The following is a 72,089-nucleotide window of genomic DNA, read 5'->3' on the forward strand; positions in this document are numbered from 1 at the left end:
TGACCTGGCCATGAGCTCGTTTCTCACCAACCTTGAGCACAAAATCAAACGGCAAGTTGATCCTGTTGTCAATCAGAACGCACTGGCCGTGTCAAACCAAAAACAGCAAGCACAAAAAGCCAGCCAAGGACAATCCTCACGCGTAGGACAGACCAGGAGGCCGCGTCAGACTTGCGAGAACGGCGTACACAACCCGGACACCAATCACTCTGCGGAAAATTGCTATCAGCTCAACCCTGGTCAAGGTGTTGCGTACCACCAAGCAGCCATTGATCGACTCAATGCTTCTGCTGGAGTCAATCCTAACTTGGGCTTAAGTGTTGGGCAGGGATTCACTGACGCCATAGTTCTTGACAGTGGCGCCTCTGGGCATTACCTCAAAAATTGAGACTACTTCTGTAGCCTGAAGGAGGTCAAATCGGCGGTCTATGCGGCCAATGGCACCTCAATTCCAATCATCGGTCACGGCCCAGCTGTCATCCACACAGCAGCGGGCCCGCTCAACATCAAGATGGCTTTTTATGCCCCAGACCTATCAAACTCGCTGATCCCACTCACCTACTACCTACAGCGTGGCTTCTCCCTCAATCCAACTCATGGAGGTACTAGGTTCAAATGCCGCTCCGCTCAGGGCACTCTTTTTACCGGATCGACCTCATCAAATGTCCTTCTCATTGATCTCAACCCCTTGAAGGCTCTCTCGGCTAGCGCCCCGAATGCACTTGATCTCCATTGTGCGCTAGGGCATCCTAGTATCAATTACTTGAAGAAGGCCTACCCTGATATCTCGATTGAATCGGTGGACTGCTCAGTGTGTGACGTGTCCAAAATGCATCGAATGCCTTTCTCCAAAACCTTCCCCAAGCCCTTGAGACCACTGGAATGTATCCACATGGATCTGTGCGGACAATCACACCTACATTGCAAGGGGGGAACCGTTACTTCCTCAAAATCATTGATGGATACAGCAAGTATAGGTTCATCTTCCCCTTGCGGTGTAAGTCTGACACTTTTCATACTTTCGTAACTTTCCTGAACCAGTCTGAAACCTTTACCAATCAACGCCTTCAATCTGTAGTGTCAGATAACGGTGGAGAATTCGTCAACCAGTCTTTCAAGGAGTTGTACGAAAGGAAGGGAATCATTCACCATACCACCGCCCCGTACACGCCGCAACAGAACCCTTTTGCTGAGAGAGGGAACCGGACAACCGTCGAGAAAGCTTGGGCCCTGCTGATGACCAGTGGCCTGTTGCTGGCCTGGTGGGGAGATGTGTTTACCACTGCTGTTTTCCTTGAGAACCAGACCCCCAAGAGCTCCATCAAGTGGGCTTCTCCGTACGAGCTTTGGCATGGGGCCGCGCCGGACCTCTCCCGTCTCATTCCGTTTGGCTGCCAAATGGTCGTCTATGAGGAACGGAAATGGCAAGACTCCAAATTCTCGCCATTGGGGGTTGAAGCAATATTTCTTGGCTATCATGAGGGCCATCACACCTACAAAGTGTGGGTCCCCTCCAGAGACATCATCAGGCACTCTCACCATGTCCGACCATTCCCTCATGAATTTCCTTCTCTTGCCGACCACAGGGATCCTGTTGGATCATCCTCGCTCTTTGATTTTGAGCCTGGCATGCCAGAGGTCTTTGTCTCAGCAGCACCAACAACTGAGAAGGATCCTCCCCCGGTCCCAGCCGAACCAGCAGATCCCACTCTCAATCCACTCGCCCAACCACCAGCCGAGCCCGCCCTACCCGTTCCCAAGCCGCCAGTCCCGGGGGGTGATGTGATCCCTCCGGTGAATGGGGAGTCCGATCCTCCCCAGGAGGACACCTCTGCTCCTCAAGGCGGGTCAGGGTTGGGGGAAGCGATTTTGCAGAGCTCCAGTAAGGGATACGTTTATGTCCCCTTCTACGACACCGCGCCAAAAAACATCTCCAGCAATATCAATCCAGCAAATATTGTAGCTGGAGGCAGGCAACACATGGCAATGTTGCTGGTGGGTGAACCGGCGTCTCTGAAAGATCCAATTACCTACGTGGAGGCTATTGGCCGGCTGGATGGGGAAGAATGGCTAGTGGCAATCAAGGTTGAGATCGCCAACATCAAGTGGCACGAGGTCTGGGTGGTTGCTCCTCTCATTCCGGGCACCAAGGAACTCAACACGGTTTGGGTCTTACAGCGGAAGTTCAACGCCGATGGGGAACTGCTCAATTACAAAGCTCGCCTGTGTGTACGGGGATTCCGTCAGATTGAAGGATTAAACTACAATCACACCTTCGCCCCAACCGGCAGAGTTTGCACACTCAGGATGCTCTTTGGTCTCGCAGCCGCCTGTGGCTGGGACATCCAACAGATGGATGTGAAATGCGCCTTCTTGAACGGCATTCCGGACAAGTAATCTTCATCAAAGTCCCTGACGGAGTCAACATCAACCTACATCCTGGCTACGGTTTGAAACTTCAGAAATCCCTCTACGGGCTCAAGCAGAGTCCCCGTTGCTGGTACAAGGCCCTTTGGGGCTTGTTTAAGTCGGTCAACTTCAAGCCCGCCGGGGCGGATCCATGCCTCTTTGTCCATCAAGACAAAAGCAAACCTTGTTTTGTCTTTGTGCACGTTGTGGAACCTCTCAACTGGGTGAGATGAGCTTGGAGGGGAAAAGTATGTTGGGATACTTGGGTTTTGGTAAGACTGCCCTCCTGGAATAACTCTGGGAGAAGGGTTCACTAAGAATAAAAAATAATTTTGTGGCTGACTTCTATTCTAGTGAGAACTATTACTGGAGTCTTACCAGGACAACCTGCAAGGAGGGAAGAATGAGGATTGGAGAAGGGAGAATGGTTGAGGATTCAAGGATGTATCTGGTACTCTGTCAATTATTCACTAAGGTAATCTGCTCTGTTTTAATGATGGTTATCTGTCTCTGATGATATTTCTCAAGGATAAAGGTGATGAATGCTAGTATGTATCATTTACTATTCTAATGCAAGCATGAGAGGAAAAGAAACAAAAACTGATGAATGTCATCTTTATAAAGGATCTAGTACATTGGGGTAAATAATAATCAAGGGGCCCAATCAACGGGTCCTCAGTCTCTCCTGGATTCAACTACCGGAGGGCAGTAGGCTTGCTAAATTACCTGGTTCAGTGCACCCGGCCCAATCTAGCCTTTGCGTGCAGTTTTCTCTCCCAATTCCTCAACTTGCCCACAAAGACTCGCAAGAACTTCTTTCTACATGTTCTCCGTTACCTCAAGTATTCTGCTCATCTCTCACTCAATCTTGGCAATGTGCCAGGCAAACAGCGTCTGGCAGGATACTCGGACTCCAGCTATGCCAACGCGGACAACGCTTCTTCTTTCTCAGGAAGCCTTGTACTATTTCATGGGCCAGTGGGATGGCGCTGTGCCAAGCAGGACGACGATGGTCCAGCTTTGTTGACCACCAAGGCTGAATATCAAGCCTGCTCTGAGACTGGTCAAGATCTTTGTTGGGCTGAGCAACTGTTGGAAGACATTTGACCCTATGCCGACATCAATTTTTCAACAGTGCATCTTTACTGTGACAATCAAGGCGCTCTGGCTCTGCTCAAGAACCCAATCTACCAGCATCGCTCTCGCCACATTCTTGTCCAGCACCATTGGTTAAGACACCACATTGAAAAAGGAAAGAACTTCACCATCTCCTATGTCTCAACCAATGACAACGTTGCCAACATTCTCACCAAACCATTATCTCCCATCAAGACCAGACGGATCTGGAAACTTTTGCATCTCTCTCTCACCATGGTCTAGGCACTGCCTGTCAAGCACGGGGGGCTGTTGAGTTACAGCGACATTTCACAGGAGCAATGGATGACAGGGCGGAGTGATGAGGAAATGGCTGCGGAGTAACATAGCTGTATCATCTACTTAGGGTCCACATAGCTTGTACATAGATGATAGTTATGCTTCCTTTCCTGTTTCTTTTTCCTCACTCACATTTCTTGTCACTCATTGCTTGCACCATCAACAGGTGCTCATCTCTTTTTGTTTGCTCATCTCATTGTCCCATTATTCGGTCCGCTGCTCACTGCCGCTTTCTTGGCATTTCACAGGTATCACCATCTCCCCTTTTTCCTTTTTTTTCTGGTCGCTTTCACTTTTTCTTTCCTTGTCATGCGATGCACTCACATTTCTTGTCACTCATTGCTCGCACCATCAACAGGTGCTCATCTCTTTTTGTTCGCTCATCTCATCGTCCCATTATTCGGTCCGCTGCTCACTGCCGCTTTCTTGTCATTTCACAGTACCTGGTAGTGCCATGTGTATCTACAAATCTTGTGAAGTCTGCCAATCCAATGAGAGAAATGAGAAACACCACCAACAAAAAGGAAAATAAATCTCACCAGGTAATTCAGCCATTTGAGAAAAACAGAAAAAGAGGAATGAAAGAAATTTTCTTGATTGGATATCTTATTTTTAATTGGATTTAATGTGGCATAAAGTCATCAACACATGTAGATTTCACTCTGATTCTCAATTTAGGATTGGATAACAATTGGAATGATTTGTGATTTTGAGTTTTGTTTAATTATTTGGGTTTTATTCTGTTTATTCTGTGTTTTATAATGGGGTTTTATTACTTTTATTACTCAAATTAGTGACTCCAAGCAGTGGAGACTTAAATATTTGGGTGAAGCAGTGACCATTAACCAGAGTCTTGGTTCAATGAGGTGGGTGTCAGGCTGATGGAATGGAGATGTGGATCCGATGGGATCAGAAGAGCGGTTGATTCCACGGGGCTGCATGAACCATGATGTGTCAAGTGTGAGACACCATCAGAGATTTTCGCTTGGCCGCTCCTCCTCCCAAGCTTCATCCCCGGCTCCGCCTGCTCCGATCAAACAAGGATGACCTCTCCATGCCCTCTCCAACCTGACATGCACAGTGGTATAAGACAACAATTCTGGTGGACTCTGGCCTGGTAGGTCAATCCTCCCCCTCACACATCTCAATCTCCATCCTGCATTTGAGACAACTTATCCAAGTTTATTAAATCCACACAAACGTGGAAACATAGATCTAAGTTTTGGCGTGTTTCATTGTGAAACACCACAAAAATATCACACACACAATAGACAAGTTGTAAGAATCCCCAAACACCTGAAATAGGCACCTTGAATTGACCCTCCAGCCGTGCCAAAGCAACAAGCAAAAAAGGGCCGGTTGTGAAGGACTCTGTGAGGAGCCATCAAGGAGGGGCCTAATCAAGAAATTAGGGCGCCTTCAGGGAGGGGGTGGAACAAAACCAGAACCCCTGGAGGACAGCGGACACAAACCTCACCCCCTTTAAATATCTGAACATCTCACATCACGTGCACCAGCCTTGCCTCGGTCCAGCGCCACGCCAACCGCATCCTTGCCAGTGCCATGCCCACTGAATCCGTGCCAACGCCCACCGTAGCCTCCCCAATCCATTCGTCTAACTCATTCAAATCGCTGGGATTACTCCTCCCAATACTATGTATGCCATCAATGTTCCTCTAACTCATGAAGCCAATGACAATGTAGCTGATTGGTTTGGCTCATACCTTGTTTTTTGCTTGGGTTTGGGTTTCTTCGGAAAGACAGCTCGCTGGTTTGATGATCTTGACTGCCGCATCCATGATCCTGAAATCAACTCAAAAACCTATCAACAAGGCTTAGACCAAGACGAAGCCAAGGCGCTGGCCGTGATGCAACAAAAGTGGCCAAAGCTTCGAAAGCAAGAGACAAATGTTGACCTCTGTCAGATTATTGAACAAGTAGGGGTCTTGCTCTGCATAGACCGTTTTGAAGATTTTGCACTGAGGTTGGATTTTCTGGCTGAATTCTATCAGCATCCGGTTCATATGCCTATCGTCGGTCTGTATGACCTGCCCACTCGGCCGTCCTCAATTCCCTTGAGCGCGTTCTCTTGGGCCTATCCCGCCGACTCGCACTTCCTGGTCTCAAGCTGACTACGCTGCAAGAACGTGACCTCATGGTACTTGTTGTTTGGCCCAATCTTTGGCTTCTCCTCCAGCAGCCCTCTTTGCCCTTCACTTGCAGACCGGACCCGAGACATAATCCTTGGGATTAAAGATCTGGATCTTTTGCGGAACTCACTGACAGGTATTAATTACACACGACTACTGGGCTCAGGTTGGCTTGTTGACTGACGTATGCCCCCCCCCCCCCTCTTAGAAATTCCCCGGAGTCTGCTGCTGGTCTTTCCTGGCCTGTGCAAGCTGAATCTCTCTGGCAACCCGCTCGGTTGTCTGCCTGCGAGCCTCTGCCAATGGAAGCTGGTGAAACTGAGCGTGGACCCGCCCACGCGTCAGCCCTCAGGCCGGCAACGGCTTGCTTGCATCCTGGGCTGCGCAAGCGACCCCCCAACGCTAGCAGAAAGCTGCTTGAGCCGTCTGATCAAGTCTGCGGCCCGGCCGGGCTTACCAGTTGTTCCCGCCCCTCAGCACCCGCTCCCAGCCCATCTATCCCGCGCACTTGCAAAGGGACGCCTCTGCGACGACTGCCACCGCTTCCGGTGGTCAGCCCAGAAGGCCATATATCTCCGTGCCCCTCCCAACTACATGATCCGCGGATTCAACGGGAACCGCTTGAAACCTCACTCCCTCATCCTAGGCCCTTCGTTCCTATGCCCCGCTTGTCTCAGCCTTCATTGCATCCGCACCCACCCTTTGTAACAATGGCGCCAACAACTCTATGCTTGATTTGTATTCTTTCTGCTACCCTCTCCACTACACAATGGATTGGTGAACTCCCAAGAGGAACTATTCAGGGATGTAACTGGAAATCAATAGCAAAAGTGTGGCAACCTTGATCCCTGTGCCAAATGTGTCCTCAAATATGTGTTTGTCCCCCGTCTCGCCAACTCTTCACAAACACCAACTCACTAACCCGTTGTGTATAGAATTTTTTTTTGGCAATCAGTCTTCCCTCTGGGCGTTGGGCAAGGATATCGGTCTTTTGCCGACCCAGAAGCCAGTTCACCGCGCCGCGGAACCCAATGGATCACGCCTAAGCAGATGCCAAAAGTGAGCTTGGATTGCCGGGCATGACCAGGATATTGCGGATCCCCTGCTGCTAGACTACTGGTGGAACTTTTGGCTGCCCAGGAAGTATATGCTGATGATGGACCGGCTAGCGTGGTCATCCTCGCAGGGAGCCTCTTAGGCGCGGCTGAAAAGCTTTTGGCCACAGGTATATTCATCTCTAGACTCTCCTTTCCTAACATCACCACTCTAGAATGTGTTCACTTACCTCTTTGGTTTTTCTTCTAAGATTCCATCCAACCATCATTGCTGAGAGCTTTTTGCGTGCAGCAATCAAAAGCGTGGGACTTTGCACTGTAAGCACTTCCTTGAACTCCAAGATCGTCTTGCATAATTATTTTAACCTGGCCCCAATGGCAGCAATTAGCTCCGGCCACAGAAAGTTGACTAACTTTGCCCTTGCCGCTGGCCGCAGAGACAATCAGCTGGGACGCTTGCCAGATTGACTGGGTCATTGCGGGATCCATGGCCATCATGGCCATCCTTGTAAGCTTGCCCTCTCTTTCTCCGTGTGCTCAAAACACTTGCTTACACAGACTATCGTTGTCTCTGCCTAATCCGTCCTCAACACGCCCGGCACTACCTTTGCCTCGCCAAAGAGCACCAGATCATTGTGTGCACATTTCCAACATGTCCTGCAATCAATTTTCCTGTTGTTCCGTGTGCCCATCTGTTGTCAAATGCTTACAGAATCAAATCATTCCTGGACGCACAAAGCTCATCTGAATCAAGACCCTAGCTAATCCACCCTTGCAGCTGATCAAAATGGCTCGCGTCTAGGTCTCCAGCGGGTGAAAAGTGTAAACAATATATGTAACAACTGGATTTCTTGTAAGCTATTACATCTTTGATAGATTTTCTTATAGCAAAATAAGGTAAGAACAAATAATTTTTGTATCTAAAGGCACATGTGTCCTGTTAAAGAAGTTCAATAGTAATGAGGCAATAAAGATCATACAGATATTAATCTTTTGAGCTGTCAAAGCAAATAGAAAATGTGATCAATGAGCATCAGTTGCACTCTAACTTGAGAAAATAGTTATTATGATCAGTCTAATCATCCCTCTTCTTAATCTTTCCATTCTCAGGCCTAATCAAGCAAAGAGAGACTTGACTGTAATTAAATATGCTATGAAATTTTTTCTTTAACTAAAATAATTCTTCTTCCTGATCAATAGAATGATCTAAAGTAACAATAAAAACTCTCTTCCATAGAGAATTCAAGGAACTGAAAGCCAACTTGCATAATAGTGGAGATGGGATTGAATCAAGCAGACTTGATGAACTGGACTTTGTTGTTGTTCATGAGCTCACAACCTGTTGAATGAAAGAGCAAAACTGTAGCCAATATGATCCAAGGTATTTATTGGGTGGTGCTGCATATCAAATTGTTCTTGCAATACCCAACAAAAGCAGTATCACAGATTGTATTGGAAAGCCAATAAAATACAGTGGTATTTTATTGGTAATAAATATGGCTTTTCTGGGTGATGTGGAGAAAATCCAATCACTCATCCCAGCAATACATCTGGTATTGGACTGTATTGGTGCTCTGATACAAGCTATTCTGATATGATACCATCACCTTATATTGTGCTAAAAAACAATCCAATGCCAAAACATATATTGGACTGTTACAATTTTGCACTAAAAAATAATGCAGAAGTTTTTTTCTGCTACAAAATAGACCATAGTGGTAATGTATCCAGGGTTGTTGCACAGCATGATAGCACATTTAGTGCAGTGTTAGCAAAAATCTGCTTCAAACTTTGGCTTGCCAGAAACAGCAGGGGTTTGGGTCTTTTAGTTCTATGTCAATTCCTGACAACTAGACTTTTTGATAACTGATGTGGTGTTTTATCAGACAAGCACTGTACTGGTCCAAATTGAGCTTTTTTGGTTCAAACACAGGAATTCAACCTTGCAGCGGCGAAGCCGCCTTGGCCTCTAGTCTTCCCTAATATTCCGATCAATATTGGAAAAGCCTTGAAACACCTTATCTTCCTATATCTTCCAATTGATATACAAAAATCATGTCTGCCAGTCCCGTGAGACAATTTGCGCCCAGGTTTGCCGCACGCCAGCCAGCCACAGGTAAGCGCTAGCTTTCTGTTTGCTCTTGAAATCCAGTATACTCTAATGATTTAATTGAACTCAAACCATTACAGGGCCCGTTTGCCGTTCCCAAAGATCCAAAACCACCGCTTGAGAGTCAGCAGCCCCCTACCCAGCCAACAGCCCCAATCAAGCACCAGCCGTGACCAAAGGACCCAATCAAGTTGCAGACAATGGTAGTATTCATCCCGACTTGGCTTCAGCGGTTGCTCAAGTCGCAGGTGCAAGTTCAGGCTTGAATTCAGATATTGATCCTCTATTCTCTGCAGAAGAGCAAGACAATCATGACACCCCACTCACTGAATTGGGCCCGGGTCCAACGTCCGCCCCTGAGGACGAGGATATCCAAATCATTCAACAGCTTGGGGAATTCCTCCGACTCCCGGATATTCAGATTGAGAATATCCAACAAACGGCAACAGTAAGTCAAATTCCTTGAACCTCAACTCATTGATTCTGCTAATGAGATTAATCTGTTATTTATTTAGCTTGTGGGGAAAAATCATTGGCTTACCACCCTCATGTATCTGGAATGGATACGCTACCAACTTGAGCAAACTGGCTCAATTCAACCCACGGAAGTTGGACCAGATCCACAAGTAACCAGGCGCTTTGTTTTCCACCCCAATGTCCGGGTAAGTTTCTTATTTGGCATTCCTTGCGTGCCTGACCTGAAGTGAAACTTCCAAATCACAGGATTTCATTTGCCTGAAGATTCGAGAACACCTCCTCTTGTCTGATCTCCAGGCCTACTGTCACACCCAAACCGTGGCAAATCGCTTGCTCATAGCTAGGACACCTCTGGTGTTAGTAAAGGTAAGTACCGAGTAGAACTTTGATGGTCTAGCAAGGTAAATTTGGCTGAATTTGGCCGGTACTGCAGGCCAGCATTGATATGATGCAAAATGAGTGGAAGGAGACGTTCATGCCACCAGGTTATTTCACCCCAGAAAACAAGGCAGTTACACGAGTTAGGGACCTCATCCAAGAGTTGCTCATATACAAAAAGAGCACCCTTGCCAAATTGGTGAGTCATTTCTCTATTATTTTCCCTTTATTCCCATGTACCTCTGACATGTTTGTGTTTAGATTACGACCGGAGCAAGGCCGGGTTGCAGTAGTAATCCCCAGCCAATCCACAAGCTGAATGACCTCATAGTCAAGGTGAGTGCTAACCTTGTCCGATCAATCTAACACTTGTTTATGTAGCTGATCCCTTGGTGATCAAATCTTACGGGCAATGTCACCACGTCATGAACTGGAGGACTGGGCCAGCATAATCCAGTCCCTCACCTTGACCATGAGGGTACGGATGGCGTACATTTTCCTACACTTATTCATTCAGCAACAGGTTGACAGAACCACCGCCCCACCTCACTCACCTTGGGAGGTAATAGATTTACATTTGGAACTAATGCGGACAAAGCCGAACAATTTCAAGATTGCATAAGTGATTTTTGCTTGAGCAAAAATCTTAATGGTTAACTGACTGTGGGCCATTTTCAGCTTTGCCCGTATGGTCATTGCCTACGATGCCAAATTATTTGATGGTAAAAACACTGCGATCAACATTCAGGGTGTTGCAGTTGCTCTCCCTTGTGATGAGGAGATGCAAGAGCAGATCACTAGCCAAAGCCTCGCCCTGCTGACCGCCAATGAGGAAGCTCACGTTCCGGCGGAGATTTTCTGATTTCGTAATTGTTTTCCCTCCACATAGTTTTATCTCTCTCTCTCTCCCACCTCATAGATGTTTTTTTTTTTTTTTTTTTTTCCCTTTTACCTCTACCCTTCCCCTTTTTTCCTCTCATGATGGCCACTGATATGCAATGTAGTACGGATACCCCGGTGGTACCCTTATGATATCTGACGGATTGTGTCAGCCTTAGAGATACATCAAGTATCCAAAAGACTGCAATAACTTAGTAAGTAATAATAATTATTAAATTATTATTGCAGAATCAGATTCCTCATCATAAATTAAGGGGGGTCACCCACTCAAAGTAACCCCTTATTCCTATTCCTTCATGTACTAATTGTATAAATAAGAATTGGCCCCAGAAAGCGCCCAAAAATAGTATTACATACAAAAATTTAGTAAAACAAACAAAGTACATAAAAATAAACTGTTGTACATTAATGAGTAATATTACTTGTGTAAAAATACCCTGTGAAAGTATTATGTAGACTTCTACTAAAGCTCTTTCACATGACAATTGGTTATAAACATGTCATGTGACAGAGTCAGGGAAATTAGTCTATTACAATACAAATAATTTGCCCACAGCCAAGCCCTGTTCACCATAGGGAGAAAAGGACTTAGTGTTTACGCCCACTAAAGTCCCCTCTATAAATAGAGGCCTATTTGGCCCTCAGGAAAAGATCCCCCAGACCATTCACCGCCCATAAACTGTAAGTTTGCCATGAATATTCTCCTCTGCTACTATTGTAGCCACTTTTCCTTATAAACCATCCCCAGCATGTAAAATCCACTGGATTAAACTCTTTAAATCATCAAAAATCCCTTATTAGCATATTTAAAGATCTATCCTTATAAGTAGTTGCCGTAAGACCTCTGCCTCTGTTAAGAAGCTAATCATTTTAAGCGCTTACCACCTACTTTTACGCCAAATTAATTCCCTGTAATTAATAATTACATAATTACTCCTTCCTCTGTTACAGAGTGTTGAAACCCTTGTAGTGGCCATATTTGGCACGTAACAAGCTTGATAATTTAAATTACCAGTGTTTATATCAGCACAGTTATAGTGCTAGGCCCCAAAAACCTTAATTTTGACGGGTTTTTTGCCCTAAGCTTTATAAACAGAGCTGTCATTTGGGGGCCTCATTGTGTTTTTTTACCCAGAGTACCTGTCAAGGATAAAACTGACTTTTTGCTGAGTTTTTTTTCCTTATTTTTAGCAATTATCCCCATCTTTTTGCCGCCAGAACTCCAGTTTTTTACATAAAAAACCAATTAAATCCACTAAACAAGTACAACTTTTTTCCTTGTTTCTGACTTATTGCGCAATAGAGATAAAACATATAAAAAGTACATAAAACTAAAGGATACAAAACATATATTTTACATTCTATCCCTATATCACGACTTTAGTGTCTGTGCCAGCTGCTAAACCAGTCAACAACCACCTGGATACGACAAAATCCGCCAATCCGAAGACCGCAACTGCAGACAAACCAGAGAAGAACGCCGAACGCACCGCCTTGCTCCCGCCAGGTTTTTTTCTCAGCCCGTACCAGGAGAGACGACGAACCCACCCGGCAACGTTACCGGCTAGGATCATTGAGAAACAGTTTGACCCAAAAGCCGCGGCGCTTAAGTTACTCAAAGGTTAGCCTCCTTTGAATCAACCAACGTAAAACATAAGAAAAAACAAATAGAACTAACCGATACTCCTCGAACATGGTTGATACCAGATTGGGAAAGGACCACTCAGCAAACCCTCCCCCCACCAAAAGAGGTCAAGGAAGGGGAGGCCGAGGAGGATGAGCTCGAGGTAGTCACCAAGGAACCCCCTTGAGGTGAGTTTATACACCCCCTGAAGATATAAACAGAGACATAGAAGATTCAATACTAATGTCGCTCGGTCCTAGTCCTAAACAAAGCTCAGGAGGACGCAATAGCTATATTCAAAGCGACAAAAGCCGCCTATCTGAACCCAAAGAATTACAACAAGATGGATCTTCTCAAATCGTACCTGGAACAGGTGATCTCGTTGTTTCGGGTAGTCCAAAAGTTCCTCCCCTGGAAGGAAATTCTGACGAGACACTTGGACAGATGGAACCCATACACGGAGCGCAAACACATCAGAGTCCTCGAGAACAACAAGAAAGAAATAAAGGCAAACAACAAGAATGAGAAGAAGAAACCCTACAAAATTCCAAAGCTTGACCGTTCCAAACCGAAAGCATTGGGATCAAAGCCATACGAGCAAAAACCAAAGAGCGGCAAGAACAAATGGAAAGAAACATTCCGCATGGCTTGCGTGTTGATGGAAGTGAAGAAAGCAATTGAGGAGTAGATCAGATGGCTAACCAGTCCGAGCAGGAGATAATAGCCTCATCCAAACCCAAAGTTACAAGTGATTATTTTTTTCCTATTACTAATATAAATCCTGTTGCATTGTCTTCTGTCCACACATCTACCTTGACCAATAAACCCAGTTTTGTGCAAGAGAAACCTTTTCCTAGTGATCATCCAGAGCCTGTCATAGCAAATATTGAACCTAATTCAGAGAATCCTAACATAGTGCACAATAAGAGTAGCTCCAAGAATAAGCAAATTGTAGAGAACTCAAACATTAAGATAAGAAATGATATTGCTAAACCAAACAATAAGAGCGTGCGCCAAGAAGTCCACCGCTTGAATAAGCAAGGACAACCTAGTAAACTGCCAAAAGAGGTTAAAGAGATCAACAAAAAAGATAAGACAGAAAACCTAGAAGAGCTTATTGACCCAAATGAGCCTCTAGCTGGAGTAGAAGATTTTTTTAATCAAATTGTGATTAAAAAATTGAGCACATTGATAGTAAAATCAATGCCATCCACCAAAATGTACATGATATTGCTTTTAAAATGAAAAACTTAGCAGAAAATGTGGTGGATAGCGCTAAAGATATTAAAAATCTTGTACTAGAGGTTAAGAAAACTACAGGAATAATACAACAAATAAACAACATAAAATTAGGACTTGTAGATTATAATAATAAATTACAAAAAATCACAACAGAAATTCAGACAAATGCTAAAGAAACTACAGTAATTGCCAAATTAAATGCAATCCAAGTATATTAAAGCCTGAGAATCATAGAAAAAAAATTCAAGGGTTCTCCCTACATATTACCAAAAATACAAAAAAAAAATTCAGGGATTCCCCTCTGCAAAAAAAATGAGCAAAAGATTGCAGGTTTCCCCCTAAAATAAATTACAACACAAATCACATATAAAATATCACAACAAAAATCACATAGTAAAATAACTGCAACCTGCCACCCAACCAAGCTAGCCCTGGTATCGTGGCCCACTGTCCATCCCTGTCTAGCAGGGTTAAAAAACAAGTGGGAGAATGATCCCCAGCGGTTAAGCAAAGGGGGGCCACCAAAAGATCCCCGCCAAACTGCGCAATTGCAACAGCAGACGGGGTGAGGCAAATCCCCCGCTGAAAACACAGCTGGGGGATTTGCCTGGCGTTCAATCGTCCACAAGCTACCTCTTTTTATACCTCATCCTTCTCCAAAGCAAGCCAACTCAACCACCAGCCACCATAAGCACCAGTCCCTACGCCACGTTGCCACGCCGAGTCCCAACGCCACATTGCCACGCCGCCAACCGCCATGACCCTACAATCCAGCTTGGCCCAACCACCTGCCCTGCTTGCCATGGTTCCCCGACTAATCCTATCCAACCCTTCATTGTTTCCAGCGGGACTGCCACCCACCCAAGCTCCTCAAGCCCGCGGCATCCTTCCTTCTGGACATCGTGGTTTTTGGGCGGGCATGTGCCACACACATCTCAGCAAACATGGAGCCAGGCAAGCTGCACAAGAAAATGCCGGAGGATACAGGAATGAAGTTGATCAAGGACCTCAACAAGCTCAGGAACGCTAGCGGCTCTAACCCCACCGCGCAGATCTGTCGCAAGATGCAGAGAGTCATGCAGAACAACGCCGCCGTCTTCCATACCCAATCGAGCTTTGAAGAGGGTGTCAAGAATATCCACAAGGATGTCGCAGTGACTGATCAAACCATGATCTTGAGCACGTATGTTTCAAGACTTCTCACTCCTTCTGATGCTCCAAGGTTTTCTGACACAATTGGTCCTTTTTTATCAAGTGATTTGGTCCAGAATTTGGAGTCCAAAACCTGTTGACATTTGCAGCCCAGAAATAGTCCTCTGCCAAAGCACAAAAGGAATCAAGAGGCGCTTGTGCGCGCCGGGATTTCTCGGAACAAGAGGACAACAGCTGGATCAAACACACTGTTCAGTCTCTCCTTACCCTTCCATCTCACCTCTGATGTTTCAGTTGCTCATGCTTGCTTTCTTGTTCTCTTTTTTTGGCTAGTTGTTGTGGCACAACCCTGAGTTTGGCAAGACTGTCAAATTGAACTATTGTGACATCATCAGCACCACCTTGTATGAAAACAAGGGCAAGAGGTTGGTCTCTCTCTCTTGCCCTTCCCGCTGATTTTCTTTGTTTTGGTTGACCTGATTTTCTATTCTTCTCGTCCTTGATTGCAGTTTTCCTCCTTTTGAACTAGCTTTCTGAAACCTCATTATCTAAGTATTGAATAACTGCCTCAATCATCACTACTCTACTATCTTCTTTCAAATGAAAATTTTTCTTTTTTGATTCTTCTTTTTGTTAAAATTATCACAAACTTGTCTCAACACATGATAGCCATGGCTTTTTTTGTGGCTATTTCATTGAAAAAGCAGGTCCAACTTCACTTTGAACTTGCCAACCCATACACTCAGTTTCTTTGGATCAGAAAAAAAAAAACACCAACAACTTCAGTCCACAACATATATACTTACAGATACTAGAAATTTAGAGAACATACATATGCTAACAACACCATGTGATGGCTGATTTACGCCTTGACAGAAGAACAGGGCTACACAAATTCCACACATGTCCTGAGTGTTTATGGGGGCGCGGGAGGCAAGCTTGCATGTGCACTTGCCCAGACTATGGCAATACCCCGTATTGTTGCCAATACATGCCTTCATCCTCAGCACCCATGAAATGACCCTTGCTGTGGTGAAGGCCCAGACATCTACCATGACCATCTATGTTTTTTCTCCATTAATTTTGGAGATGTTTTGTTCTCAGTAGTAATTGAAGTGTCTTCTTTTTCATCAGTAATTCAATAAACTATACATCCAAGTTGGTTATATCTTTGTGGTTCTTCAGAGATTTGATTAAATGTTGTAAATACCAGAGAGAGTATGATCCCAACTGCTCTTAAGATTTATATCTATTTAAAATTCAAAATCTAACTTGGTTAGCAAAATGAAGTGAACATAGCTGTGGATCAATTCTGTGCTGGTTAATTTCCTCCTGATTCAGAGTTTCTTCACAAGAATCCCTTGCACTCTGCAGGCAGGGTTAATTTGCTAATTTTGGAGAACCTAAACTTTAAGTATATTTGTGGCACTGTAAGCTAAGATGGGCTGTCAGACATTACCTTAAGAGTGCAGCGGCGAAGCCGCCTTGGCCTCTAGTACATACTGATATTAACAGATTGGATATTACCAGTAAACTGGACCAACTTAAAATAGACAGTGAACATGAGTCAGAAAACCGTGAAACTCAAGATGAAAACATACTTGAAATAATGGACAAAGTTGATAAACTAGAACAACTCATCATACACAATAGTGACAGCATGGCAGATGAAATCATAAAAATCAACAATAAGTTTGATGAAATGCAGAACAAGCTCATGGCTAGCATGGATAATATAGCACAAAAAATTGGCAACAATATACAAGTGCAACCCCAAATTCAGAAGCCATACAGACAAGGGATGAAAGATGTACCACCACATCAATCCAGCAATCCCTTCAGAAGAATGGCAGAAGAAGAGACACCCTTGAGAAAGGAGTACACAGTCCCACAAACACCATTCTTCAAAGAACAATCATATAACCCAAGTATCCAAACTGTGAGAGATAACTCTAAAGATGTACCCAGAATTAAAGATTGGCCATCATTTAGAGGTGAAGGAGAATATGATCACTTGGACTTTATCAAAACAATTGATTTGTACCAAGAAGAATTTGAACTGAGTGATTCCTCAATTACTGGAAGACTTAACAGTCTCTTCAAAGGTTGTGCCAAGCGCTGGTTCACAGACCTACGCTCAACTAATGGCAAACAATCTTGGGAATGGTGGAAAGAACAAATTAACAGCAAATGGGGAAGTCCAGCATGGAGCTTCAAAATTGAAAATAAATTTGATGAGAGCACCTTTGATATTGAAAAAGACAAATCCACTTAAATGGGTAATATCTCAGAAAGATAGATTGAAAGCCATTTGGCCCAATTTAACAGACAATGAAGTCCACCTGAGAATCCTCAAAAAATGTGGAGGAGATCTAGAGCATGCCATTAAAAGTAGACTACCCTACAATGCAAGTACTGAAGATATAGTTAACACTTTAGAAGATATAACTACACGTACACGCATTGGCAGAAGATATAAGCCTAGGTATCAAGGAGATAAAAATGAGAAAACAGAAGAGAAAAAACCATCTACTTCAAAAGACCAGACTTATCAGAAGGATAAGAAGTGCTACAACTGTAGTAAGATGGGACACACTTCACCAAACTGCCCTCACCCAAAGAAAAACATTAACAATGTTGAAATAGAGGCAGAAGACACAGCTGAAGAAAAGACTCAATCAGACACAGAAGAAACACATGATGATGGGTCATCAGTTTCAGCAGGGTCTTGTAATATGATCAATATAGACATAGAAGTGACAGACACAGAAACAGAGCACAATTTACCACAAGCATGGCTTCCTGGACAACCTATAGGAAATATCCAGGAAGCCAGACTGAGGAAAACCAAACCTACAAGAGGGAAAGGCTACACAGCTGGTAAAATCAACATTACACATATACTGTTTAATGGGAGAGAAGCAGAAATGTTACTTGACAGTTGTGCATATTGCTCAGTAGTACCTGAGACATACTTGAGAAAATTATGCCCAGACTACAGAGATGTCCTTTTACCACTAGGAAAAGAAAGAATAAATAGTGCCAGCAGTACCATGAAGCCAATAGGAGTATTTGAATGCCCAATAATAATCCTTCACCCAACAGGATCAGTCAGAATGACAGTTGAATTCATTGTGATAGAGGATGCAGTAAGTAAACACTTCATATTAGGAAATGACTACTTAAATATCTATGGCTTTGACATAACCAATAGCAGAGAAAGATACTTTACTATTGGGAATGACAATAAAAAGAAAAAATTCCTATTCAAATCCAAAGAACCTTTACCTGTAGAGCAAGTAGAAATACAGGATGAAGAAAAAGAGACATTTGGAAGAGAACAACTATCAGAAGCTAATTTTAATGATAAAGTGAGTGTAGATCAACTATTACAGTTACACAACATGCTGTATAAGAACAAAAATGCATTTGCATCAGATAAAGAACCATTAGGGGCAGTCATAGGCCACGAAGTGGACATTACATTAAATATTGAGCGCCCCTACCCACCTTTGCTAAGGAGACCAGCTTACCCAGCAAGCCCTAGAGAAAGAGAAGAGCTTGCAAAACACCTGGATGAGTTAGTAAGGCTTAATGTCCTTAGAAAAGTGGGGCACAATGAAGAAGTGGAAATAACCACACCAGTAATCATAACCTACCATAAGGGCAAATCACGCATGGTAGGAGATTTCCGTGCACTGAACACCTACACAGTCCCAGCTAGATATCCTATACCAAGGATACAGGAGACACTGACAAATCTAGCCAAAGCAAAGTACATTACAAGTATTAATGCTTTAAAAGGATTTTATCAGAATGTAGTAACAGAATGTGCAAGAAAATACCTGAGAATTATAACACATAAAGGTGTTTAAGAATACCTCAGAATGCCTTTTGGAATTAAAAATGCCCCATCACATTTCCAAAGAATGATGAATACCATCTTCTGTGAAGAACTTGGACTGAGATGGCTAATTATATACATAGATGACATAATTATATGCTCTGAAACATGGGAAGACCATATGAGTAGAATAGAACTAGTTCTAACAAAAATAATTAATGTTAACATGAAAATTTCACTAAAGATATGTGCATTTGGATTTGCAGAAATTAAAGCACTTGGACATGTAGTTTCAGGACTAGCATTATGCATAGACCAGAATAAAGTAGCAGCATTACTACAGAAGCCAGCACCAACAAACAAAAAAGAAATGCAGAGCTTTCTTGGGTTTGCAAGCTACTACAGACAACACCTAGAAGGCTATGCAGCTATGGCCAAAAGCTTGTATGAAATAGCTTCCAATGATACTGCCTTTGAAATGACCACAGAAAGACACATGGCATTTACTAAAATAAGAGAACATCTGACTAGAGCACCTCTATTATTAATGCCAGATTTCAAGAAACCTTTTGTGTTATATGTTGATGCCTCAATGGAAGGACTAGGAGCAGCCCTCCATCAATTACAAATCATCAATGATAAACCAGTAGAAGGTCCCATTTGTTTCATATCCAGACAACTCAAGAAAACTGAAGCACGCTATGGAGCAAGTCAACTAGAATGCCTATGTTTAGTCTGGGCCCTAGAGAAACTCCACTATTATCTAGATGGAAGTGTGTTTGATGTCATCACAGACTGTATTGCACTAAAATCACTCATTAACATGAAAACCTCTAACAGACACATGCTTAGATGGCAGATATCCATTCAAGTATATAGAGGTAACATCCCAAAAAGAGATTTCCCAGTTCCTCAAAAAAAAAAATGCAGAGTTTCCCCATACTGAAGGCTTCCATAGCGAGTCTGAAACTCCGGAGCCTTGATCCGTTTATCCACATCAAGGCCCTCTATTTATACCCTTCAAAACCATTCGCTCAGAACATCATTGCACGTAACTGCATTAACTACTGTGCTCCATTTCTATTGTACGCCTCAGCTCATTGCTCCCTCCATTGTTCTTTAACGGATGCTTCATCCGATTCCAACCAAATATACCATAATCTATGAGGAATACTACCTGATTCAAATTCCTCACGACCTCTTCATTAAATATATTCCCAGATGCAACAAACCTCAACTTATTCCGGAGATTCGAAGTCGTGCCATCCACCATTCTCAACTTTTAGACCTCTTCATCTCTTATTATTTCCTTATCCAACAAACCTCAACTTATTCTGGAGATTCGAAGTCGTGCCATCCATTATTTTCAACATTGTCAGATAAAACCAACAGGTTCCACGTCCCTTATCCGGATATTTGATCTTATCACGCATCCAATTCCAATTAGCTACTGTAAATATTTCTCTTTGCTCGGAATCCTCCTCCTTTTCAAGACTGGGACCGGAAATTATTCATTCACCACACCACCAAAACAATGAAACCTAAATTTACTGTACCGGCCGTAAATCTCACATTCCTGACCTCTACGGCTCCGTTTCTTACCCCGACTCTCCTCCAGCCAAACCCCTCAACACTCAATTCTGCTGCCATTCATCCTCCTCTAACTCAAAAAGTCGGAATATTTATTCTTTTCTCACCTTATAAATATGAAAGCTCTAAGCTTGATCGCAACCTCCACGGACAACCATTGTCTTCCAGCCCAAAATTTTACACAGCTATGCTGACTCCTCCACAGATCCCTCCACCTACTGTTAGGGCTATTATTCCTTTGTTGTCCCTCCGCCATGTCCCTTCTCGGAACCAATTCCTTTTATTTCTATATGCCAAAAATGCAGTCGATACCCATCACTCCACAACACCAATCTTACATCCTCTGTATAAGATCAAGCTCTGCCAGACTGCCGAAATATCCGCAATCCCTGGCTCCTATCTATTGTTCATTGGGATCCTTGATCTATCATCCATAAAGCACTCACGTCTCACTCTTGACATAATTGTCCCAACCAATAAATGGGTCTCAGCCACAGCTATTGCTGATCCATTGAACACCGACATGGCAATCCAAGGCTGCTTATATATCTTGACCATATCGCAACAGATCTACGCGTATTCACCAGATACTGGCGTTGTAAGAATTGTCAATCCTCCACATATCATCTCTTTACACTCTAAAGTTACATTCCGCATTTCAGAAAGGTCCCCGATTTGTCCTCCACCTCTGTCCCAAAGTTAATCAAGACACCAGGAATCAACTCAAGCCCTCCAACCTCATCAATTTCTCTGGTATCATCGCCGGTCTCAAAGTACAAAGCCTCCATATAATAGTAAGTATTTACACATCTACATATGACCTACTCATGTGTTCTTAGAACCAGTCACCAGACTCATCTACCCATTACCTCCCTTACATGGGTACATTCTATACACCTCTGTTCTACATGGCAGGCTCCTCATTCTTACAATCTTTGGTCCCGTTCTTTGTAAAAACACAATACCCCATTCTCCTCATCAAACATAGTTATCCAATTCATAGTACAAGAACCTTATACCATCAATCAGTCCTAGACTTATTGTTTCCATCATTCTCAGTCGATTTTTTACCTTCCTGTTGCTTCCAAAAGCGTAGAATTTTCTCAGTTGTACTATCCACTTACCAATGCAAAAATTTAAAAATCTACTCCTTTCTGAAAGCAAGGGTGATGGACCAATTTTCCTCTACCAAGATCATCCCCTTGCCACATGAGCCCAGGATAGTTTCCTGTTTGGTTCACACATTCCGAATCACACCTGGCTCATTACCCCTCCTCCTATACAATCTACTGTCATGCCACATCTCATCCATAAATGGCCCGCGTCTATTTCAACTTGCTCAGCGTTAGCGCTCCCTTGCCGCTACCAACTCCGGCCTCCTCTTAACCATCTTCTTCCTTTTAAACCGGTTTGTCTCAAACCGTACCTCCCTTTACAATCAACCTCACACTCTCCAATTGAAGCCAGAGAGAAAACCACCCCTTATGTCTGAAAAACAAATTAAACCTCTCAGCCCTTTGTTTAATTCCGCAACAAACCCCGACGTGGAGCCAAAAACCTTTGTACCTCTTCCACAACAACCAATTCCCCCATGTCTAAGATCCATGGCCTATCCCAAGATTAGCGCATGGATTAAAATCCTATCAATTTCCCCCCGTCTCATGGGTACCTTATCCGGTGAAATAAACGTAAAGCAACACTTTATCCCAAAACCTGTACATCTATTCCTAAACTTATTTCTTTTCTAGCAACCGGATCTTATCCTGTTGCCAAATCCCAATATCTTTGACATCACGAAAATCAACCCTCAACTGGTCATTACCAGCCGCGTACTATTAACAGGCCGAATCCCACGCATTGAGCCGCAATACGTATATGTTGAGGTTTGTTTCATCCCGGCGCCTACGCTCATATGCGAACTCCGTGATTAAAGTTTTTTTATTCCTTAGCCGGACCGGATCAGTTATACTGGTCGTTGCACCAAAGTCTACAACATTCTCAACACGTCGACTATTGGGTTGTGTTGAGCATTGCAATGTCTCATTTCATCTCCATGGGCAGTACTCCTCATCTATCCAAACTATTTCCGTCCATTGCCTCAATGGTACTCTTCCCGACCGCAGAGATGCCGCTCCCCATTTCCAATTCCGGCTAGACCTTATTGTCCCCAATGTCATTACTCTGCTCACGTTATAAATAAAACACCTGAGCAATCTCTTTAGCCAATCCTCATCCCGGTTCCTCATTGATCATCCTTTGTTATGGTTGTCATCCGCAGTTTCACATTTGTGCCAGATTCCCCGCAACTCAGCAGTAACAAAATATTTAAAATCATAGATGCCACACCCTGGAGCTCCACGTCTAAAAGCATTTTTCCTCTCTCCAATCTTCATTTCAACATCTTTACCTCAGCTCCTCGTGGTACTGCTCCCGATTCTGCATCATGGCTGGTATTTGAAGGCAAAGCTACAGCTGTTCATAACACTACCAAGATCAGAATTCACTGTTATGCTTCGTCGTACCATTTTGATATACCGCAGCAATTCAGAAACTTACCTTTTCCACAGCTCATCGGTGATTTGAAAGTTATTCAACAGTACCCACAAATCTTAGCACTCGACCCTGAAGCTGAAAATGTTAGTTATTTCTCAACATCAATGGTACGCAACTAAGCTGACATGTTTTCAAAGTCCTCCGTCTTTGTCTGTGAATTTCAACCTGTTCAAAGCCATCCCCTTGCCCTGGACCTCAACAACGTTTACCATGTCCACGCTTACATCACCAAAACAAGTAACGGAATAATCCAGCTCAAAGTCAGTCCCCACCATTGTCATCAATGATTACTCATACAGACAAATCTCATCATAACCTCTTCCTGACCAGGTCACACATATGTTTGATTACAAGCTCTCTCTTCACATCAGTGCCAAAGGTCTCGAAACTCGTCCTTAAAGTAGAATAATACAACCATAAACCTGCCTATGATTCTATACCTCCACAAGCTACAAACGCAACCTGTATTTCATTATTCAGAAACACAAATTAAACCTTCCTGTTCAATATTATCCTTCATCTCTTCTACGCTTTTCAAAACATGTGTGTACATATTTTCTAGATAGTAATCCGATTCATGATCTCCTTCTGCACATAATTCATGGGGACACGGTTTCAAGTTGCAATATACTTTTCCCGTTCCCCAGGGCCAGTCCACAATAAGTAATGAGTTATGTTCCTCTGTATGCCCAGAGTCATTGCCCGCAAACATTTCAGTCCCCTTCGTTTCAAACCATGCATCAATAAATCAGCACAAGAGCCATGTCAACCAATGACCCACTGTCATTGTTATTGCTCAGACATAACTACTCGGAATTGCTAAGCATCGCCATGAAGACATAATCTAAGCAGTGTGTACATATTTGCTAGACAGTAATCCAATTCTTGGGCTCGTCCTGCACATGATTCATAGCGGGACACGGTTCCAAGTTGAAATTTACTTATCTCGTCCCCAGAGCTAATGCACAATAAATATTGAGTTATGTACCTCTGTACCCCCAGAGTCATTGCTCCGCAAAGAATTCAATCTCTTTTGTCTCAAACCATGCATGACTAAATCAGCACATGAGCCCTGTCAATCAAAGACCCACTGTCATTGTTATTCTCTCAAGCATAACTCCCCAGTCGCAATTCTCTTGGCAAGAAATTCTACGTTTCTTACGCTGCGAATCCCTAATCAGACAAACATCCTTCACTCACAACTACACACCTAATCGAGTTCATTGCATACACAGAAACCAGAATAGTAACTGCACAACATGTCAGATTGCATTGACTTACAAAATTGCTAAGCATCGCCATGAAGAGCTAATCTAAGCAGATTCTGGATCCTCCGCCGGATACAGGACCAGTGCATTACTTACTCCGGGCCCCCACTGTTCAAGTCTTCTCTTATTAGCCAAAATTCCATATACCCAAAACCAGCATAGCCAATTGTCAAACGCTTAGAAAGCATCGACATATAATGTTCCTAAACATGGGATTAAAACGTTATCATGTACATCGCCAAGTTCCTTAATCCAGTCATGGATGCACGACCGGAGTGGTACTTAAACCGCGCTTTCGGATTGCTAGAAAATCAAACAATGACTCCGCCATGATATGATTTCTTGTTCCAGGATCAAACCTGCTCAATCCACTCAAATACAAATATAACAACATTCTATTTGCAGAACTCGGTAACACATCACCACAACAATTCCGTTCCCATCCTCCCGCTAAGTTACCTGCCCTTACAGAAGATTATTCGGCGTCTGCCGCCTTAAACCTTATCCGTATACCCTAGCAACCATTACCACTCAACTGATTCCTTAGCTTGTAACCCGTAATATTACTTTAATCGGCCTTTTATGTCAACTTGCTTCACTCTACCTCACACTCAGCCTCAGTTTGACCGACCAGCAACGCCAACCTTTGTTCCGGAAACATACACCTTTCATACTCAATCTAATTTCCTGTCCCGGAACGGAACCCTCTCCATCACCATCCATACAGAATGCATCGGCACTATCTATTATAAATAGTCGATGACTCTTCACCTGAATGTCTCCTCACCTCAGTCGCTGCCATCAACCAACACGCTATATATACTTCTACTCACCCAGAAACAGCTTACTCTGCTTCATTTAGCCATCTCTTTCATTCTTCCATCACACCACATAAAAAAAACCCCGCGTGTTTCAATTATGGCTGCTCAAAAGCGGCTCAGTCACCCTATGCAAACCCAAACTCCTGTCAATATATTCGAGATGGTGTGCCTCCATTGATTCCTCTTCCTCGTTTTGATACCAATTCATCATTTATAATCATTGTTTCACTTCCCTGTAGCTTGATCAAAAAATCGCTCCTGGATTGAGCTATGGCCAACTGTTCTACTCCACTTCCATCGCTTACACCGATCCCAAATCTTGAGAAGAAAAAAATCTTTTAGTTAAGTTATGCGGCTACGGCTCCGCTATCTCAGCATTAATCAAAAACGGAGTTTACATAGTATCTGGAAAAATGATTGCGCCAAACTCGAACGTTACGCCCGTATTCCATTTCCATGCTGACCTGACCTTAGATGTTGGTGAATCCAAAACCTGTTCTATTAAATTCGCCAAAAAATGCTCCGTTGTTGGATTTGGAATCGTCATTGGCAAACGCGAAGTTTCAGAAGACCTTGCAAACGGCACCATTAAAAATCTAATTGTGACCCTCCAACATTTGGACTATGACCCTTTGGTGAGTCGGATGTATACGATTCTCATACATTAACCCTCTTGGTGGCTGACTCTGTATCTTTTCAGAGTAAGCAACAAACACAGTTCAAGGCGCAATACAAAGTCAGTGGGCGCAAAAACTTGGCCAATACCTTTGGCCTGTTCCAACTTGGACGCGAAGTGCTCCTCTCTGGAAACATCTGCGGCTATGACAAAGATAAATTTATGTGGACTATCAATGTAAGTATTTCATAACCTAAGGTTGTCCCGCAATTACCGACCTGATATGACCCACCCCCAGACCATAGCTGTCTCGATTGCTTCCGGTCATCAAACCAGCGGATCACTTCAGAATCTGGCCCCTGGCAAAACTCTCCCGGTCCGCCAGCGTCCTGGATTGTACGTCAACACGTCTCTCATTTTTTTCTGATGATCTAATTGAAATATTTCACCACAACAGGATCTCATTAGAAGACCGGGGCAGTACCAGTTCGAAACCGATTCAGATCAACGACAAAGCCGAGGCGGTCAGTCACAACTTGCCCACTTCTGAATCAGCTCCTGTCACTGGCAAAGGTAATTCCCAGAATTATTACAAGACCGTCCTCAGCACAGCCTCCAAAAAGAGGACTAGGAAAGATATCCTGGCTGACGCTAAGCGTGCCAAAAAGGACCTGTGCTCGCCGGCAGACACAATGCCCGTAGTTCCGGAAGTCTCAAAGAGCTAACTCCCTGAATAATGCCATGGATCCGTAACTTGCTTATCGCATTTACTTTTCTCTCATCCAATAGTCCTTTTCTATACCTGTAACTTAGCTTGAATCCTGTTATCCTCTCTCTTCCTAATTTCCACTTTAGTCTGAACGACCACTGCTTACAAAACCCCTTGCGTTTACCTTCATTAACCCCTGTAATATGTCCATCCTGCAATGATACTTGTCAGATGCAGGGTTGAGCAACTGTGCAGGTCATTTAGTACAGAACCTGAAACAATTCAATGTCGATTCCTGCCTAAAAATCATTACCTGTGTTTTTTCAAGTCCCCTGAGCCTGCTCCCTTAAGCTGTACTGTCCGCCCATATTTTTTGACTCCAGCTCTGTTATTCCTTTCTGCTGCAATCAGCGAGTGCCATGCCTCCTCCCAGAGGACTTGCCGTACCCTCACCGGACTTGAACAACGAAGAATATTTATTGAAACACTCCAAAGACGAAATGCCTAACTACTTAGGATCATACACTGACATTTGTATTAAATGTTTGGCGCTTCATTGGAAATGTGAAAGAACTGGCCCAGGAAAAGACGTGGAGCGTGCAGCGTATTCCATGTGTTGTCAGAAAGGCCAGGTTGAGGTTCCGGTCACCTACAGTGGAGCCGATTACCCCTTGTTCTTGAAGGAACTGCTACAGGGCCAAGACAAATGTTCATCTCCGAAAACGTTCTATATCTTATTCAAGCCTGATGCGTTTTCTGTTCTTAGGCTTGAAATGTTTTCAACACCAGATCCGGAATTACAATAATGGTCTGGCCTTTGCATCGCTCGGAGCTGAAGTTGATCACTCTGTTCAGGGACAGCGCGGTGTTTACACCTTCAAAGTCAAAGGTGCTTTATTCCATAATTTACCGGAGGATCACCCTGGCACCAAAGCAAATGCTCAGTACTCTCAAATATACGTGGTTGGCGGAGACAACGACAAGGAAACTGGGATGCGTCGACACAAATGCGGGGCTGAAGTCAATTTCAAGATCTTAAATCAAATACAAAACTTCATTTCCACCAATAACTCCTACGCAAAATTCTACCGAACTATTTCGCAACAATTAGATCAAAATCCGGCAGCAACTTTTGTTCTGAGGGCTTTGGATCATCCAGCCCTGAATCCTAACACATACAACCGGCCCAAAGTAAATGAAATAGCTTACATCTTGGACTGTTACGATGAAGAAAAGATTGGCAAACGCGACGTAGCATTGCACACCCATGGCGGAGGCGTGCGGTACGTCACAGACTTGTTTCCAGGATATTTGGCGCTTCGCTATCCTATCTTTTTCCCTTTTGGGGAACGGGGTTGGCTGAAGGATTATGTGATTCCCGACACCTGTCAGTAAATCTAACTTCATCTCGATATTGTTCAGACTTATTTACATTTCTTGTAACAGTTCGAGAAATAACTCAGTGCGAATGGTACGCAACTATGTGTTTTGAGAAAGACGGTCAATTTTCCGTCATTCTTCACAGGAAGGCACTGTTCCAAGAAATCATCGTTGACATGTACATATGCGTCGAACGTTCTCGACTCAATTGGGTGTTTCATCATCAAGGCAATTTGAAAGCAGCAATGTATCGAGAAGCGGCCAAATCCTTGATGAATGAACAGGACATAGATGGATGCCGGGTTGTTCTGCCATCTACATTTGCAGGTTCCCCACAAAATATGATACAGCTTTACCAAGACGCTATGGCAATCGTCCGCAAATTCGGGCCCCCTTCTCTGTTTATCACCATGACTGCCAATCCGAGATGGAAGGAAATTCAAGAAGCCTTGAAACCGGGTCAAGACGCGAGTGATAGGCCTGATTTAGTCACTAGGGTTTTCTTTAGCAAGTTTGTATTGCTACTCAAAGACCTGCTCAAGTAAGATTGTCTAGGCCGAGTGAAAGCGAACGTTTTTACTATTGAATTTCAGAAACGCGGCCTCCCACATGCCCACATTATGGCAATGATGCGGACCCCAGACATCCCTAAGACGCCTGAACAGATAGACTCGCTGATCTCAGCTGAGATTCAGGATCCTGTCAAGGAACCTCGATTGTACAAAATCGTTACACAGAATATGTTACACGGGCCCTGCACGGACAGTTCCAATTGTTGGAAAAATGACATGTGAAAATATGGGTTCCCAAAACCTTTCCGCCCCTCCACAGAATTGACGGACGACGCATATCCCGATTATTGCAGACGGGACAACGGGCAAAATGTCAGAAAGGGTGGCACTGAGTTCCATAACGGCCACGTCGTCCCTTATACTAAATTCCTTCTCCTCAAATATGACTGCCATATTAATGTCAAAATCCCATTTTCGATACGTGCTATGAAGTACCTCTTCAAATATATATGCAAGGGCGTCAACAGGGCCTTGATGAAGCTTATGGATGGCGATGAAATTCAAAAGTTTATTAATGGGCGGTACATCGGCCCATGCAAAGGTGCGTGAATTCGTTTTTCTTGCCTGATTCATCAGCCAGCCGCCACTGACCTCGCTTTGTTCCTTAGCCACCTATTGTCTATTCCAGTTCCCGATGAATGGCAGGTCACCCATGGTTCAACAATTAGCGGTCCACCTTGATAATCAACAGACGATTTATTATATATCCAAGAAGAAAGCCAGAGAATCAATTCAGAGCGGAAAAGCCGAGCGTACCACCTTGACTGAGTTTTACGCCATTTGTAATACAGATGTTCAAGGCCTCGGTGTATTTGCTAGGGACTGTCTCTACCAAGACATGCCAAAGTACTTTGTCTGGACTAAGGATAAGCAATGGAAACCACGAGCTTACACGTCAGACGCTGTCGGACGAATTTATTTTGCGAACGTTTCAGAGGGAGAGCGGTACTACTTGAGACTTCTTCTTCTAAATGTGCCAGGCCCTAAGAGTTCTCAACACCTTCAAACCGTTGGGGGTGTACAGCATTTGACATTCCGAGCTGCCGCAGAAGGTCTAGGTCTACTCGCGTCCGACGAACACTACGCTACCTGTATCCAAGAAGCTTCTCTATGGATGTTGGGTGCAGGTTTAAGGGCTCTGTTCTGCATCATGTTGGTTCACAGTCCTCCGGCCAACCCTCAACGGCCCAGTTCATCGATGTATTAGGCGACGATTCAAAGTACTGCTTGAGACTTAGCCCTGGAGGCATTGTTCCCAGTAGCAAGAACTGCGTCGCTTTAACAAAATTCAATATAGAAACACAGTTGAAAAAAAATTCAAAGCTGCTTGACGACGTTGGAATTGTGGGAACCGACCGTACTCTATGGCCTGAATTCGCTCGGGTCTTTGCGCCGGAGCAATTGTCGATTTATACCCATGCCGAAATTTACAAAAACAACTACACAAAGCTTACCGCTGACCAACGATTTATTGTGGATGACATAATCAAACAAGCAAACAGAAAAGAGTCTTGGATGGTTTACATTGACGGACCTGGCGGAACCGGCAAGACGTTTGTCCTCAACACCCTGATTAACTATTTCAACTGCAGAGGAATCACCATTGCAGCTGTCGCCTCCTCTGGAATTGCTTCCTTAGCTCTCCACAAAGCGACCACTGCCCACGCCCGGTTTAAAATTCCCCTGAAAATCAATTCCACATTGCTCTGCGTTTGGGAGCCGCGTTCGGCTCTTCGACAAGAATTATCCCAAGTTGATATCATTATTTGGGATGAGATATCCATGCAAAATCGTCTGTCTGTTGAAGCTGTTGATAGAAGCTTTCGAGAGCTGAAGAAACAGGACATTCCTTTTGGAGGAGTTAGTGTCATCTTTGGTGGTGATTTTTGTCAAACACTGCCAGTCGTCAAAATGGGTGATATCCTGTCCCAGAGCAAATTGTGCATGTTAAAATCCCCGCTATGGAAGAATGTCAAAAAATTCCACTTGAGACGCAACATTCGCTTATTGGGCCCAGGGGACCAGCCACTTGAACAAGGTTCCATTCAGTTTAATAAATGGCAACTGAACATAGGAGAAGGTACTATACAGAAGGACTTGGTCGATCAAATCCCTTTGCGCTTTGGTACTCTTTTCAGGAATTATTCTATTCCGGCCTTATCATCAGATATCATCCAATTCATTTATGGGCAGTTGACCGTGCAGGAACAGCCATTCTCTGACCAGTTCCTCACTGGTTACTACAAGAACCAAGCCATAATTACTCCTCTGAATAAGTACGTCAAGACAATCAATAAGCAATGTCTTAAACTACTCCCTGGGGAACTCTTCATATCCACATTGATAGATCAAATGACGGACTCAACTGAGAAGGCGGTCCCGGAAGAATACCTGAACAAGGTAGACATCCCAAACTTTCCAGAACATAAATTAGAGTTAAAGGTTGGACAGCCGTTAGTTCTGCTCCGGAACCTGAATGGTTTGGCAAATGGAACAAAAATGTTACTTCTCAATATTGAACGGACGGTGCTCCGAGTCAAGATCCTTACTGGTACTGCGACCGGAAAGATTCAAGCTTTACCTTGAATCAACCTGAAATACGAGCCTGATATGGAATTCGGGTGTTCTTTTTTGAGGTATCAATTTCCTGTGGTTTGTGCATTCGCCATGACAATCAACAAGTGCCAAGGGCAGTCCCTCAACCATGTTGGGGTCTTTTTGCCTCGCCCTGTATTCGCGCACGGTCAATTGTATGTAGCGTTGTCAAGAGCCACCTCTGTCTCTGGATTGGCCATGGCTTATGTCCCAGAAGAAGATAGTCAAGTCACTACGAATGTTGTAAACATCGGCCTGCTCTCCTCCCACCTGCATTCTTAATCAAAATGAATAGTTGTATGGAATCCAATACACCTGTTGTATGCAGTTCATGCCTCTCTACATGTTGCGTCTGGCTCCCAGGGAATGTGCCACATTTTGCCCTGAAAATTTCCTGTGTAACAAAGGGCTCAGTATGCATACTCTTGCTCCCTGGGATTGCCTATGAATTGCAATTGATTCAGGGGCAAGGCCAAGAGCTTTGCTAAATGTTCCTTCATTGAAGGTCATGATCATGAGGCCAAGTTATGTACTTAAGGCATGACCAGTTCCACTTCAGTGCGTGAATTCACCTCATAAATCGGATTATTTTTTGTTCTGGTAAATCCTGTGCTAGAGCCACCTATACCGGTGTTTTACCTATCTCTACAATTAATTACAAGCATAAAATGGAGAGTTTGGCTTTTCTGATAACAGGCTGATTCAGGACAAAGGATACCTGTGTTTTTGGATTTCAATTCATAAATATGTATGTGAACATTGAAGGGTTTAAATTATAGTTTTGTTTTGCCGTAGGGACATTAATCTGTCCTATGAAAAACCCCCAGGCGGTGAAACAATACTTGCCTATACTCTTAATTACGATTTGAAGGTTCATTAGGTAGGTGCGCCATCATTGCGAATTAACCATATCCGATGCATAACAATTATTGATAGGATCCTAACTGAGTGCCTGACACATGTGGTTGACTCAATCTATATACAGGAGTCGGAGACCAGTAAAATTATTGATGAAAAAGGTCGTACTGAAGCGGAGTCAAAAAAAGGGTGACAGCTTTAGTCCTGAAATGATGGTTTTGCCAATATCAGGGTGGAGCAATGGTTCTAACTTGAGTCTCAAGTGTTTGTGGGCAACATCAAGTCGCACTGAGACAACCTAGGGTCAAGGTCGTAATGAAGCGGAGTCAAAAAAAGGGTGAAAGCTTTAGTCCTGAAATGATGGTTTTGCCAATATCAGGGTGGAGCTGTCAGCCTTAGAGTCAACACAGTTGACCTAAAACTGCCTTTTATCTCCATTTTATACCTAAATGTGCTCATATCTTTTTGACCTTAAGACATAAGGTTGTTTTGACTTCAGATTCTGATTTCTCATGCAATTTTGACCCTAGTGTTCACTGATCACTTTACAATATCTCTACTCCTTCATAGAGTTTGTGGTTTGTGACACACATGCGCAGCAGCCCCGTGTAGTTGTGCCTGAGCGCTCCCAACCACATGTACATGTGTGATTATGTCATCCAACTTTGAAAATTTTCGAATTCAGGATCCCCCATGCAGCTGGAGGATCCACAGACTTCAGCACACCAGAACCACACCCCAGATAACCCAGGATCACCACCAAAGAGACTACCACGCTCCCAGTATACCTACCGTCACAGGCGCCTAGGATATTGACAGTAAGTAGACTCTTTTCACTGAACCTTGCTTATCCAGAGGGAAACTCTGTTCCTCTTGACTGTTTCTTCTTTTCTTCAACTCTTTCAATCTTAAAAGATCAAAAGGTTATCTCTGGTTAAGACCTACAAAACCAGAGCAGAGTAGTAACCCTACTTCTGAATCCCACCAACGTTTCCTTGTTGTGAGTGGAGGCTGTTGCACTCTTTCTTGGCCTTCCACAGCTGGCATCCAACTTTTCCAGGTTGAGAATAGCCCAGATCAATTAATTAAGACTTAAAGTCTAGGCCTGATCTTCTCTTTCTTTCTTCTCTCTCTGTTTGTATTTTTTTATCCCAAGAAATCCAACCAGAGTCCCCCCATTTTCCTTGTGTCCTGTTGTCACACAAGAGACACAGGCTCACAGGAGCAATGGTTCTAACTTGAGTCTCAAGTGTTTGTGGGCAACATCGAGTCGCACTGAGACAACCTAGGGTCAATGAACAACACTGATCAAGAACTGATTCTGGGGATTTGACTAACCATAACTGGAATTATATCAAGGCTTTGCTTGACGTCAATCAGTTTCGCCCGGATGAAGACCATCAATTCAAAAGGTATTGGATTTTTGTGAAATTCCAATATATCCTTTGGAATTTTCATGAAAAGAGTTCCGGCCTAGCGAATTGTTCTTGTTAGCTGGAACAAACACCAGGATTTGCATACATAACAATCCCCACTGACATTGGGTTTCTCAAGCATCGCATCAAATGGAGGTATACCGCTGCACAAATACTTCATCTCTCCTTGAACCGTGGGCCCAGCGGTAGAGTACTCGATGAAATCGGGTGGCGGTCCGTCAGAGATATGGACGACGTGAGCTAGAACAATAATCGGTCAACCGTCGCACTTTGTAAACAGCTCGCCGCTGTAGGAAATCCACAAGCTCCGTTTTGGTTTAACTCCAAGCTCATTTTTGCAATGGAAAATTAAATCGTATTCTGGAGATTGGTATTCCAGAAACTTGCCATCACTATTGCGTCGAGTTTGTTTTGGAACTGTTAAAACGTAAGTCCAATTTGAGGGATTGTACTTCATGTTATCTAATACTTCACAGCCTTGAACATACATCTTGATCCGGAGGGTACTTGTCAATCTTTGTCCGGAAGATGAAATAAGATATTTCGTTTTGAGGCTCTATAGGAAAGCAAAATTGGCTGAGACAGGACCTCACAGGACCTAGGATGAGTCTTATCCTGAACCAAACCCAGGGGTTCAGGGGTTTCAGTTGCCGAGTTCGGCCGGATCAAGTCAGTGTTGGACCTGTTGCGCAGGGACAGCAGGCTATTTGTTCTGGAACTGGCCAAGACGCCAATCCGATGGTTGACATAGCATCATTCGTCCTGTTTGGAAGTACATAGCTCAATACCTTAAATCAGGAAGTGCGGAAAAGCTGCCAGTTGAGTACCCCTGTTCCCCTCCCACAGCGTGGCCTTGTCATAGGATATTCGCACTGTTCCCAACGCAGGTATCAGGGAAACTTCGCGGCGTCTAATCCACATACATATTCTTATCGCGTAGTCAAGGCCCCATAACAGGTTTTGGCTTAATGAGTCACTTAGGTGTAGTTAAATCAGGACACGGAAATTGTTCCCCATTGAAGGGCAGCAGGTTGGCATCTTATAGACAATTGTGTTCACTGTTCAATCTAGGAATCAAGACTCAGGAAAACCTGGGTGACATTCCTAGAGCAAGGAACAACCTCCTCCTGACAGGTCCTCGCCTGTTTTATTCTGTGCCATTTGCGCTATCATAGCTCCAGGAAATGTCTGATATGTTTACGTCAGCTATGCCAGCTGCGGACCTGTTCTTGGTTTACAGGCGTGAGCTATGTTCCGCGGCGCAGCCGCAATTTCTCTAGTGACAATAATTCATAAAGAAGGGAGATTGCATAAAAATGCAGATGGAATCTCTAGGTGGTCCCTACCAAATACACCAGATAATCCAGCCTGGGCACCTGAAGAACCAGAAGAATTACCAATTATGGGAATTAGCATTACTGAACTAGAAGATGAATTCTTTGAAGAAATCAGAAATAGATATAAACAAGACAAGAACTGCACATTAATAGTACAAATATTATCCAAAACAGATTCAAAGGATGATGATCTGATTGCAGCATTGGATACAGCATGGAAGAAATCATATCAAGAAGGAAGATTCCATCTATTTGACGGAATCATCTACCACAGATCCAAACACACATGTGTACTAACTGTAATGGACAGAGTATTGATCAATACACTGCTACATGAATGCCATGACAGTACATCATCTGGTCATCATTTTTCAGACAGAACAGAAGAAAGAGTAAGGAACCTAGCATGGTGGCCAACATGGCAACAAGATGTAGACACATACTGCACCACATGTGAGAGATGCTAGAGAGCAAACAAAGCAACAGGCAAAAGGTTTTGGCACATGATAAAAATAGAAGAACCCACTAGACCATGGTAAACAGTTAACATGGACTGGGTTACAGGACTACCACCTGGAGGAAAGAAGAACTATAATGCATGTCTAGTCATTGTAGACAGATTTAGCAAAACACCTATATTTTTACAATGTCACAAAGATGATACAGCTATGGACACAGCCATAATGATTTGGCAACAAGTGATTTCATGGACAGGACTATTCAAAACCATCATCAGTGACAGGGATCCCAAATTTACATCAGATCTATGGAGAGGATTGTACCGCTTATTTGGCACCAAACTCTCTTTCTCAACAGCATACCATCCACAAACAGATGGGCTAGCAGAGAGAATGATTCAGACCTTAGAAGACATGCTAAGAAGATTCTGTGCATATGGATTAGAGTTTAAAGATTCTGATGGATTCACTCATGACTGGGTCACACTACCAGCCCTAGAGTTAGCCTACAGGACATCAACCCATGCATCAACAGGGAAAACACCAGCTATTTTAGAAAAAGGATGGAACCCCAGACTACCACAAGACAGCTTGAAAAAGGACTTGGTAGAAGTACACCCCACAGCAGCAAGCTTTGAAAATATGCTGGACAAAGCCAGAAAACACGCCCAACAAAGCATGGACAATGCATTTGAATACAGCAAAAAAATGGGACAAAAAGCATACAGTACCCAGCTTCAGAATAGGAGATTTAGTATTAATATCAACTACAAACTTTACTAATATTAAAGAACCTAAGAAACTTAGGAATGCATTTGTAGGTCAATTTGTAGTCAAAGCATCACATGGACCAAATGCAGTAGAAGTGGAACTATATGGAGAACTAGAAAAGAAAAATCCTATATTCCCAGTAAGCTTACTTAAACACTATAATGAATCAGATGCTGGATTTTTCCCTTTACGCAAGGAAATACCTGAAGTAGAAGTACCTCCACTTTAAGAGTCAGAGGAGAAGAAAATTCAGAAGATCTTGAAAGACAAAAAGATCAGAGGAGAGAAAGATAAATTATATCTTGTAAGATACAGGAACCCAATTCATGAGGATGAATGGCTACCAGAAAAGGACATTAAAGATGCGGATAAATATCTATGAAGATTAAAGAACTCTAAACACAAAGATTAAATTAATTTAGAATTTAACCTTTTTAGAGGGGGCAAGTGTCAGCCTTAGAGATACATCAAGTATCCAAAAGACAATAACTTAGTAAATAATAATAATTATTAAATTATTATTGCAGAATCAGATTCCGCATCATAAATTAAGGGGGACCACCCACTCAAAGTAACCCCTTATTCCTATTCCTTCATGTCCTAATTGTATAAATAAGAATTGGCCCCAGAAAGCGCCCAAAAATAGTATTACATACAAAAATGTAGTAAAACAAACAAATTACATAAAGATAAACTGTTGTACATTAATGAGTAATATTACTTGTGTAAAAATACCCCGTGAAAGTATTATGTAGACTTCTACTGAAGCTCTTTCACATGAAAATTGGTTATAAACAAGTCATGTGACAGAGTCAGGGAAATTAGTCTATTACAATACAAATAATTTGCCCACAGCCAAGCCCTGTTCACGGCTACACCTCAGGATACTCCCATAGAGAGAAAAGGACTTAGTGTTTATGCCCACTGAAGTCCCCTCTATAAATAGAGGCCTATTTGGCCCTCAGGAAAAGATCCCCCAGACCATTCACCGCCCATAAACTGTAAGTTTGCCGTGAATATTCTCCTCTGCTACTATTGTAGCCACTTTTCCTTATAAACCATCCCCAGCTTGTGTAATCCACTGGATTAAACTCTTTAAATCATCAAAAATCCCTTATTAGCATATTTAAAGATTTATCCTTATAAGTAGTTGCCGTAAGACCTCTGCCTCTGTCAAGCAGCCAATCATTTTGAGCGCTTACCACCTACTTTTACGCCAAATTAATTCCCTGTAATTAATAATTACATATTATTAATTACATAATTAATCCTTCCTCTGTTAAAGAGTGTTTAAAACCTTGTAGTGGCCATATTTGCCACGTAACAAGCTTGGTAATTCATATTACCAGTTTTTACATCAGCACAGTTATAGTGCTAGGGCCCAAAACCCTTATTTTGATGGGTTTTTTGCCCTAAGCTTCATAAAAAGAGCTGTCATTTGGGGGCCTCATTGGATTTTTTTTATTCAGAGTGCCTGTCAAGGATAAAACTGATCGTTTTTCTGAGTTTTTCCCTTATTTTTAGCGATTATCCATATTTTTGCCGTCAGTACTTCAGTTTTTACATAAAAACCAATCAAATCCACTAAACAAGTACGAGTTTTTCCTTGTTTCTGACATATTGTGCAATAGAGAGACAAAACAATAAAATACATATAAAATACATAGAACTAAACTGTACAAAACATGTATTTTACATTTTTTCCTTTTTCACTGCAAGTCTAGTGTCTGCTCCCGTGCCAGCCGCTCTACCAGCCAACAACCAACGGGATACAACAAAATCCGCCAATCCAAAGACCGCGACCGCAGAAAAGCCAGCTAAGAACGGCGAACAAACAGCCTTGCTCCCACCCGGCTTCTTCCTCAGCCCATACCAGGATAAGAAGAGACTGCACCCGGCGACGTTACCCGCTTGAATCATTGAGAAACAATTTGACTCAAAGGCCGCGGCGCTTAAATTGCTCAAAGGTTAGATTTCTTTTAGTCAATCAACGAAAACATAAAAAACATAACTAACAATTACTTTCCCAAACATGGTTGGAACCAGATCAGGAAAGGACCACGCAGCAAACCCTCCCCCCACCAAAAGCGGTAGAGGAAGGGGAACAGCCCTAGGAGGACAAGCTCAAGGTCATCACCGAGGAACCCCCTCAAGGTTAGTAGATACACCCTCCAAAAACACAAACATAGAAGATTCAATCTTGGCCCTAGTCCTCAACAAAGCACAGGAGGACGCAAAAGTGATATTCAAAGCAACAAAGGCCGCTTACTTGAACGCCAAGAATTACAACAAGATGGATCTCCTCAAGTCGTACCTCGAGCAAGTGATCTCGTTGTTCCGGGTTGTCCAGAAGTTCCTCCTGTGGAAGGAGATCTTGACTAAGCACTTGGATGGCTGGAACCTGACTAAGCACTTGGACGGCTGGAGCCCGTACACGGAGCAGAAGCATATCAAAGTCCTCAAGAACAAAAAACAAAACTCAAAGGAAAGCAGCAAGCACGATCTGAAGAAGGTCTACAAGATACCAAAGATCAACCGCTCCAAACCGCAACCGTTGTGGTAGACGGAAAAGTGGAAAAATAAAAAGTTTTTTTCTATGCCACATAATTACTCATAATAGGCCTCAAGATACCATCAAATGGACCCCAGAAATGGATTCTACGGCCAATTTTACCCCTAGTCACAACTGGAAGCGTCACTGGAGCCCCTCTGGATTGGAACCTACACGCCCTTGGACAATGGACACCCATCACACGTTCAGCATACCCAGTCACCAGCCTTTCACAAGCCTCAAGTCAAGGATCACAGTATTATGCTTATACACATCAAAGGATACAAGCATACATCTCCCCATCAGACTATAGTCATCACATAGTATCAAGTACTCTTCTATTTCCATATTATGATGTCATCCCGCACTGATCCTGCAGTTCAGACGTCATTTATGCACCCCCTGCATCCACCTGTCAACTAATGCAGCCTACTGTCACTTTACGCAGCCTTCATGCAGCCCTACTGCATGCTTATGACATCCTTTATGTACCCCTGACACATTATGACATCATTTGTATCTACTCTCACCAGCTAAAATCCCTCACAATGTTGTCCAGATCAGCTGAAACCCTAACCCACAAGCCCTCTGGGGCTCCACTTCTGTCTATATAAGGAGCTCTCTCCTCCCCAGTTGTCAGCTCCTCAGTTCATCACTCACCAATCACAGTCACCCCAATATTCACCCTTACCAATTATAACCAACCCTTATATAAATCATCAACTCTATACCTTGTCAATCAAACAACTCATCTTGAGCCAACCTACCCTATCACTCAAATAAAACTTGCCAAGCATAGCTTGGTGGGTCTTGTTGACTGATAGCATAGAAGGGCAGAGTTTGCACCTCCATCATCCCCTTCTCCATTCAGCAAAAGGTTCTCAGGAACACTTTTGAGTCTTACACCGTTGGGCTCAAAGCCAAAACTGTACAAGAGAAAGCCGAAGAAGGGTGAAAAAAAATGGAAGGAGACCTTCCGGATGGCCCGAGTATTGATGGAGGTAAAAGATGCAATCAAGGAATAGCCAAGAGTACCAACAGAAGCTTCCCTATTCCACTTTCTTCCATAACAACAGAACATATCAAGCAGTCCTCTACATACATATCTACAACCAAGAGTCCTGAATTAGCCCTTCAACCTAAAGCTCCTATAGCCAGATCGTCCGCATATGTTCCTAGGACAGTTAAACCCGGGATTACGAGAATCAATCCTATTCCTAGTACTTCTAATATTGAACCTGTTACAAAGTCTGCTAAGCACAGAGAGCCCATTCCCGAGTCAGAGAGACAAGCAATTGTAATTCCCAATGTTGTTAGCCAAGAACCTATCGTTACAGTCAGAGAAATGAATCATATTTCTAAACAAGATAACAAACTAGTGCACAAAGAAGTTCAAAGCTTAAATAAGCAAGAGGACAGTAAGCCAGCCAGAGAGAAAAGAGAATCTGAAAGAAGAAATAAAACAGAAAAACTCAAAGAGCTTATAGACCATAATGAGCCTCTAGCAAGAGTAGAAGACTTCTTTAATCAAATTTTGATTAAAAATATTGAGCACATTGACAGTAAAATCAATGCCATCCACCAGAATGTACATGACAGTACCTTTAAAATTAAAAATTTAACAGAACAAGCGGTGGATAGCGCCAAAGATATTAAAAGTATTGTACCAGAGGTTAGGAAAACTATAGGCATAATACAACAAATAAGTAATATAAAGCTAGGTCTTGTAGACTACAACAATAAATTACAAAAAATTACAAAAAATTACAACAGAAATTCAGACAAATTCTAAAGAAGCCACAGTAATTACTAAGTTAAATGCAATACATACTGATATTAACAGGTTGGATATTACCAGCAAACTGGACCAACTAAAAATAGACAGTGAGCATGAGTCAGAAAACCGTGAAACTCAAGATGAAAACATACTGGAAATAATGGACAAAGTTGATAAACTAAAACACCTCATTATACACAACAGTGACAGTATGGCAGATGAAATCATTAAAATCAACAATAAGTTTGATTAAATGCAGAGCAAGCTTATGGCTAGCATGGATAACATAGCACAAAAAATTGGCAACAATACACAAGTGCAACCTCAAAATCAGACACCATACAAACAAGGGATGAAAGATGTACCACTACATCAATCTAGCAATTGTTGGAATGGTTTCTGAAATGTGATTTCATCCTCAATTGCAATATGCAGTGAAAAATGCTTGCAGTGTCTCAAATTCCACAAGGGAGAGAAAGTCACAAAGCTCATAAATCAATGAGCAAATTTCATGTCAACTGGAACCAGAAATCCAAAGCTGCTTTACTGTTACAAAAGTTTAAGCACATTACATGAGCACTTTGACTAGTTTCAGTGTGGTTTGATTCTGTTGAGAAATAAACTCAACTGGTTCTGCATGGAAACTTAAAAATCCACATTTATTGCAATCATTGGTTTGTTGTAAATTGACTTCTTAAATTGTTGAAATAAAGTTTAACAAATTGATGTAATTCAAAGCAATTTTTGGCTCAAACAAGAAAGAGACTTGAATTTGATCAAAGACTAGAGATCAAGGTGGCTACTTGAAGGGGCAAAACATATAACCATCATAGCATAGATTACTTGTCTTGCAGAATGATGTATATTTTTAGTGTTATTGAATGCTGAGGCTATCTGGTCACATAATGGGATCTCTGCATTTTTCTTTATGGACAACAAAGGGTAGTTACACTACTTTAACACGTAGATAATGGTGATGTAACAGAAGTTTTGTTGTTATCTGTGTGTTACGTGTAACGGTTGTGCAATTACATCATTGCACCACAGGAAAGCCCTTCTTTTTATGTTTGTTACATTATCAGGTCACACAGGGCCCCTGAGAGCAAGCAAGTATTGAGGCCAAACAGCCTTAAATGGTCTGTTATTGCCTCACCCAGGGGATAAAGCAAGAACAGGCCTCCTCTTTGAGGCCCTTTATGTTACTTGCAGGCCTTAAAATGACCCTGTGATTAGTAAACTAACAGGGAGCCCCGGGTAACAAGGGTAGTTACATTTGCCAAATTGTGTGGATCACATAAATTAACATAACTAACCTTTGCTGGTATGGATTTAGTAAGAATAGTTGGTGCTATTTCTCCTCACTCCTCATTTCTGTGCACCCGCCTTCACCACAAGAACAACTCAAGAAACTGCCAGCAGTTGACAAGCGGCCTACTCCAGTGCAGCTTCCATCAACACCACCAGAACTGCATTACACACAGCTGAAGAAAAAGCACAGGGGGATTGGGCCTGCTTTGCTAGTGCTTTTATTGCTACACTTTTTTGCTGATTTTTCTGAGAGAAAATAGTGATAGATTTTTAGCTAAAATTTCAGCGGCCCCTAGCAGTCTCTCACTGCACTTACTACTGAAATAACTGAAAGCTGCCCTGCTGAGTGCTAGATCAAAGCTGTTAAAACCCCTGAAAAAATCATCTTTGGTCGCTAAACAGGCTGAGCACTCAAGTAGAGGAAAAAATGCTGCACTGAGTGCTAACAAGCGGCAATTTCTGCTGATCCCTTCTGTTCAGTGCACAAAAGTGCAGGGTTGCTGTGAGCTCTGGACACCATTCTCAGTAAGGACAGACTTGGTGGCCAATAGTGTTGCAGCACAGTGCGCTATTTGCGCTATTCTGAGTGAAAGATCACTTAAATCAAAGAAAAAATCTAATACACCAGGCCAAAGTGTAGCAGTAAACTGCAAAATCCACATTATTTCAGCAAAAAGCCGCTAAAAGTGGTCAAAAGTGGCTCTGGCTGCTATACCAATTTTGCCACACTATTTTGTAGTGAAAGTGGGACAAAACACAGTAGTGATACTTCCACTTTGCTGGTGCTACAAATAGTGTTTGGACCCTATTGCTATTGTAATTGGTGTCAGGAATAGTGCGGACCTGCTGCTTTATGCCATTTGGCTGTTTTTTGTATCAGAGTGTAGCAGTTGCAGTGTTGCTGCCTTTGTCACCCCACATGATTATATCATACCCCTTCCTGCACAGTCATTGTGCCATGTGCATAGTGACTGTCCATTCAAGCTTGGTTGAAATAAGCTTTCAGCATTGAAGTTCTCCATGTCAACACTGGTAGTTTGTAGATTTTTTCTCCTAGTTCTATTTCCACTTGCATTGTTTCAGTCAAAGAGCAAATGTTTTACTGCATGTGAATCTCACCAAGGAAACAGGATACATTGTGGGTGAAATTATTGTCATTAGGAATGGGTTTGGAAAAGCCTCTCAACTTTCAAGATCTCAAAAGGAACAGAAACAGAAGAAACAGTAGATTTAATTGCTGCATAAGCTCTGGAAGACTCATGTCTCCATGCATTCTGATGTGACACAGCCAGATGTAGCCAAACATGCAGTCAGACTAACACCTCCTGAGGTTTTGATGGGTGAAGAATATTTCCTTCAAACACCATGCAACAGCTAGATAAATATGAAACTCATCAACCACATGCACAGCTAGGGGAAACATTACATTAGTCTCTTCCCCCACCCATCCCAAAAAAAGACTAAAAGAAAGCAAAGTGGACCAAAAAAAGGCATCAGGATAAAGAACAATAGCAGCAATGAAAGTAACAGCAACAGAAACAGCATGAACAATAAGAGTGACAGCATTTTCATCTGTGTTTATTCCAAAATAAAATAGAAAGAGAAGGTGCAAGAGACATTGTTAAGGAATGAGTGCAGGGAGTAAATTGCTTGATTATGCACATGTTGCATTGCTTGGGTTGGCCAGCCTGGTCAGGAGTTTGATGGATATCAAAGGGGCCAAAGATGCCGCTGGCCTTCCAGACAACAGTCTATGCTGGTGTTGGGCAGCAGAAGCAGCAGAAGACACCTGTGGCACTATAATTCTTCAGCTTTTAGCCAAAGAAAAATGTGCATTTTTCTTTGGCTAAAAGCTGAAGGAGCGCTGGAGCTGGCCGGGCTGGCGGAGCTGAGTTCATAGGAACCTAGGCACAAAACCTGGGCAGCGCAACCAATGGTTGTTAGCCTAGTGGTTTGCAGCGCAGCTGCAAACCTCCTTACAGCAAGGTTGCTGGTTCAATTCCCACTGCCCCCATGCCCAATTTGGGGGTTAGGGGGCAGGTTAGGGGGCGGGTTTTTGGGGGGCGGGTTTTTGGGGGTTGGGTTTTTGGGGTTAGGGGTTAGGGCAGTTTTTTTTTAAAAAAATGTGGCAAGGTGTATAGTACATTGTATCGGATACGTATTGGTATGTATTGGTATGTATTGGTATGTATTGGATATGTATTGGTATGTATTTTTAGTACATTGTACAGGTATGTATCGGATACGTATCCAATACGTATTGGTATGTATTGGATACGTATCGCTATGTATTTGTATTGGATACAGCAATACATTGTATTGGTATGTATTGGATACACCAATACAATATATGCCAGCTCATTCAGCACGCCAGCTCCAGCGCTAGCCAGCGCCAGCCAGCGCGCCAGCTCCAGCAGAGCTGGCCGGGCCAGCTCCGCTGTCCTTTGGCTTTTAGCTAAAGAAAAATGCATTATTTTCTTTGGCTAATAGCCAAAGAAAAAAAGGGACAAAACTCGCAGAAGAAGAGGAGACAAATTGAGGGAGTGGAGGAGGGGTAGGAGGGGCTGAACTGGAGGTTGGAGAACAGGCTGTTGATCAATTGAGCGGGGCCGGTAGTGTCTAAGCTGGGCCCATCATTGGCGTGGCGGAGAGACGGGGTGGGGCTGAGCAGGGCTGGGGTTTGGAGGCGCCGGTGTGGAACTCCGACCGGTGCTGGGCCGTTGGCAGTTACTGGGAAGGGAGAAATGCGCTGTGCGCTGCCTTCGAGGTGGTCCGTAAAAAAAAAGGAGAGAGGGGATTTGAGGGAAAACAGCAGAAGTTGGAAGGGATTTCTTTAGACAACAACACTGCCAGCACAATTGGCTGGGTTAAGGTTATCCCAGTTAAACTGAGATGCACTTAACCAATTTAAACTTGGGTAATCTGAACTGATGAAATATAAATCCAAGGTACCCCCCTTGGGTTTATATTAAATTGGTTGAGATCAACCAAGTTTAAATTGGTTGAGTGCATCCCAGTTAAACTCAGTTAAACTGGAATGACTTCAACCCAGCCAAATATGCTGGCAGTGCGAGGAGTAGATCCTTGTTGGCGGTGGTTAGTTTGGTGAAGATTCAGAAAGGGAATACCGGCGACGCCGCTGGAAGATGTGATCTAAAAAGATTCAGAAGGATTGGTGCGGGGCTGAGAGGAATAACTCAGAAGCTCCGCAAATATTGAGGTATGATCAATTAGCTTTTAGATTCAGTTGAGTCGGGAAGAGATGATCTGATAAAAAAGATTGGGTTCAGACAAAGTCTCCTGCCGTCCCCTCCACCTAAGCTCCGGAGGACTCAAACTTCGGGGATGATGACAATCTGTGACAGGTCATCACAACCACCTGCGCGCCCCCATCACACAAAAAGAGACAAAACAAAACATCTAAGAGAAAAAACACAACCAACAGACAAAAACCAACCCTCCACACTGAAACCTCTCCAACGCGCGCAAATAGAAATAGACAAAAAAAAGAATAATAAAGACAGGGAACTTGAACATATACATAAAAAATAAGAAAAGAAAAGAAAGGAAAGGAAAAAACCAAGAACAAGAACAGACCATAGCCTGCTTGAAGCGCCGCTGTGCGCAGAGAAAAGATCCTGAAATGCCTTGAGTTTTCCCGCGTGCGCCACAAATTGAACTTGAGCTTTCTTGAGAATCTTGAGGAATGGGTGCCAAACAATTCTTGATTTTCACTTCCTAGCCAGCACAACCAGAATGGCCACCACACCGGCATTGTGTTGGCCGTGTCAGGCCCCGTCGGGTGAACTGGCGGAGAGGAGGCCAAGGGTCAAGGCTCTGCTGGAATAGAAGCTGCTTCTGTTCCCGTTGGGCAACGGTATTGAGCGCGTTCTGGGGCCTGGCTGAAGCTATCAAAGGCCTCAAAGATACGCTGAGTCTCCGCCAACCAGCTTGCTTTGGCAGCATCCAGTTCCTGGCCATGCTGTCCCCCTGGTTGCTTGGCCCCCTTGCACAGCGCCAGTTCAGTTTTCCAGCGGGCCCAGCCGCTTCTCCCCCTTTGACTCTTTCATCAGCCCCAGCAGGTAGCCAGACTGCTCACCATCAACACTCTCTTGCTGTACCCCCCACTCAGCACAGAGATCAGTCGCCCTTGACAATGGCCATTCAAAAAATGACTGATGTCTGCCGCACATCGGCCAAAAAACGCCGTGGGCAGCTTCTTGCCACACTGGAAAATATCCCTGCTCTCGTGCTCCCAGGCATCAAAGCTTGTATGTAGATAGATCATCAGCAACAATGACAAAGAAAAAAATCCTCTCATCAAGAGAGAGAATTGCTTGTCCACACTAAAAAAGATTGGCATCCGGTTGAGATTGGCCGCAGTGATGCAGAGGAAGGCCGTCATGTAATTTTCAAAGGTGTACCAGGTTTTAGGGTAGGGCCTTTCAAAGATGTCCACCTCATCAGTCCAGTGCTTGAGGTGGAGGTTCTGGATGTACTGGTTGATAGTTTTCCCCAAGCTGATGTTCAGGGAGGGTTTCGTGATTCTTGCAGGGAGAGAAGTTGGTATTGTGGAGCAAGCTGTGGCTGATCATGGGTCTGCGGGTTTTGGGGAATTCAAGGGGGTGGAGGATGTTGGCTTGCTTGTTGATCCGCCAGACTATCTCAGAAGGTGACAAGAGGGATGATCAAGGGGGGCTTGTTGGAGGCCAAGGTTCAGGCGCGGCAGGAATGGTTGTGGAGCAATTAGGGCGGCCGTGAGGCCCAAAGGATGGCATAGCGCAGCCGTTTGGGCCGCAGGTAAATCATCAAGCGCTTCTTTGTCCAGCGGGGCATGTGCTTGAAGCAGTCATCCGAGGTTACAATGTGGATTGTCAGCTGGCTGGAATCATCTGGGCTTTTGTGGGTTGAAGGCGGCTTGTTAGCTAGTGAATTGAAACCACAAGGGTTCACAGGCCTAGGGATAACCTTGTTGATTGAATCCAAAGATCCGGGTGCGCCTGTGGCTTGGGAGAAGCAATTAGAAAAGCCAGCCCACTCAAATGGAAATAGTGTACGGTTTGATGAGCTGTCCGTCCAAGGGTTTCTGGCTGGGGAGGCGTGGGCGGTATTGCGTTGGTAAGGAGACTGTTGCGTTGGTGAGGCCATGGTGGGCGTGGTGCTGGAGGCGGCTGTTCAAAATTATTGTATGAGGGTTCCAGCAGACTATAAATAGAGGGGAGGGGGACCGCAGTCGAGTTCTCCCCAGGGGTTCCAGTTTTGTCCTGGCCCCTCTCTGCAGGCCCCCTACTTCGCTTGGATAGGCCCCTGCTTGATTTGAAAAAAATGCTGGCTCTTTTTTGCTTGTTGCACTGTCACAAGCTGGAGAGTCTACCCATGGCACATAGTGTTTGGGGGTAATCTATTCAACAGTGGTCACCATGTGGCTGCACAACAAAACTTGGATCTTTTTTGCTGTGTTTTTGTGAATTTAATAAACTTGGATAGATCACTTCAAGAAATGGGGAGAACAAAAGTTTTTGAAATTAATGAACATAAACAACAATGGAGGAAAGAGTTACATTTCACATAAAACTAATTGTCAAAACATATAGAAAACAACTAGTTCTTTCTTTTATTGGGAGGAGCGTTTGCATTATCAATTTGATTCTGCAATCCACCATTTGTCAGCCTTAGAGTCAACGCAGTTGACCTAAAACTGCCTTTTATCTCCATTTTATACCTAAATGTGTTTATATATTTTTAACCTTAACTCATAAGGATGTTTTGACTTCAGATTCTAATTTATCATGCAATTTTTCCCCTAGTTACAACTTATTATTTCTTTGAAACTCTACTCCTTCCCTGAGTTCTTGTGTCAGGCTTAGAGTCAGCGCAGCTGACCTAAAAGTATGCCTTTTTCTACATCTTGAATTATTTGAGCACAATAACTCTTAAAAAAACGTTGATCTGCAAGCTCTAAGTCCCTCCAATTGGGTCCCACAACTCAATGAATTAGGTTTAATCTGCCAAGTGTGTAAACTATTGGGTCCCGCAACTCAATGAATTACGATTGGGTCCCGCAACTCAATGAATTACAATTGGGTCCCACAACTCAATGACAGTTATGGCGCGCATGCGCAGTTGTGATGTGGAAGCGCTAACAGGCGCGCCAACCACTTGTACATGTGTAATTATGTAAGCAAACTGTGAAGATTTTTGAAGTCAGGATCTCCCTTGCCTGAAGAGGATCAACAGACTTCAGAAACCAGAACCACACCCCAGATAACCCCAGGATCACCACCAAAGAGATTACCACACTCCCAGTATACCTACCGTCACAGGCGCCTAGGATATTGACAGCAAGTAAACTCTTTCACTGACTTTGATTATCCAGAGTGAAACTCTGTTGCTCTTGACTGCTTCTTCTTTTTCTTTAACTCTTTAAATCATAAAAATATCAAAGGTTTTCTCTGATTAAGAACTATAAAATCAGAGCAGAGTAGTAACCCTACTTCTGAATCCCACCAATGTTTCCTTGTTGTGAGTGGAGGCCATTGCACTCTCTTGGCCATGCACAGCTGGCATCCAACTTTTCCAGGTTGAGAATAGCCCAGATCAATAATTAAAAGACTTAAAGCCTAAGCCTGATCTTCTCTTTTTCTCTCTTTCTTTCTCTCTCTCTGTTTGTATTTCTTTACCCCAAGAAATCCAACCAGATTCCCCCCATTTCTTCTTGTGTCCTGTAGTCACATAAGAGACTCAGGCTCACACCAATATCTATTTTTTTTTGTATAGGCCATTGATATAGGCAGTAATAGCATTAGCCATTCTCCTGTTCATCTGACAGGAAAATCCAAGCCTGGTATACATGTCAGTAGGCAAACATTGACAGCTCTGCTTATGAAGCTTAGGGCAAAAAACCTGTCAAAATAAGGGTTTTGGGCCCTAGCACTATAACTGTGCTGATATAAACACTGGTAATATAAATTACCAAGCTTGTTACGTGGCAAATATGACCACTACAAGGGTTTCAACACTTTATAACAGAGGAAGGATTAATTATGTAATTATTAATTACAGGGAATTAATTTGGCGTAAAAGTAGGTGGTAAGCGCTTAAACTGATTGGCTGCTTGACAGAGGCAGAGGTCTTACGGCAACTACTTATCCAAGTTTATTGAATCCACAGAAACACAGAACTCAAGATCATGGTTTCTGCCTGTGCTCTTTAGCAAAAGGCACTCTTCACTGTTGAATTTAATCCCCAAACACCCCAAAGGGCACCTCGGATTGACCCCCCAGCCCGTGCCGCAGCAACACGCAAAAAGGGATTGGTCATTTTGGAAATCAAGGAGGGCCTAATCAATTGACTAGGGCAGCTCCAGGGAGGGGGTAGGACGAAACCGGAACCCCTGGGGGCAATATTCAGCTCAACTACTCCCACTTTATGTACCTCCCACCCTTGACTGCTTTGGCTGCCTCCGCCTTATTGTTGTTTGCCTTTGTCTGAACTCCGCACAACCTCAAGCCACCGCCACGGTCACTAATCCTCAGCCAAGCCACAGGGTGCCAACAACTACATAATATACACATTTGACTTGGCCGTGCTACACGAATGGTATCAGCAACTATCCCCCTGAGAACTGCCACGACTCGGATACGATGCCTGTTTCAGATAACCTAAGCCCCTCGCATGGTCCCAAAAGGCATGGTATTCTTCTTGACAGCTCCTGAACAATGTGTCAATCTACACCAACACTGACTTTTCCAACTGTACTGATGATTGTTGCTTGTATTCCTGGTATGTTACTTTTCTTCCCTCAGCCCCCTTGACTACTGCTTCGGCCAACTTCAAACACAAACAGACCGTCCAGCCATTTGCTAACTACTGCAGAAAAGCGCAAGTCCGTTCCCCTCCAACGGCGCAGTTATTCGGAGCCTACGGGGGCCCAACCTCAAGCATTCCTTTCCCAGCCTACCGGAAGCTTGACAACCCGGGGATATTTGACATGACCGACAACAGCTTGAGGATCAGGAAAATCGGCCTAGCGGCAGCCAGTGGCGTCTAGACATGATGACCTCCGCCATCCAGCTCTGTGGGGCCCCGACTTCCGCCGTGAAGAAACTCAGGAGTTCCTCAAACAGGCCGTCACAAATATGGACTTCACTACCAATGCAACCGGCGCTGAGCTTGGGCTAGCCAAAGGCAAGGAGCCTAGGCCCAACCTTGATCAGTTCCTTCCCATTCAACCAGAAGCTAGAAAACAGGAGGATATTTGACAAGACCAGCAACAGCTTGACGGATGAGGAAGAGCAGCGTCTAGACACAAAAACTTCCGCCAGCCAGCTCTTTGGGGCCAATGCTATCCGGCCCGGAGAACAAATGCCCTACATGCAGCCCGACTTCCGCGCCAAAAAAACTCACAAGTTCATGTATCCCGCTTACTCAATGACTTGCTGAAGACAACCCCCATCTGCCCAAACCCGCATCCACACTTGACCCGGCTTCCTCCACCAAGCCCGTCCCCAGCACCATGTCCTGCTCAAGACCTACTTCGACCAACCGCACTACTGCTGCTGCTGACAAATTGCCCAGCGTGCGCACCGTGCTCAGCAAGTCTTCCAAGATCTTCCACAAACTCTCTACGATCAACCTCGCCGCTTCCGCCTCCAAACGCCGCTCCTCGTCCGGCGGCTCTATGTCGAATAACAACAATTTGCTGGGCAGCTTGACCAACCTCCGCCCAATGCTGCACTTACGCACCTCCACCTTGTCTGTCTTCTCTGCAACAAACACCCCCGGCCCCGGCCCTAACGGCTCGCCCGACCACCACCAGCAGCTCCATCCCGCCCACTCCCAGTTCATCCATCAGCACCCGCCCGCCCACAGACCCGACTATCTGCCCTCCAAGAAGACCCGCAACGGCGTCCCCAGGTCCGCCGACTTCCTAGCCCTCCGATTTGTCTCGCTCTCCCACGACGACCAGATTCTTGGCCACCACCACCAGTCCTGATCACAACCTCCCCCGCTTCCACACTCGCTCTGTGCTCGCTCGGGCTTTCCTGTCTTTTGTTTCTCTTTCTTTTGGGCTCCAAGGGAGGCTAAGAAGGCTCGCTGGGCCGGCGCGAGGATCAGCCGGCGGAGCTGGTAACACACCCCCATACATATATATATACACTTAAATATACCTTGCCCTGAGCCCGGTCTCTCTATTTTGCTTGTTTATCATATACGCCCCCCGTCTCTCCTTTGTCCTGCTCCTATCCATCGCCCGCCCCGGCCCTCATCTGCCCGTCTGTGCGGCCCGCTTGTGTATACATGTGTGTTTATATTGTTATACTGTCTTTCTGCGCTTCTTGTCTTAATCAGTCTTTTTTGGTCAACTGTGTGTGTGTGTGTTCTTTGGCTTTTGTGGGCTGGGTCTGCGGTCTGTTTGTGCGTAGACGTGTGTGTGTCTGTGGGGCAGGAGGGACAAATTTTTGGGGGATGTTTTGTGTGTCTTGGGTGCAGGTGAATACTACTGAGCTGGGAGGGACACAGCTCACATAATATCTACAGAAATACATCTGATTTGGCTAGATACTTGACCACACTGCTGGGAATACTTTGCATCTTCTTTGGTCATGTTGTTCTTGTCTTGGGCAGTCCTGGCTCCTGCATAGGCTCAGCTTGCTCCACCAGCACAATAACAATGCCGGAGAGAAAGATAAAAAAGTGTCTGTTTGAAAATGAAAACGGCAATAGATCATTCCTGGTGAGAAGTGATTGGGGAAAGTAGAAATATGCATATTAGAAACCAGGAAGAAAGGGAAATTGGATTGGACTTGGTCATCTAAGTTTATTAAAACCACAGATTCACCAAAAAAAAATTCAAGTGTTTCCCCTATACCCAAGCAATCACAAAAAACAAAAAAAGAAACAAGCTAAACCAACAAATAAACATAAAATACCACTTATAATAGACTAATATACAAGAGAAGCAATAGATTTAACGAACTCCCAGCCTGTGACATGCCACAGGTGAAAAGAGACCGGTGTTAACCCGCTCAGCCTGGCGCAAGTGCGTGGGGCAAAAGTCGGGGCTGGAAACCCTTCAGCCAATTGCAAGTGCAATTGGGGAGGGGGAGGATCACCACCAGTGCTCTGCAAATGCAGGAGCAGGGTGGATCACCTGGGGCATAAACCTTGGTGCAGGAGAAGCCCCCTTTTACATTCAAGCAGTCTGATTTCAGTTACTACGCCACTGTGAGCGTTGCAAGGTGATGGTTGCAATGATACATACAGCAATTCCAAACTCGGGCTTGCTTGTATCCATAGCCACTGTCACTACTCCTGAAGCCGACCAACCCAAGCCACGGCAATGCACAAGTCAAGGAGCCAATGACGGCCGGGAAGGTGCAGCTGACCAAACTGTTTCTCTTCTGACTTCAAGTTCCAGGAACTCGGCATGCTGATCACCTCATCTACAGTCGGGCCAACAAAGTGCTTACGGATACCAGCCCGACCGGCCCCAGAGATTTTATTCGGGCTGGAATATGTTCACCAGCTGGCTGAGAGGTCTTCCTCTCGGCGGGCTGGTATACATACACCAGCTCGCCAAGAGGGATTCCTCTTGGCGGGCTGGTATACACACACCAGCTCGCCGAGAGGGCTTCCTCTCGGCGGGCTGGAACAAGTTCACCGGCTCGCCGAGAGGGCTTCCTCTCGGCGGGCTGGAACAAGTTCACCGGCTTGCCGAGAGGGCTTCCTCTTGGCGGGCTGGTATACATACACCAACTCGCCGAGAGGGCTTCCTCTCGGCGGGCTGGTATACACACACCAGCTCGCCGAGAGGGCTTCCTCTCGGCGGGCTGGAATACATACACGAACTCGCCGAGAGGGCTTCCTCTCGGCGGGCTGGAATAAGTTCACCGGCTCGCGGAGAGGGCTTCCTCTCGGCGGGCTGGTATACATACACCAACTCGCCGAGAGGGCTTCCTCTCGGCGGGCTGGAATAAGTTCACTGGCTCGCCGAGAGGGCTTCCTTTCGGCGGGCTGGTATGCATACACCAGCTCGCCAAGAGGGCTTCTTCTCGGCAGGCTGGAATACGTTCACCCGCTTGCCGAGAGGGCTTCCTTTCGGCGGGCTGGAATACATAAACTAGCTTGCCGAGAGGGCTTCCTCTCTGCTGGCCGCAATACGTTCACCAGCTCGCCGAGAGGGTTTCCTCTTGGCGAGCTGGAATAAGTTCACGGCTTGCCAAGAGGGCTTCCTCTTGGCGGGCTGGTATACACCAGCTTGCCAACAGGGCTTCCTCTCGGCGGGCTGGTATACGCTCACCAGCTCGCCGAGAGGAAGCCCTCTTGGCGGGCTGGGATACATTCACCAGCTCGCCGAGAGGGCTTCCTCTCGGCGGGCTGGAATAACTTTACCACCTCGCCAAGATGGCTTCCCCTTGGCGGGCTGGTATACATATATCAGCTCGCTAGAGCCTACTTGGCAGCAAAAAATATCCGCACCCGCGGGTATTTGCCGCAGGTACCCGGGTACCTGCTTTCTGCCACCTCAACAGGTGCGGGTGCGGGTGCGGGTGTTGAGAATCCCGAGTTTTCATGGAGAGGTACCCGCACCTGTGGCGGGTACCCGGGTACCAAGTGACATCTTTAGTGTGGGGGTATTTCCGAGCCTTTATAATCTCAGCATTAAAGCATCTTTGTCATCTTTTGGTGAATCTTGAGGATTCAAAATGGACAATATGCCTTCAAGGATGATGTTGCGTGGTTTTACTGAGTGGGAGATTCTGGAGTGTTCCCAGATAAACAAAAAAGGAGATTACAAGGTATGTGTATATGGAACTGAGCAGCAATTTCTCTGTTCCTTTTTCATTTTTGTTGGCCCAGGTGCACGTAGTGTGATGGGTCTAAGAGCCTCTAGAATGTGCTTTAACACAGCCAGCTGTACCAGGTGTTCTTTATGTGCTCTGTTTGCGTAGCGTTAGCAAAAATCCCACAGAATTTCACTCAAGCCACTATGAGTAAGCAGGATTCCAGTGTCCACTACACTGGACTACATCTGCGCTCCAGTTAGCTGAGCTGGCCCACTACAAAAAGTGCATGTTAAACTCATTATCATCTTACCCTTGCTGGCCACTCTCAATGTTTATGGTCAGAATCTGAAGTACAACAAGATGGCCCCATTTCAAACTGAATTGGATGCCACTGCCACACATGAGTATTGCAAACTTGGAAGGATAAATTATTAGGAATAGGATTTGTGGGTGAAAATTGAATAGGTTGAACCCCCAAAAGTGCAGCGGCGAAGCCGCCTTGGACTCTAGTTGAGAAATAAAACTTAGAAACAGGAAAACAAAATCTATTAAAAAATATAGAAACAATTCTGAAATTTGTATACAACTTCTAAACTTTGATCAAAGCAAATCAAAACCAAAGCCAAAAATAGTTATGAGAATTGGAAATTTCGATATTTTTGATGTGAAAAAGTTTGAGGGTTTGTATTCACTTGAACTTCCTGAATTTGCATGTGGGTGTTCAAGGTTAGGATCAGTTGTTCCTTTAACTAACCAGAGTGAAAATGTGAAAACATGTGTTGCAGAGAAGGAAATCCCGCGGCTCCATTAGCACCCGGAACAAGTGATCTTTTGTTAGGTACGGTGCCTCTCAATGTTGTAGGCGTGCTGGATTTGTTGGGTTCTGTGGCCGTGGGGTATGAGGTCAAGACACCCGCCAATGCACCCGCTGAGACATCCGCCAATACCACCGCCGCTGCATCTTCTACTGCTGAAGAACATTTAGCCACTAATTGTGGCGCGGCGGCTGCAGAAATTTAACACAAGAACTTGACCAAGCCCCACAGGATCCTGCTCACTTTTGACTGTAGAGATAGTCAAAACTCTTCTTTGTCCTTGCTCCCTCTCTTTCTCTCTGTCTGTTATATTTGTGCCTGGTTTGTGCTTAATTATTGGTTTAGTGGGTCTCATACTGGCGTTACTGAGCAGTTACATTGCACCATTAGACTATTAAAAAGTTTGTCAGGCTTGATCTCTGGGACCTCTTTTTTTGGGAAATTGGAAAAAGGGGGAAATGGTGTTGTCTCCAAACAACGGTGGGCCAGCTACGCTAACCGTAGCGTTAGCATGGCGTAGCGTAGCGGAATTCCGCTAACTTTTAGTGTAGCATTAGCGGAATTGCGCCTTTCTGCGCTAACGCTACGCGCAAAGGGTGCGCAGCTAATTTAGCTGTTAGCGTAGCGTTAGCGCAGATGCGCGCAATTGCGCTAACGCTACACACCCAAGGCGCAAAAGAGCGCGCGCTACGGTGCGCCACAGTGCTTTTAGCTGAAAAAAGGCCTTTTTTTCCACGAAAAGCGCTGTAGCGCAGCGTAGCATAGCGTAGTGACTGTAGCGGCGCGCTAACACTAACATACAATTGGCGCGCTGTTAGCGCCGCTGAAATGTAGCGCAGCGTAGCGGCGCTAACAGCGCGCTAAGGCTACTCAAAATGAGCGGGCCCTTTTTGCCGCTACGCTAACGCTAAGTGGCCCTGTAGCGTAGTGTAGCGTAGCGGCCCACCGTTGCTCCAAAACAAATGTGCAAGTCATGTCTGGTCATCTAGGCCATCTTGGTCACTGTGGGACAAGTTTATGAAAGGATCCCTAAAGTATCAGATGTGGCAGTTTAAATAATAAAAACTACTTGACTTTATGTATTTCCTTAACTGTAGTGCAAGGAGTCTTCCAGCCTTGTCCAACATATCTACTGCAGAATCATATGCTTGGAAAACTTTGTCCAAGCAATTGACAGACATGATTTTTCCAATGAGCCAATTTTTGGCAGTCACAAGCAGCCACTACCTCACCAGCTGTAGACAGCAAATACATTAGCCAATCTGAGATCATCTCCAAATTTTCAATGCAGCCACATTCATCAATTCTGCTTGCCCTATTCTCTTATATTGCTGTTCAATAGACCATAGATGGGGCAGGTTGGCTCCTTAGTTTCTGTGAGAGTGAACCTTCTGAATCATTGTTTTTGAAGTCAAAGGTTTTTATTATCCACTTAGTTCTCTATTGATATCCTAATCATTCCAAAAAAAAAAAGTTTTAACATTCATATTCAATTCTCATTGTCAAAATTGAAGGGTTCCAAATCCCAATCTGACCTCCAGGTGCTGGAGGCCAAATTATATTGGGACGGACACCATTCATCCAACTGATAGGATTGTTTCAATTAGGGCCAAAATTCCTGCTCTTCTCAACTCATCAATAATTGACCACTTGCATTGCTGGAGCCCTTGCCTCCAAAAAATATTTTTTGATGAAAGGTAGATTGGAGGCTCAAGAACCACTGGAACTTACACATTACAGCCCTTTCACATCTAAAACTGCCTGTGATATCAGGCCAAACTTACAGCCAAATACCAACCCGCCCAACGTTCTACAGGCCACACTTACAGCCAAATGACCACCTGCCTAATGTTCTCAGTGGGTTTAACCAATTTAATGAAATTATGTCAAAAGAAGTTTGAGATTTTCAAAATGGTCTCTCCTTCATAAAAAGAGGAGTGTTCTTCAAAATTTTTGCAGCTTTCCTGAGTCCTTTGCTTTAATGGGGGGGTCTCAAAATTGGCCAGATGAAATTTGCATGCACTTTTGCAAGTTAGTGTTCAAGCTTGTTCTTGAACACTGAGTTGCAAAAGTGCATGCAAGTCACATCTTACTATGTACACCCCCTCAACCCAATTCAATGTTATTCTGAATGTTGGTGTTCAAGAAAAGCCTTGAAAACTAACTTGCAAAAGCCCATGCAAGTCATGCATGGCCAAGTTTGAATCCCCCTAATGATTCATGCAGTAACTCCAAAGAACTTTGTTTTGCTGTTCTGTGTAAGACATGTACTGCTCTGTGCAAAAGGTTTGTTTTTCTTTGCAAGAAGTGGGTAAGGTTAAATCTGAATTCAAGTGCCTCCAGCCCTACCAAGCAAAGGTCAAAAATCAACTTTTGTTTAGGATTGGTGACTTCTTTTTTTTGGGTGGCAGACATTCAGTTTGACAGTTTGAGTACTTGGGGGTGTGAGGCTGGAAAATTTGGTTTCTTGGAAACAGAAGTGGCTTTCAATTTGTATGGAGAAACAAGAATGTAACTTGGGACCAATTGCCTGTCATTGTTGCAGTGGTAATGGCAACAGGTGCCAAGTGTGGCAACTAGAAGGAGATTGAGGCAGGGGACTTGGCGCAGACTTGATTCCTGCAGCGGCGCAGCCGCCTTGGGCTCTAGTAAGGATAAAGCTTTAAATATGCTAATAAGGGAGTTTTGATAATTGAAAGGGTTTAATCCAGTGGATATTTGCGTGCTGGGGATGGTTTAAAGGGAAAAGGGGCTACAGTAGTAGCAGAGGAGAATATTCATGGCAACTTACAGTGTTGATGGCGTTGAATGGTCTGGGGGATCTTTCCCTGAGGGCTAAATAGGCCTCTATTTATAGAGGGAACTTCAGTGGACGCAACCACTAAATCCTTTTCTCCCTATGGGAGTATCCTGAGGTGTAGCGGTGAACAAGGCTTGGCTGTGGGCAATTTATTTTTATTATAATAGACTAATTTCCCTGACTCTGTCACATGACATGTTTATAACCAATTGTCATGTGAAAGAGCTTCAGTAGAAGTCTACATAATGCTTTCACGGGGTATTTTTACACAAGTAATATTACTCTTTAATGTACAATAGTTTATTTTTACGTACTTTGTTTATTTTACTAATTTTTTGTATGTAATACCTTTTTTGGGCGCTTTCTGGGGCCAATTCTTAATTATACAATTAGTACATGAAGGGATAGGAATAAGGGGTTAGTTTGAGTGGGTGACCCCCCTCAATTTATGATGAGGAATCTGATTCTGCAATAAAAATTCACTAATTATTATTATTTACCAAGTTATTGCAGTCTTTTGGATACTTAATGTATCTCTAAGGCTGACAAACATCCAGGCAGAGTTTGATGGTGATAGTCTTGGGATCTAAATGCACAGAGCATCACACCAAGAGTTTTTTTCAAGTCTATAAAGACTTGAAAATTGAAAAACAAGAACTGACTGCCCTCCATATTGAAAAATTCATCCTCCAAGACTTGAGGATTATCTGGGTTTCTGGGGTTGAAGATTTGAATCCAACCAACAAGTGTCCAGCTTTTGACATCATTATTGGTTTGTGGAATATGGTAAAAGTTGTATATTGTGAATGTCAGGAAAGAGGAGAAGTCAGCTGATGTGTAGGGTTTGCCATTCTCTGTGTGATTCATGGAGGGGTATTGATTGGCAATGAGGGGTTCTTGATTAGCTTTGTGTACACCAGGTGCAAAGCTTCTCAATTTGTCAGAGATCCACTGTCCAGCTTTGAGAAGGCAAGCTTTTTGGTCCTCCGGGTTGAATTTCAGAAGTTTTATTTGTTTTGGCAAAAACTCCAGAGAACAGAGCCATTGGAAATGTTCATTGTTCTTTGAACATTTCCGCCAGCAATTGTCCCATAAAGATCCACAATATTGGGGCCCGTTGGTGTCGATTTTGGCAACATAGTTGATCCAGCTGAAAAGATGCAGGACAAATTTCTCCCAACCTTTGTATTTGCTGGCCGCCATTCTTTTGAACAGATACCAAGCTACCATGAAGAAGGGAGGGAGGTTTTTTGGTGCAACAATGCAAACACAATGCGTCAGGGATACATATTTTTTGCGGATTGTTTTTTCAGACATAATTTCTTCTTTGGGGCATGGTTCATGTTGACAAGAAGGTGGCACAGTAAGGTGGTAGATATTTGTGTGCTGGCTGGGGCTACAAAGCAGTGCTTCTCTTTTTGCCTTGTCTTGAGCAAATTGCTTAGCATCCTTGCCCATTCGCAGACGTTTACCAGGGCTACATGATCAAAATCACAGTTCAAATCAGCAACAAAATCCGCAAGAATTAAATGTAACAGTCAGATCAGCAATGATTGTCTTGTCTGAATGAGCTTCAGCATCTGGTGTGGGAATGGTATCACTGAGAAAGTGCGGTGTACTTAGGAGTAGCCGTGGCACGGATGATGTGCACACCAACAGCACTACCCCTTTGTAACACCAACACCTCCCAGGTCCAACAGTTTCCCCAATAATGAGTGCATTGTAGAATCAGCCGTGGCATGGATGATATGCACACCTACTGCACTCACTCTACGCAACACCAATTTTGGGGAACATCAAACTTGAGGCCATCTAGATAATTAGGAGAAATTACGGTGGATTGTTATCGGGGTAAATTTCAAGTGGTAGGGCCAGAATTGTATTGCTGAGAGCTCCAAATACCAGCTGAAAATCTGGGGAATTTGTGGAAAAACAAATCATTTCCAAGCAGTTAAGCATGTGGTAAAGCAAGGGATTGAGGGGCAGGCTTGAAGTTGTTATATTGCCACCAAACCAATAGACTGTTTCACCCCATGCAGCTGTAAGCTGCCTGCAGTTCATCATTTCTGCGGTTCCCTCGGAAGCGAACTGATACCAAACATAACCTATACCAAAGAATTGGAGGTTCAGATGTGGTGCAAGTAAAATTGGACTGATATACATATGTAGAATTAGAGAAAACTAGAGTCCAAGGCGGCTACGCCGCTGCACTTGCAGGGACCAAAATACAAGTCACCCACTCCGGCCCACCACCCCGTCACGTGCCCCTGTCTGCCCAATGTAAAGATGCAAAGAGTACCTGGACTTTCCTCAGAAATGGAGGATATTAAATTCTTAATTTGTTCATAGAGTCCAAAAGTAAAAGTATGAAATTTGTCAAACAAGAGTAAATAAAAAATCAAAACATGATAATTAACCCCATCAAGACAAAACCAACCAAGACTAAAGACTGGAGTCTTTATAACACATGATACAACAGTTTTTACTCAAACATTTCTTGAAAAATCCTCATAACTGAGTTTGTAACAAAAAAGGAACTACTCTAACAATTCTCAATTTGTAACAAAAGAACTACTGTACTGTTTAAGTAAATGTGGAAAGAATAACTACACTGTCTGAATTTAAATACCAGAGTACAAGGCCACTACACCGCAGTACTCCCAGGGCAGCTCCGGAAAATCACCAAAGCAAATAACCTCGTAGCTCCCAGCCCACCCTCAACTTGAGAGCACAACACTTTTTCAAACTCAAGTGCTGCCAACTTGCAACACAAAGGAGACTTGCCAATCTAAATCCTACTCATACTGACCATACAACCTTTTCCCAAGTCAAGAATGCAGAGAGAGAAAAATGTTGTCTCAAGAAAATTTTCAATTATGGTGTTCAAAGTTGGTTTGCATAATTTTATGCATGCATAAATCATAAAATCATACAGATATTTTGGCAGGGAAATTTTGTATTACATAATCAGACAGTCATATCCCCTGCAAAAAAGATTTTATCATTTTATGATTTATGCATGCATAAAATTATGCAAACCAACTTTGAACACCATAAATGGAAACTTGTCTCAAGCAGATGTTTTTATAAGAAATCCCTATACACATCCAATTGTGGTCCCTACAACAGAAGAATTGATCACAGAAATTGTACACATAAAACCACCACCTGTTTATTCCTAGGAGTGTTGAGAAAAGAGCTGCCATCAAAATTCAACATTAAGTGAGCTTGAGGTCCCATTGGAATCATTGTCCAGCACATCATCAGACAAAACTGTCACATGGGTTCTGCAGCAGACAAAGTTTAACTTCAAAGCACATCACCTTGGACTTGCTGGATTCAAAGGGCACACCCTTTTTTTCCTATGCCCGCCCACACATGCCCATTGTTGGGCGTGTGCTTTGTACAGGTGTGGGTGTGGGTGTGCAGGGGCGTGTAGGGGCGTGCGAGGGGGTTTATGTATGTATACCAGCTCGCCGGGACTTTGGAGGAACTTTCCTCCCGGCGAGCTGGTATGTGTGTATACCAGCTTGCCAAGAGGGAAACTCCTCCCAGAAAGCTGGTATGTGAATACCAGCTTTCCCAGAGGGAAACTCCTTCCAGCAAGCTGGTATGTGTATACCAGCTTGCCAAGAGGGAAGCTCCTCCCGGCAAGCTGGTATGTGTATACCAGCTCGCCCAGGGGGAAGTTCCTCCCGGCATACTGCTAACTTGACACAGATCCCCTCTGGTGGGAGGCTCGCTGTGGCTGGCCGCAAAGCGGCCCCTCTTGCAGGGAGGGATTTGTGCACAAAGTCAAAATTTTGGCTGAGAAAGAAATCACCAATGGCTGGAGGAAAAATACTTAGCATCACCCAGCCTCCCCCTCAGCTCCTGTGGACCTGCCCCAGAGCCAAATTACACTTCTCAATCTCAGCTTTCAAATGGTACTGGTCTCATCTCCCCAATCCTTATCATTTTTGCTGTACTAATGTTTTCAAAATAAAAAAACACAAAGAAATGTAAACCAAGGAATTACAACCATCATGCCTTGTGGATATTGGATTCACAAGCCTGCATATATCTGCAGATCCTACACCTGTAGCCACTCAATTTTTGCAGATAGGATATTCAATTGTGTTGAGTTGTGTTGTCTTTGTTTCATGTTTTCTCTTTTATGTTTTCCTGCCTCAAACCTTTCCTTCACCTTTCACACATGTGACATCCTGTAGGTAGTTACCTGTGGCAGCAGAAACGTGGAAGTCTTTTCCTCATCCTTCCACGAACTCACTCACCCGTGTTCTGCTGCCACAGGTTAGTGTTTCTTTCTTCTCTCTCTCTTTCACTCTTTCTTTTCCTTTGTTCTTTCTTTCCTTCTCTCTGATGCAATGAACTTATCCTTCCACGAACTCACTCACCCTCTGTGTTCTGCTGCCACAGGGTTCATTGCAACAGGTTATGAGGCCCAGTTGCGTCTAGCTCTAGCACGTTAAATACCAGATTCACCTGTTCGTGTATCATCTGAAGGATCAAGAAACTCTCATCGCTCCATCAACATCGATGTCGACTAGCGATTCAACATACAAACCGGTTCCGCCACACATGGAACTCACTTCTCACCCAGCGTTAAAAATCTCGGGTGTTGAACCACTCAAGGCCCCAGGTGAAAAGTCAAACTACCTGGACTGGTCTGTGGTACTTGAAATCCACTTCAACGTCACAGGAGTTGGATATATTATTGAAACTCCCCCTCCGGGCACTGCACCCACTCGACGGGCCACCCAGGCACAAGACAACCTGGCAATCTGCTTGGTCATCTCCCAAACAGTCAAGTCGGTCAATCTCCGCTACATTCGTCTTTTCAAGGACGATGCAAAAGGCATGTGGGAGGCTCTCAAAGAAGCTCACCAAGACTTGTTGTTGGGGGGGCGAATGTACTGGCTTCGGAAACTCACCACAGCCCGAATGACTGGTGATGATGTCAATGCTCACATTGACCAACTTCAAACCTATGCCAAACGCCTCAATGCGGTTGTTACCCCCGGCACTCCACTCACTCCGGACGACATACACGCAACATCCCTTCTGAACTCTCTTCCCTCCGACTGGCACCCCTGTGTGTCAGCCCTTATGAACAAGAGCCGCATATCCTCCACGAAGATTGTATCGGCCCTTTGCCAAGAGTCCCTTCGCCGCAAAGCTTGCCTCGAGGAGTCTCAACTAATGGAATCAGTTGCTCGAGCCAATATCTCGAACGATCGCAAGACCAGCTCACCATACAACGCGGCCCTCTTCTGCTTTTTCTGCAACGTTGCAGGTCACGATCTCTCGGTGTGCAAGACAGCTGCTTGGGTCCTGGCTGAACACAAACAAAATCGCCAGTCCAATTATTCTCGTTCCAACGACCGATTTTGACGTCACAGCCACCGCAGAGGCCGAGCTAATCCCAAAGCTCAAGTCAAGGCCGGGAAGACTACTGTTGTCGAACTAGGCGGTGGGGATGATGAGGACGGCTCAGACTACTCAGGATCTGACGATGAGTCCTACTCACAGGCTCCAGCAAAGGCCGGAAATGCCGTCGTTGTAACGGAACAAGCATCGGTTGCTCACTCATCTGCTCATCGGGACGCTAACCTCGATTCCGGGTGCTCGAACTGCATGACCCCATACGTCAAGGGCATCTCCAACCTCAAGAGGGACAGTACTGCTATTCGCTTGGCGGACCACTCAACCGTGGAGGCCTCCCACCGCGGTGTCACTACACTTCCTCTCAAGACTCAAATCTTGGTCCCTACTCTGGTTGTTCCCGACCTCCATGAGCCCTTGCTTTCAATCGCCGCAATGTGCAATGCCGGCCTCACTTGCGTGTTCAACAAGGGGCACTGCAACATCTACAACTCTTCTTCAGTCATCGTGCAAGGAGACGCCGTTGGACAAGGCTACAGGAAAGGAAACCTTTACTTCCTGCCTTCCAACAAGGTAAAGTCTCTTTCAACCTCTGCTGGCTGTCTGTCCTCTGTTGACAGTTCACTGCTCGGCTTTCATTGCCGTCTCTCTCACATAGGCCTGAGGCCTCTGAAGCGCCTTCTCAAGACCCTGAATATCAAGCCGTCGATCATGAACGAAATTGATGTCCAACGTTGCAACATCTGCGTCCAGTCAAAGATGCACCGAACGGCTTTCAAATCTTGATTGCCTTACAGATCCGACACCCCCGGAAAATTGATCCACTCAGACGTTGGCTCTTTCGAAGTCATCTCGAGGGAGGGTTACAAGTATTTTGTTACCTTTGTCGATGATTTCTCCAAATTTGTTTCCCTTTTCCCAATGAAATCCAAATCCGATGTCTTCAACTGCTTTAAGATTTTCCGCGCGCACTTTGAGCGAGATGGTTCCCACAGGGTGTTGGCACTGCGTTCGGATAACGGCGGCGAATACCTTTTGACGGAGTTTTCCTCCTATCTTGAGTCTGCCAGGATAGCCCATGAGCCAGGCCCGCCTCACTTGCCCGAGCTCAACAGCGTGGCGGAGAGGACAAATCGCACCTTGGGAAACCTGGTCAGGTGCTCTCTTCTCAGTGCGGGCCTCCCTAAGTTTTTTTGGGCGGACGCCCTCCGCCACGTCTCCTTTTCTCTCAATTCCATCCCATGCCACACCCCGGCTGGTTTCAGGGCGCCAAATGAAATCCTGGGGAAACCTCTGATCAACCCCTCCTATCTACACCCTTTTGGCTGGCTGGTGTGGTACAAAGTGCCGGAAGCTAACAGGAAAAAGCTCGATACAAAGGGTCGCTCGGCCATCCTCCTCTCATACCTCGGCGACGGCAACGGCTACAGGATTTGGGATCTTGAAAAAAGGTCCGTAGTGAAGTCCCGTGATGTGATTTTTGAAGATCTGTTGTTTCCTTATGGCTCGGCGCTCAAGAGGGAGAAGCCGACTGTCTCAGTTGAACTCCCTTGGCCAGTGGGTCTCTCTGCACCCTACCCGCCTAAACCAGACGAGCGACCATCAATTCTGGGACCCGACTCACAGGCACGAGAAACTCTCCCGCCACTGGACATTTCTCTTGAGCCAAGATTTGACCGGAGGCTGACAGCGTCTATTCACGCGCCAGCAGTGCAGCCGTCCCTCATGTCTACGCCTCCTCCGTCACCGCCGACTCCTCTCGCACCTCATCCTTCCCCGTCAACGCCTCCACAACCGCCACCTGCTCCTCACCCATCGCTGACGTCTACTCGACCAATCATCAACGCGCCGCCTCCTTCCCCACCCAAGGAATCTTGCCCTCCACAACCCCCCGTGTTGGCTCCTGATTCCCCAACCCGTCTGTCTCCTCCATTCCCTCAAAATCCATCTCCGCCCAGACCGGCCTCGCCCCCGAACCAAAGGTCAGGCCGTCAGCAACGTGCTCCAGATCGCTACGGCACCTGGGCAAAGCCAGCTACCGTGGATGGCGAAGTGGATACCCCAAGGACTTGGAAGCAGCTTCTGAAGTCGCCACACAAGAAAAAATGGCTCAAGGCTGCGGATGAGGAATTCCTTTCTCTTCTTGGCATGGACACGTGGCGTCTAGTACCACGCCCACTTAAACGCAAGATAATCAAGTCTAAGTGGGTATTCAAGATTAAACGCCGTCCGGACAACTCTATCCAGAAGCTGAAGGCTCGGCTAGTCGCTATGGGTTATACGCAAGTCAAAGGAGTAGATTACGAAGAAGTTTTTGCACCAACACTTCGTTTGGAGACCCTTCGACTCATCCTCAGTCTGCTGGCAATCAAATGTTGGACTGGCAGACAAGTTGACTTTAAAACGGCATTTCTGAACGGGCCTCTTCAGGAACCGGTGTACATGGAACAGCCCCCGGGTTTTGAGGAAGCCAACCACCCCAACTGGGTCTGCGAAGTCCAGCGCTCAATCTACGGACTCAAGCAGTCCCCTCGCAAATGGAATACCAAACTTCACGTCTTTTGCAGTGCGGCCTGACCCAATCGAAATACGACCCAACACTGTACTTCTCAATCAGAGGAGGTGCTCTCGTCGGTGCGGTAGCAGTCCATGTGGACAATTTAGCAGTAGTGGGCGAACTTTCCTTTGTTACACCACTCATTGAGGCGCTGGGTAAATTTTTCAAGATAGGTGTGGATGAGGAGCTTCATCATTTCCTCTCAATGAAAATTGACAGAGATATTGATAACCGTCTTCTTTACATATCACAAGCGCACTACATCACCAACATTTAAAATCGCTTTCTAGTCAATCCCCCGGTCTCAGTCCAAACACCAACTGACTCCTCCTTCAAAGATCTAGTCCCAAGAAAGCAGGGTGAGCAAGCGTCCTCCGGCCCGTATCCTCAACTCATAGGTGCCCTGCTCTGGGCATCGCAGTGTACACAACCAGACATTGCTTTTGCAGTAAATCGACTCTCTCAATTTCTGCGGGACCCGTCTGAAGCTCACTGGAGGGCGGCCATCAGAGTTCTACACTATCTTGTATCAACAAAATCACTGCGTCTGCGTCTGGGGGGATCACTAAACTGCGCGGGTTTTTCCGATTCTGATTGGGCTGAGGATCGCCACGACCAAAAATCTACGTTGGCGTACACTTACCGGATCGGAGATGGTGCGATCTCATGGAAATCTCGGAAGCAACCCACCGTGTCCCTGTCCAGCACGGAGGCAGAATACAAGGCGATGTCTGATTCCTGCAAGGAGGGGCTTTGGCTACGTTATGTTCTGACGGAACTGAAGCTTTGACCACGTGCACCTATTCCGCTCCATGTCGACAACGCGGGAGCTGAGGCGTTGGCCAAGAACCCCGAGCACCATGCGCGCACGAAACACATCGATGCGCGCTATCATTTCTCGCGGGAATGCGTCAAAAGCAGCAAGATATTGGTTCTCCATGTCTCAACAAAAGATATGCTAGCTGACATGCTAACCAAGCCCCTCAGTCGAGTCCTCCTTGAAGAACACCGAGCCCGTTTTGGGGTAGTTTAATCCTCAATCTCATTTTTTTTCCTACTTCTTTCCCTCCTTGTCCCTGATCCTGTGTTCCTTTTTCTTCTTCTTCTTTCTTTCTTTTCTTTTTCCCTTCAATTGTTTCATCTAGGTTTTCAGCAAGGGGGGGTGTTGAGTTGTGTTGTCTTTGTTTCATGTTTTCTCTTTTATGTTTTCCTGCCTCAAACCTTTCCTTCACCTTTCACACATGTGACATCCTGTAGGTAGTTACCTGTGGCAGCAGAGACGTGGAAGTCTTTTCCTCATCCTTCCACGAACTCACTCACCCTCTGTGTTCTGCTGCCACAGGTTAGTGTTTCTTTCTTCTCTCTCTCTTTCACTCTTTCTTTTCCTTTGTTCTTTCTTTCCTTCTCTCTGATGCAATGAACTTATCCTTCCACGAACTCACTCACCCTCTGTGTTCTGCTGCCACAGGGTTCATTGCAACAAATTGTGCATATTATCAGAAAATCCAAAATTGGATCTTCAGTGCAATGGGATATCCTCCAGGATTCCTTTGACCTCCAAAACGGATTCCTTCAAGCAGTTTTGGATTTTATGCCTCAAAAACTTGGGAGAGGGTGCCCATCAGTACTGCCAAGAAAACTGTCTATTCAGTTTTTCTTGTACATATTTTGGTAAATTTCAAATCGTATTTTTGTGCTTTTAGGATTGAAAATCCTTCATTTGTCTGCCAGCCTGCAGACATAATTCATAAGCCTCTCCTACGGAGAGCCCTCCGGGCAGGGACTCCCGGACCCTCCGTTTGAGAGGCTTAGTTAAGCTAGGGCGAGCTGCACCAGGAAAAAACAATAGTCACTTGATGGCAAGTGACATGATGCAGCTTTGGTTTCTGCTCCAGAGCTACTCCAGCGCTGCTCCAAGTCTGCTCCACCAGCACTTGTAGAGCTTGCAGGACTGCACCAGAGCACTCAATGTGGTACAGTCAGCTGATCCTAATTTTTTCCCAGGAACAGCTGATGCTCATCATAAGTTGAGCAGTAGGCATTGACTGAGCCTGGCCAAAGCTGAGCATTGGCTGAGCCTGGGCCACAGCTGAGCATTGGATATTCCAAGCCTGAAACAAATCCAAGTGTCAGCTGGACCAAGAATATTCCAAATCTGAGCATCAGCTTAGCCAACAATGGTCCAAAGCTGAGCATCATCTTGGAAAAGGCTTGTGCAGAGCTTAGGATCAGCTGGGACAATACTGTTCCAAAGATTAACACCAGCTGGGCCAAAAATTTTCAAAAGCTGAGCATTGGCTGAGCCAATGCTGGTACAAAGCTGAGCATCGGCTGAGCCAAGGCTGTTCCAAAGCTGAGTATCAGATTTTTTGAGACTATTCAAAAGATTAATATCACCGGAGCCAAGGCTGTTCCACAGCTGAGCATCAGCTGAGCCAAGGCTGGCCCACAGCTGAGCATCAGCTGAGCCAAGGCTGGTCCACAGCTGAGCATCAGCTGAGCCAAGGCTGGTCCACAGCTGAGCATCAGCTGAGCCAAGGCTGGTCCACAGCTGAGCATTGTCTTAGCCAAGGTTGGTCCACAGCTGAGCATCAGCTGAGCCAAGGCTGGTCCACAGATGAGCATTGTCTTAGCCAAGGTTGGTCCACCGCTGAGCATCATCTGAGCCAAGGCTGGTCCACAGATGAGCATAAGCTGTTACAGGAGTGGTCAGACTCAGAATCTGAGCATTGTCTGGGCCAAGATTTATCCAAAGCTGAAAATCAGCTGAGCCAATACTGGTCCAAAGCTGAGCATTGGCTGGGCTAATGATAGTCCTAATCTGAGTTTAAGCTGAGCCATGACTGGAATAAAGCTGAAAATAAGCTGGGCCAGGACTGGTTCTGATCTGAGCAACAAAGCTGAGCATGAGCTGGGCACCAAAGCTGAGCATAAGCTGGGAGCTAAAGCTGAGTATCAGCTGACCAGAAATGGGGATCAGTGGTGCCCAGCAAAAACTGAGGATCTTCTGTGGAAATTATTAAACTGGTTAGATGGTGGGTAGATGGTGGGTAGATGATGGGTAGATGGTGGGTAGATGGTGGGTAGCCCGCTGGAGCTGGCATGATGTCACTTGTCATCAAGTGACTATTTTTTTTTTCTGGTGCTGGTATGTGTATACCAACTTGCCAAGAGGAACTCTCCTCTCGGCAAGCTGGTATATGTATACCAGCTCGCCAAGAGGGACTCTCCTCTTGGCAAGCTGTTATACGTATACCAGCTTGCTGAGAGGGACTCTCCTCCCGGCAAGCTGGTATGTGTAAGCAAGCTCAGCGAGAGGGAAACTCCTCCCAGCGAGCTGGTATTCCTCCCGGTGTGGAACTCCAACCGGTGCTGGGCCGTCGGCAGTTACTGGAAGGGAATGTTGCGCTGTGCGCTGCCTTCGCGGTGGTCCGGGGGAGATTCTAGGATTCGAGAGATAGCGGAATTTTTTTTTGGGGGGGGATTTTGGTTTGAGACGACAAGAGGTAGATTCCCGTCGGCGGTGGTTTGTTTGTTGAGAATCTGGGGAAAAGCCGGCGAACTGGACCGGGGAACAGTGATCTTAAGGAGAGGAATCTGGAAGAGGATCCGCGTGGGGCTGAGAGGAGAAACTCAGAAGCTCCGCGAGTATATCGGTGAACAAGGATCAATAAACGTTTTAGATTCAAGTTGATGAGATGATCTGACAAAGAAATTTTTTTTGGTTCAGACGAAATCCCATGCCGCCCCATCGTCTGAGTTCGAACTGAACTCAGACTCCGGGGACCGCGACATGCTGCGGACAAGTCATCATACACCCACGCGCACAAGCGCGCAACAACAACCAGGGGAAACAGAAAGGAAAAGAAAACAAAACACAGTAATAGGAAGCAGGAAAGAAAGAACCAACAGTGAAACAAAAAAAGAAAAAACAAAGAGGAAAGGAAAAAGACAGAAAAACTTAAGACGCGCAATGACAAGTAAGAAAGGAAACAGAAGCCAGAAACCAAACAAGGAAACAAAACCCACAGCAGATGCTGTGTTAGGACCAAGAAAGAGAATAGGGGGGGAAAAGAAGGGGGAAGGAAGGAAAAAGACCTAGGAAAGGGAGAGTTAAAGAAATGAGCAGGGATGAAGTGCCCGAATCTTGAGGATCTTGACGCTTGGAAGAGGGGAAAATTCTTGAAGCTTGATGGTCTTGCTGCCGCTGCGTCTCAAATGGAAAAATGGTTGAAAACGGAATGAATCGCCAACACTACGAGATTGATCACCACATCTCCTCCACAATTGCAGTCTGTCCCTAGACTGCACGCGCCGCGGACAAAGGGAAAAGACGCCGGAAGGAGGGGTAAAAGATCCGATGATTGAACCTGGGAGGAAGACAAATGGGGAAAAGGAAAAAAAAGAAAGGAATCCAAGGCCCTAAAAAAGGAAAAAAAAGCAAAACAACCACCACGGCGAGGCTCACAAGTGTGGCTAAAGTAGGGTTTTCGACATGTGACGGTAGTAACTACCCGGAGATGCATACCAGGAGAGGAACTTACTTCTGGTCAGGAAAGTCCTCGCGTGAATAGAACCTTTTCACCTGATCAGCAGCAAAACGCCGCTTCAATTCCGTGCCGTCGAGTTCCGCAAGAACATAAGAACCTCCAGGCACCTGCTTCACGACGCGGTAGGGGCCGTTCCACTGATGCGCGAACAGCTGCCCCCACTGCGTCTCGAGGGATCGATTGAAAGCAAGAACCCAATTGCCAGGCTTGAGGGGTTCTCGCAATTTTGACGAATTTTTCTCTTCCCAGTAGCGCAGGGAGTCGCCCCGCGCTTCCATGAGCTTTTTGTAGGCAATTGCGCGCGTCTCCTTGCTGCGCTCAAGCTGGATGGAACGTGTGAATAGGAGATCAGTCGTGTCCTTCACCGCGTCCCAATTGACGCCCAGGTATGATTCGATTTCAAGATCTAGAGGGAGCACCGCCCGTTGACCAAACACTAGCTCGTAAGGGGAGTAGCCAGTCGTTCTTTTTGTCGAAATCCAATCAGAGAAGAGAACCAAAGGCAGATACTTGCGGCAGTTCTTTCCGCTCTTGCCCGCCAACTTCACCAACGCAGACTTGATAGGACCGTGACCACGCTCAACCATCCCTTGGCCTTCCGGGTAGTAAGGCTTAGAAACTCGGTGCTGTCCCGGCAGCGCGCGCAGCATCTCCGCTAGCACGCCGCCAAACTTGGATCCGCCGTCTGTTGAGTAAGAGCGCGCAAGACCGTAGCGCATCGTCCAGTTCTCTTGAAGAAAAGCCGCAACTGCCTCGGAAGTGAGGTTGTTTAAGATCTTTGCCTCGACCCATCCCGAGAAGTCGTCTCGAGCGACGATAAGGTACTTAGCCCCGCTGGCCTTGAGATGTACCGCATCCATTGAGACACGGCCGAAAATGGTAGATTCGCCGGTGGGGTAACGTAGCTCCTGGGGCCGTCTGAGGTCTTTCTTCTGACATGCTTCACAGCTTTGACACCAGCGCGCCACAGATCGCTTGAGAGATGGCCACCAGAAACGTTCCGAGACACTTTGATAAGTCTCAGTTGTGCCGCGATGTCCCAAGTCCTCGTGGAGCTTCAACAAAATAGAATCTTGTTTCTCGGAGATGGTTACAACGATGCGCGGCAAAGGGGTGCCGCGCTTCATAAGGCGTCCAGCCTGTAAGAAGAAATCCGTTGATCTGCGCTTCAGCGCGCAAAACTCCTGCTCGTCAGATCCGTCTGGACAAGAGAGTGTCGCGAGAAAAATCTCCATACGCCGCCAAAAGCCCTCCTGATACCCAGAGTAGCCTTTTTTGGAGTTGACGGCAAAAGAGTAAAGCGGTCGGATTGTTGGAAAGTCCTCATCAAACTCAGAAGAAGGGGGATCCGATTCGTCCTCGCCTTGAGGGCGCCTTGAGAGACCGTCCGGCATGGTGAAAGACTTGCCGGGCCGATGAACCACATCAAAAGAGAAGAGCTGGATGAACGCCACCCAGCGCGTCATAGGAGCGTTAGGGAGACTTGGCGCGTTAATCATCTGAATAAGGGACTGCGCGTCGACCTGAAGCTCAAAATGCTGTCCCCACAAGGTAGTTTGCAGCTTCTTGAGGATTCTAGCGACGCCGCATAATTCCAATTTTGACTGAGAGTAACGTGACTCGACGTCGGAAAACAATAACAACTCGTAGAGCGCGGGTCGGTCCAACCCATTGGAATCTTCTTGAGTGAGGACCGCGCCAGCCGCGTGGAAACTAGAATCTACGGCGAGCTTGATCTTTCCCGCCTCCGGCCCGTAATCGATCTTGACCAGGACAATGTCCTTCCCAACAATCAGCTTTAGCTCCTCAAACGCATCCTCACAGTCCGGGGTCCAAACAAAATCCGCGTCTTTACGCGTCAGACGACAAAGCGGCAGGCAAAGCTGAGAGAGGGAGGGGATGAAAATCCTGACATACACGACCACGCCCAAAAACCCGCGAACCTCAGTCACGTTAGCCGGCGTGGGCCAAGAGAGAATCTTGTTGACTTTGCTCTTTGCCATACAACGGCCTTCCTTGCAAACAACATGGCCCACTATTTCCAGGGCCGGAACGCACGCCGCCAGTTTAGTCGCGGAAACTGTAAGGCCGGACTCCTCAATACGGAAAAGAACTCGCTCAAGCGTTTCGGCGTACTCCCAGATGAAACGGCGTATGGTGGGATGCCAATCTAGAACCGCGTCGTTGTAGTCAGAGACTGGGCCCTTGATGCCCCCATCATCTATGAAAATTCCCGCGTGATCCGGAATCTTGTCTTGAAGAATCCAGACCATCTGGGCCTGATACACAGCAACAGAGTTTGTTGCGCCTTGAGGGAGTCTAGTCAGCTGGAAACGTCCGAGCGGCGTGTCAAATGTTGTAAGAGGGCGAGAAATGGGATGCAGAGCGCGCTCGTCATAGCCACCCATAATATCCCCTAACCCGTAGCACGCGCGTCCGGAAAATGACTCCACAAATTCTTCGGTCGCAGGGGGTACGCCCGCATCTCTAATCGTGACTTTGTTCAAAGGTTGCAGGTCATGAACAATCCGGAGCTTGCCGTTACTTTTCAGCACGCAGAAAACGGGGCTGGTGTAGCTCGACGTCAACTGCTCATACAGGCCAGTCCGCACCCGCTCCCTTATGATCCGAATGTATTCGTCCATCTTAGCCGCTGGGATGGGAATTTTCTTCTTCTGCCAGGGTTCGTGCTCGATGACCCGAATGATGTAGGGAAGGCCATAAGATTCTTTAAGAAGTCCGCACTGTGATTCATCGAAAGCTATTGCCAGACTACGCTCCGCCAGAACGTTTTTGATAAGATCCAGCTCAGCGGGAC

At 45.1% G+C, this 72,089-nt stretch overlaps 6 protein-coding genes across 6 annotated transcripts; 5 read left to right on the forward strand and 1 right to left on the reverse strand.

The window, feature by feature from the left end:
- Window positions 1–1,629: 1,629 nt before the first annotated feature.
- Window positions 1,630–6,701, forward strand: PtA15_1A674 (uncharacterized protein; the record flags this gene model as incomplete). Its single annotated transcript, XM_053165726.1, has 3 exons — window positions 1,630–1,683; window positions 4,651–4,669; window positions 6,202–6,701. 3 exons carry the CDS (start codon window positions 1,630–1,632, stop codon window positions 6,699–6,701), a joined length of 573 nt encoding a protein of 190 aa, XP_053016889.1.
- Window positions 6,702–14,536: 7,835 nt separating this feature from the next.
- On the forward strand, window positions 14,537–15,071 carry PtA15_1A675 (uncharacterized protein; the record flags this gene model as incomplete). Its single annotated transcript, XM_053165727.1, has 3 exons — window positions 14,537–14,584; window positions 14,625–14,962; window positions 15,035–15,071. 3 exons carry the CDS (start codon window positions 14,537–14,539, stop codon window positions 15,069–15,071), a joined length of 423 nt encoding a protein of 140 aa, XP_053016890.1.
- A 5,817-nt stretch (window positions 15,072–20,888) lies between these two features.
- Window positions 20,889–23,317, forward strand: PtA15_1A676 (uncharacterized protein; the record flags this gene model as incomplete). The annotated part of the gene is made up of 5 exons (XM_053165728.1): window positions 20,889–20,963; window positions 21,028–21,159; window positions 22,933–23,001; window positions 23,056–23,178; window positions 23,249–23,317. 5 exons carry the CDS (start codon window positions 20,889–20,891, stop codon window positions 23,315–23,317), a joined length of 468 nt encoding a protein of 155 aa, XP_053016891.1.
- Window positions 23,318–25,420: 2,103 nt separating this feature from the next.
- On the forward strand, window positions 25,421–26,348 carry PtA15_1A677 (uncharacterized protein; the record flags this gene model as incomplete). The annotated part of the gene is made up of 4 exons (XM_053165729.1): window positions 25,421–25,642; window positions 25,708–25,860; window positions 25,922–26,019; window positions 26,081–26,348. 4 exons carry the CDS (start codon window positions 25,421–25,423, stop codon window positions 26,346–26,348), a joined length of 741 nt encoding a protein of 246 aa, XP_053016892.1.
- Window positions 26,349–32,982: 6,634 nt separating this feature from the next.
- PtA15_1A678 (uncharacterized protein) lies at window positions 32,983–33,506 on the reverse strand (the record flags this gene model as incomplete). Its single annotated transcript, XM_053165730.1, has 4 exons — window positions 32,983–33,012; window positions 33,076–33,210; window positions 33,277–33,413; window positions 33,476–33,506. 4 exons carry the CDS (start codon window positions 33,504–33,506, stop codon window positions 32,983–32,985), a joined length of 333 nt encoding a protein of 110 aa, XP_053016893.1.
- Window positions 33,507–49,430: 15,924 nt separating this feature from the next.
- On the forward strand, window positions 49,431–50,370 carry PtA15_1A679 (uncharacterized protein; the record flags this gene model as incomplete). The annotated part of the gene is made up of 2 exons (XM_053165731.1): window positions 49,431–49,488; window positions 49,820–50,370. The coding sequence occupies 2 exons, from the start codon at window positions 49,431–49,433 to the stop codon at window positions 50,368–50,370; spliced, it is 609 nt and encodes a 202-aa protein (XP_053016894.1).
- Between the last annotated feature and the right edge of the window lie 21,719 nt (window positions 50,371–72,089).

This window comes from Puccinia triticina, chromosome 1A, assembly GCF_026914185.1.
Source record: "Puccinia triticina chromosome 1A, complete sequence".
Lineage (NCBI taxonomy): Eukaryota > Fungi > Basidiomycota > Pucciniomycetes > Pucciniales > Pucciniaceae > Puccinia > Puccinia triticina.